Below are 50,687 nucleotides of genomic sequence, written 5' to 3'. Positions count from 1 at the left end.
CACATTACCACTTTGCCTACAATGTAAAGTAAGGTGAGTGTACAGCTGTGTTAACAGGTTAAAATTTGCTGTCCCCTCAAAATAAGCTCAACACACAGCCATAATGTCTAAACCGCTGGCGCCAGCACAAAGGAGCTAACACCCCGATAGGTCGGTGAAAATCGTCAAAATGGCCCCAGTTAGCCATTTCCCTCCCCGGTGTCATGTTACTCGTTAGTGCTTACCAAAGGTCTCAGTCGTGAATGGGGAGCAGGTGTAGTTAAACTTATTGGTGTCATCGCTCTCCACCACTTCCCTCATACTGACTGGTCACTGGAAGTTCAACATGGCACCTTCATGGCAAAAACTCGCTGAGGATCTGGAAAAAAGAAATTGTTGCTCTACATAAAGATGCCTGGCTATAAGAAGATTGCCAAGACCCTGAAAACGGAGTCTGCACAGCACTGTGCCAAACCATACAGGATTAACTGGACAGTTCCGACTGAAACAGGCCTCGCCATGTTCGACCCAAAAGAAGTTGAGTGCACCGTGCTCAGCGGTCATATCCCAAGTGTTTCTTTGGCGAAATAGACGTAGATGCTGCCAGCATTGCATTGCAGAGGATGAAGGGTGGGGGGTCAGCCTCAGGCTCAACCATTACAACGCTTACCACTGCCATCAAATTCGGTCTGCATGGCTGTCGTCCCAGAAAGAACCTCTTCTAAAGATGATGCCACAACGAAATGCCCGGCAAAACAATTTTCTGAAGACAAGCAGACTAAGACATGCATTACTGGAACCATGTTCCTGGTCTGCATGAGACCAAAGAAACTTATTTGGTTCAGATGTGTCAAGCGTTGTGGCGCAACCACTGAGGAGTACAAAACAAGTGTGTCTTGCCCTACAGTCAAGCATGGTGGTTGGGAGTGTCATGGTCGGGGGCCTGCATTGAGTGCCCGCACATGGGGAGCTACAAAATTCATTGAGGGAAACCATGATAATGCCACAACATGTACTGTGACATACTGAGAGCAGAGCATGACTCCCCATCCCGGTTCGGAGACTGGGGCTGCGCAGGCAGTAGCAAACATGATAAGACCGACCCCTCACCCACAACAACACCTCCAAGAACGACCACCATGCCTTTGCCTAAAGAAGCTCGGAAGGTTTAAAGGTGGGATGGACTACGGCCAGAAGAGCATGTCTCCAGACCTAAAACCCTAATTGAGGCAATCTGTGGGGTACATCTTCAAACCGGAAGGTGAGGAAGTGCAAGGTCCTAAAACATATCCACCAGCTCCGGTGCTTATCTCCCCCAAAGTGTAATTTCTTCAGTGTTGTCACATGAAAAGATATACTCAAATATTTACAAAAATGTGAGGGGTGTACTCACTTTTGTGATATACTGTATGTATATATACAGTATATTTCACCTTTATTTAACCAGTTAGGCTAGTAGTCATTTACAACTGCGACCTGGCCAAGATAAAGCAAAGCAGTGCAACAAACAGAGTTATACATTGACTAAACAAGCATACAATCAATAACACAATAGGAAAAAAAGGCTATATACAGTGTGTGCAAATGGCGTGAGGTGGTAAGGCAATAAATAGGCCATAGTAGCAAGTAATTATAATTTAGCAAATTAACACTGGAGTGATAGATGCAGATGATGTGCAAGTAGAAATACTGGTGTGCAAAAGAGCAGAAAAGTAAATAAAAACAATATGGGGATGGGGTAAGTAGATTGGATGGGCTATTTACAGATGGGCTAAGTACAGCTGCAGCGATCGGTTAGTTGCTTGGATGGCTGATGTTTAAAGTTAGTGAGGGAAATATAAGTCTCCAGCGATTTTTGCAATTCGTTCCAGTCATTGGCAGCAGAGAACTGGAAGGAAAGGCGGCCAAAGGAGGTGTTGGCTTGGGGATGACCAGTGAGATATACCCGCTGGAGCGCGTGCTACGGGTTGGTGTTGTTATCGTGACCAGTGAGCTGAGATAAGGCGGAGCTTTACCTAGCAGAGACTTAGATGACCTGGAGCCAGTGGGTCTGGCAACGAATATGTAGCGACGGCCAGCCTATTAGAGCATACAGGTCGCAGTGGTGGCTGGTATTGGGGCTTTGGTGACAAAACGGATGGCACTGTGATAGTGATGCTAGTCGGGCGGGCGGGTGCAGGCAGCGAACGGTTGAGAAGCATGCATTTAGTTTTACTAGTGTTTAAGAGCAGTTGGAGGCCACGGAAGGAGTGTTGTATGGCATTGAAGCTCGTTTGGAAGTTTGTTAACACAGTGTCCAAAGAAGGTCCAGATGTATACAGAATGGTGGCGTCTCCGTAGCGGTGGATCAGGGAACCACCCGCAGCATGAGCGACATTGTTAATGTATACAGAGAAAAGAGAAGGCCCGAGAATTGAACCCTGTGGCACCTCCATAGAGACTGCCAGAGGTCCGGACAACATGCCCTCTGATTTGACACACTGAACTCTGTCTGAGAAGTAGTTGGTGACCAGACGAGGCAGACATTTGAGAAGCCAAGGCTATTGAGCCTGCCGTTAAGAATGCGGTGATTGATAGTAAATGTAGCAATTATATGACAAGGGAACAACATTCCCACCTCTTTCATTGTCAATAATTAAATCACTGGTTTGAGAGCACAAAATCAACCAAAATAGCACTGCTAATAGCTCTAGATTTAAAATACTGTGATTGAAGAAAAATTGTTCAGAGATTAAATTATTTAAAAATGCAAGTTCATTATAATTTCTACACACTTTCTACCTGGTTTAAGTTGTTTATGTTCAGACTGGAGTATTTTTCCTTAAAAAAAAATATATATATACACTGCTCAAAAAAATAAAGGGAACACTTAAACAACACAATGTAACTCCAAGTCAATCACACTTCTGTGAAATCAAACTGTCCACTTAGGAAGCAACACTGATTGACAATAAATTTACTATGCTGTTGTGCAAATGGAATAGACAAAAGGTGGAAATTTATAGGCATTAGCAAGACACCGCCCAAAAAGGAGTGATTCTGCAGGTGGTGACCACACGCACTTCTCAGTTCCTATGCTTCCTGGCTGATGTTTTGGTACAGCTTTTGATGCTGGCGGTGCTCTCATCTCAGTGGTAGCATGAGACGGAGTCTACAACCACACAAGTGGCTCAGGTAGTGCAGCTCTCCAGGATGGCACATCAATGTGCGAGCTGTGGCAAAAAGGTTTGCTGTGTCTGTCAGCGTAGTGTCCAGAGCATGGAGGCGCTACAGGAGACAGGCAGTTACATCAGAGCGAACGTGGAGGTAGCCGTAGGATGGGCAACAACACAGCAGCAGGACCGCTAACCTCCGCCTCTTGTGGCAAGGAGGTGGACTAACCAGCGCCCTGCAATAATGAACCTTCCAGCAGCCAGCAAATGTGCATGTGTCAGCATAATGGTCTCACAAGGGTCTGAGGATCTCCTGCCGGTACCTTAATGGCAGTCAGGCTACCTCTGGCGAGCACATGGAGGGCTGTGCGGCACCCACCAAAAAGTGCCATCCCCACAACCATTGACTGACCCAATCAGCCAAACCGGTCGCTGAGATCGCTTCAACACGGCGCCAACGGTTCCACGCTCTCCAGACTCGTGTCACGTCTGGTCACATGTGCTCATGTGCTCATAGTTGAACCCTGCTTACACTCTGGAAGAGCACAGAGGGCTCCAGGTGGGACTGTACAATTGCCAATCTTAGGTGTTCTCCTGGCAAATGAGCCAAACGTGCGCGCACGGTGTGGGCTGTAAGCAACAACCCCACAGCTGTGACGTCGGGCCTACATACCACCCTCATTTGGAGTCATGTTTTCGACCGTTTGAAGCAGACACGGAATGCACATTTTGCTGTGGAGGCATTTCAGGCGCTGTAGTTGCGCACCTCCTTGCACAAGGCGGAGGTTAGCGGTCCCTGCTGCTGGGTTTGGTTGCCCTCCTACGGCCCTCCTCCACGTCTCGCTGATTACTGGCCTGTTCTCCTGGTAGCGCCTCGCATGCTCTGGAGACACTACGCTGACAGACACAGCAAACCTTTTTGCCACAGCTCGCATTTGATGTGCCATCCTGGATGAGCTGGCACTACTGGAGGTCCACTTGCTGTGGGTTGTAGCTCCGTTCATGCTACACTAGAGTGAAGCACCCGCCAGCAATTCAAAAGTTTGACCAAACATCAGCCAGGAAGGCATAGGAAACTGAGAAGTGGTCTGTGGTCACCACCTCGCAGAGATCACCCCTTTTTCTGGCGTGTCTGGCCTAATTGCCTATAATTTTCCACCCTTTTGTCCCATTCCATTGCACAACAGCATGTGAAAATTTATTGTCAATCAGTGTTTGCTTCCCTAAGTGGACCAGTTTGATTTCACAGAAGTGTGATTGACTTGGAGTTACATTGTGTTGTTTAAGTGTTCCCTTTATTTTTTTGAGCAGTGTATATACTTTTTTGGGACTCAGACACCCAAGACCCACTCGATACCTCCTGCGACCCAAATTCTGACTCAAATCAGGGACCCAGTTATTATTACCAACTCTAATATGTCTATGAAATATAACCATTTGGACATGTGTTGCTTTTATTAGCCATGGGTATATACATCTGGAGTGAACATGTAATTTAAACAATAAATAGTGGAGAGAAGTAGAAACAGACAGAAGTACTGCAACAAAAAGTGCAAGTTAGACACTATTGAACTACTGGTATACTTTGAGTTTATGTCAAGTTACATGAATAATTAAAATATGTTATATATACGTTATTGGAAAATACAATCAAAGACGTTCCTTTATAGTTCAGTTACTGGCTTTATGTTCCACAATTGGCCCAGCGTCGTCCGGGTTTGGCTGGTGTAGGCCGTCATTGTAAATAAGAATTTGTTCCGTCTTGCCATGTTAAATAAATAAATACATAAAACATGTCTGTAATGTTTTTGCAAGCACTAGACTGGCCTAAGACGTAGCCTGGACGATTTACAAGAGTGGTCTCTGACAGGGCGTGGTGTCTGGTCTTTGACAATACTCTGATTGATTTACAACTGCGTTTACAAGCCGAGTCCATGGATCAGTGGAGAATGATACAATGTTGCGAGTGCCAACAATTCATATCAATATATGACGCGAGATGAATGCATGCTGCGCGCGCATTTACATCAGACGACGGAAGTGCACAGCAGAAACATCGAGGAAAAGCGACACAGAGAGTGAAAACGAAGCAGAATTAGTCAATGACAGAGAGAGGGAGTAAGGGAAAGAAAGGAGAGAAAGCAATACGGAGGCTGCAGGGTTGCGCGGTAGAGGTGGACGTGGCGGGTCGGGTTCAGTTTGAAGCCAAGCAACTGTGGCGACGGCGAGCCGAAGGCTAAAAAAGCCATGAATCGGAGAAACCGCAGGTAGCTATTGCTAGCTTGCTGTTTTTAGACTGATTTTCTTTATTTTTCCACCTCTTTCTCATATGCCAGTGTGTGAATGTGTATGGCCCAGCACAGGTTTCGTAATTCGACACAATTTATTTAGTTTAACGACACTTGCCTAGTACTACCTGCACGGGTCCAGGATGCACGCTCAAAGTTAATAAAAAAAAAAAGTAGCTAGTAACAGTACTGTATAGCTGTCCCACTTTCTTTCCTTCCTAGCTAACGTTACATGTCATCGAGCTAGTTAGGCGCATCTGTAAAGCTAGCTAGCTAGCTAGCTAGCAGCATCGACGTTAGCGATAAACAAGATGGCCACTGGCTAGCTAGTTAGCTAGAAATGGCATCTTGCCCTGTCTTTGTATGATAGTAGTCAGCTGGTAAACTGAAATATGCCCTTTTAAAAATCATGCAAAGAGTTGGCCGGTGAAAAAAATCCCCCCTCTGAAAAGTTTTTGCTGGTTGTAAGCGCTTCATATGTCACGCAATAGCTTGCTTATGGCCATCCTCAACCAACTGGGTGAGAAGAAAAAAAATCACCGCCAGATTCTTGCAGCCAACTAGTGCATGATGTGCGTGGCGGGTTTGGCGTGCTACCTAGCTGGTCAGAACATGCAGGTATTACATGAACACCCATGTTGTATCTTAGATTAAAGTCCTTAATTCTGGTAGCATGTGCTATTTAGATTTCAAGGCGAGTTATTGTATAGTAATCGAATTGATGAGCATGAATGTTGTGAAGTTAGAAGTAGCCAAAACTATTTCAGGACGTTCGGCTGCCAACTTCTCACCAGCCATCATTAAAACTTAAAAAATATAAGGCCTACTTCATTTTTCTAGAATGTCAGTACAGTTAAAATACGAACACAGTTCTCGAAGTTTGCACATCTCTATTGTCATTGCACATCTGTGTGTGTGTTTCTCATACATATAGCTTGCTTGCCACTAGGTATTGTGATTCTGTGTAACAATGTGTAGTTGTCTTTTTAGTATTCTGTGTGCTTGTTTTATTTGTGTAATTATAAGCCAATGTTATGAGTTGACAGACCTGTTTATTTTGTATTACTCTGAATTATTTCATATCCCGTGTCTTCTTTCATTCCAGGGGCTTCAAAGATAGGTGTTGCTCCTAACCCAAGGAAGAAGGCTTGGCATCAGAACAAGCTGTACTATCAGAGGGACACTCAAGTGGGCCAAGGCTCTTTTCAGGGCAAAGTAGTACTATTCTCTGATCCATTACGGGACTAACTGGAGACGGGTGCATAAGGACTCTGCAGCCATGGCAGAGTTAGAGACAGAGTGCATCACGCTAGGACTTGACACGCTGCAAGCATCAGAGTGTGGCTCACTGCCGCTGGATACACTTCGGCCTGAGTGCACCTCGCCAACCCTCCACCTGCTCTCGTCTGACTGCAGCACGCTCGGAACGCTGGCGGCAGAGATTGCAGAGCCCATGGTCATGCTGCCTTGCGTGAAGACTGAGCCTGCAGACGACCTGGACCCCATCCGCACCGTGGACCTGTCAGAGATCCAGCCATTGAGCACGGCGGAGCTGGGCCACGAACAGATCAAGATGGAGATCAGTGGGTTGGACTACATCAAGTCTGAGCACCACGTCCATGACCTCCACTGCTTCCACAGCTCTGAGTACGAGAGTGACTCGTATTCTATGAAGTCTCACTACGAGCCCAGCCTGGTGTTCGACTACATCACCCACGTGTCCGACAGCCTGGACTACATCAGGTCGGAACAGCACGCCGACCTGCAGTGTTATTACACCACCGAGCTCGGGGCCATCAAGACTGAGTATGAGCCCAACCTGATGTCCAACCACATCAAGACAGAGATGAGCCTAGAGTCCATCCACATGGCCGAGCTCCGGACCGAGCTTAACAAGCTCAGCCATGACGGGGTCATGGAAGGCCATAGACTGGACAACGAGTTCCCTGGCGCAGGAGGCCTCTACGAGCTGCAGTCCACCCATGCTGGCAAAGGCCCAGGCCACACAAGCCCGAAAGGGCATAGCACAACCCCACGCAAACCTCGTAACCTCAGTGGTGAGAAGCCTTTCTCTTGCACCCAGTGTGGGAAGAATTTCAGCACTCTGGGGAACCTCAAAACACACCAGCGTATTCATACAGGAGAGAGGCCATATACCTGCTCGCAGTGCGGCAAGAGCTTCGGCCAGGCAGGGAACCTGAAGAGGCACCAGCTTATTCACACGGGTCAGAAACCCTACGTCTGTGCCCACTGCCCCAAGGGCTTCACCAAAGCAGATGACCTCCGCTCACACCAGCGTCTACACACCGGCGAGAAGCCCTTCTGTTGCCTTCAGTGTGGGAAGAGCTTCAGTCAGTCCAAGGAGCTCAAAGCCCACCAGCTAAGCCACACCGGAGAGAGGCCTTTCTGCTGCCAACACTGTGGAAAGAGCTTCACCAAGGAAATGAGCTACCACAACCACCTGCAGATTCATACTGGTGAGAAACCGTACTGCTGCTCTCAGTGCGGGAAGACATTCAGCAACTCGGGGGTCCTCAAAACACACGAGAAGATACATTCCGGGGTGAGGCCATTCGGCTGCACACAGTGCGGTAAGAGCTTTGGCCGTTTGGGACATCTTAAAGCACACCAGCAAATCCACACTGGGGAGCGACCTTTCGCCTGCCTCCAGTGTGGGAAGAACTTCAGCCAGTCAGGCCATCTCAAAGCACATGAGCAAATTCACAAAAGAGAGAGATCAGACATGAGCAGCTCCAGCAGCAGTGGTGGTAGCAGCAGCCGCAGTACTGATAGTAGCTAAATACCTTTAACCTCTTCAAAGTATTATTCCTTTTTTTTTTATATATAAATACTATATATATGTTTTTCCTTACACTTTTCTTACATTTCATACATTTTGTGCTTTTTGCGTTATGTTCTTTGGGGGTCAACTTGACTGATTTGCTATTATGCAAATGTCTATGTTGGGATCAGTGAAGTTACTGAGGGACTTATAGAAAACTTTGTATCTGATCTGTGTTGTAGTGAGTGCCATTCCAGTTTCTTTCCTCCAGAAAAATCACTCATTGTGTACAACCTTATTGATAACATGTAATTCCTAACCATGTACTGGAATTCATTATTAAAGAAACTAATGCAACACCAAATCTCTCCTTTCTTTTGTCTCGTCCTGAATTATGAACTTGTCTACCAGAGTGGCAAATTAATCTCTTTACTGGAGCATTGGTAACAGGTCAAGACCGAATGTTGCACCCTGACTGTATCGCCACTATGCTCATTATTATAAGTGTACAGATCTGAGAAAGTAGTATAGATACCGGTAGTAATATTTTACAGTAATCGTTCCGCTACTAGTTAGCTGTTATGTAATAGGACATTCATTTATGTAGTTAAAATGGGTACTGTAGTATTTTCATTGTAGAAAAGCTGACTACCTCACTCCTTTGTTGTTTGTGTAAAAGTAAAGATACCTTAGTTGAAAATGACTCAAGTGAAAGTCACCCAGTAAAATACTACTTGAGTAAAAGTATTTGGTTTTAAATACACTTAAGTATCAAAAGTATAAATCATTTCAATTTGCTCATATTAGTCAAACCAAATGGCACAATGTTTATGTTTTTTACGTTTATGGATAGCCAGGGGTATGCTCCAACACAAACAAAGCATGTGTGTTTCGTGAGTCCAGATCAGAGGCAGTAGGGATAACCAGGGATGTTCTATTGATAAGTATTTTTGGGTGTCAGGGAAAATGTTTGGAGTAAAAAGTACATTATTTTCTTTAGGAATGTGGTGAAGTAAAAGTTGTCTAAAATATAAAGTACAGATACACTAAAAAAATTCTTAAGTAGTACTTTAAAGTAATTTTACTTTACACCACTGCCTGTTGGCATGTGATTTCATGGTCGTTTCTATAATTCTTAGTTATAACACTTAATTATTGCACATTCTACTGCTATGGCTTTATAGACATGTTTGCTCTGAGATACAGAATGAAGATACCAGTAACCACAGACAAGGTCATTTGATAATTTTTATCCTTCAACCACCAGCATGACATAGTTGGTAGGTTCACAATATCTTTGGCTGAATTTGAATGGACTTTTACCCACATATCATGCTTCTTGAGTATTATACCTTTATAATAGATTCACTAGAACTCACACTTCTGTTTAAGATGTAACAGGTTTATCTTGAAAATGAATGGAATTCATGTTGTAGTGATAAAGAATAGCTTTATTAGTTGATTTAGTTGGGTTGACCCCAGCTATTACTAGAACCTCATTCGGTGTGTGACTCGGTATGGCATGAGGCCATCTCAACCACCTCCTTTATCACAGTTACCACCGTGGAGCTGCTACTGCTGCAAGACAAACAGGAGAGACGGTGAGTCACAAACCTATAGCTTGTATTTTTCATTTCAATTTTTGTTTAATAAATTATTTCATTTAAAATATTTTCCCACCACATTGATTCTCCATCCACCATGGTCACTGTCTTGGTTGTGGGGGAGTATCATCCACCGATGTTACTGCAAGACAAATAAGTTATAAAGAGATGAATGACATTCAAATATTGCACTGCCACAAAACCAACAGCATATCATACATTTTTAAGTCCTAACAGTTTTCCCACTCCAGGTCCAGACTAGCCCCTCTATCCTCCATCGTAGTGATCACGGTCGTGGTTGTGGTGGATGAGGACATTCCGCTGTTACTGCAAAACATATAAGAGCAAAGTAAGTTAATTAAATTAAAATACCAGAGGGCATCAAAACCTTTATTACTGTAATGTTATTTCACTTCAAACATTTTCCCACCTCAGACGATCCCTGCCGCTCACTACTTTCCCCATCATGGTCATGCTGGAGGACATTCCACCGCTGATAGACAAATAAGAGAAGAGATAGATAAAAAATAAACATTCACAAACAGGGCTTCAAAACTTTTATTCATATTTTTACCCCACCTCACACTACCCTCTCCTTCCAGTATTCTCCTGTATTCCGCATTCTCCATCTCCAGCCTGGTCTTGATGTCCAGCAGCATCTGGAATTCGTGTCCCTGATGCTCCAGGTAAGCCCTGAGATTTCCCAACTGTTCCTCCATGCTGGTGACCTGTATCTGATAATTAGACATGGTGGAGTAACGGCTCTGTCTCAAAGAGGTTACCTTCCACTGATGCTTTCTGTGACCGAACGGAAAGGCAATGAGTTTAATGCATATGGTATGGATACATCATGTGATTTCAGGTGGACATCAAGAAATGTGAATGCAAAAAAGTGTTATTATTTCTGTAATTTCTTGTGTGTTGCTTTATCACCCCACTCTAAAGTCATCTGAAAGTTAATGCATGTTTCGAATGAGGTCTTTTCAACACGACAGAATTTGTTTTTGCATCGGGGGACATTGTCCTTTTCTAGTATCCCACCATACTCAACAAGGTCTGGAGCCCAATCTGCAGAGCTTGCAGCGTGCTCTTCACATCTCGGATCTCTGTGGAGGAGCTCTGCAGGATGTCCGTGCTGGTCATCACCTCCTTCGATAGTACCTCACTCTGTGGAGAAAAGTGTGAACATCAATCAAAAATCCAAGAATGACAAGATAGGACCGTTAGGAGTTGGATCATATAATATCACATTTTTATAGTTTTATGAAAAGGACATTGTACCTAACAGTAAACACAGATGTAACTGTGAGATACCTGTATGTATAACCACCTGTGTTGCTGCGTTTTGTGAGTGGAAACTGACTGAAATGAACAAAAATGTGTTCTTTGTCAAATGTTCAACATTTGTTTGAGTTGTTGTTTGTTATTGGAGGAGTGAGTGTTGGGAAAAGAAAGCCCCATCAAGTTAGACTTTTAGTTTTCCACAAGACTGCTCATTTAAACTCAGAAAAAAAAAAAAAACGTCCTCTCACTGTCAACTGCGTTTATTTTCAGCAAACTTAACATGTGTAAGTATTTGTATGAGCATAAGATTCAACAACTGAGACATAAACAGAACAAGTTCCACAGACATGTCACTAACAGAAATGGAATACTGTGTCCCTGAACAAAGGGTGGGTCAAAATCGAAAGTAACAGTCAGTATCTGGTGTGGCCACCAGCTGCATTAAGTACTGCAGTGCATCTCCTCCTCATGGACTACACCAGATATGCCAGTTCTTGCTGTGAGATGTTACCCCACTCTTCCACCAAGGCACCTGCAAATTCCCGGACATTTCTGGGGGGAATGGCCCTAGCCCTCACCATCAGATCCAACAGGTCCCAGATGTGCTCAATAGGATTGAGACCCGGGCTCTTCGCTTGCCATGGCAGAACACTGACACTCCTGTCTTGCAGCAAATCACACACAGAATGAGCAGTATGGCTAGTGACATTGTCATGCTGGAGGGTCATGTCAGAATGAGCCTGCAGGAAGGGTACCACATGAGGTAGGAGGATATCTTCCCTGTAACGCACAGCGTTGAGATTGCCTGCAATGACAACAAGCTCAGTCCGATGATGCTGTGATACACTGCTCCAGACCATGACGGACCCTCCACCTCCAAATCGATCCCGCTCCAGAGTACAGGCCTCGGTGTAACGCTCATTCCTTCAACGATAAACGCGAATCCGACCATCACTCCTGGTGAGACAATACCGCGACTCGTCAGTGAAGAGCACTTTTTGCCAGTCCTGTCTGGTCCAGCGACAGTGGGTTTGTGCCCATATGCGACGTTGTTGCCGGTGATGTCTGGTGAGGACCTGCCTTACAACAGGCCTACAAGCCCTCAGTCCAGCCTCTCTCAGCCTATTGCGGACAGCCTGAGCACTGATGGAGGGATTGTGCGTTCCTGGTGTAACTCGGGCAGTTGTTGTTGCCATCTCAGCTCACTGGTCACGATAACAACACCCATGCGTAGCACGCGCTCCAGTAGGTATATCTCACTGGTCATCCCCAAAGCCAACACCTCGTTTGGCCGCCTTTCCTTCCAGTTCTCTGCTGCCAATGACTGGAACAAATTGCAAAAATCGCAGAAGTTGGAGACTTATATCTCCCTCACTAACTTTAAACATCAGCTATCTGAACAGCTAACCGATCGCTGCAGCTGTACATTGCCCATCCGTAAATAGCCCATCCAATCTACCTACCCCATCCCCATGTTATTTTTATTTACTTTCTTGCTCTTTTGCACACCAGTATTTCTACTTGCACATCATCATCTGTACATGTGCTCCCGCACATTGGCTAACCGGGCTATCTGCATTGTGTCCCGCCACCCACCACCCGCCAACCCCTCTTTTACGCTACTGCTACTCTCTGTTCATAATATATGCATAGTCACTTTAACCATATCTACATGTACATACTACCTCAATCAGCCTGACTAACCGGTGTCTGTATGTAGCCTCACTACTTTTATCGCCTCGCTACTGTATATAGCTTGTCTTTTTACTGTTGTTTTTATTTCTTTACCTACCTATTGTTCACCTAATACCTTTTTTGCTCTATTGGTTAGAGCCTGTAAGCAAGCATTTCACCTTAAGGTCTACACTTGTTGTATTCGGTGCACGTGACAAATAAATTTTGATTTGATTTATCACTCCAGTGTTAATTTGCTAAATTGTAATTACTTTGCCACTATGGCCTATTTATTGCCTTACCTCCTCATGCCATTTGCACACACTGTATATACTTTTTTTATATTGTGTTATTGACTGTACGTTTGTTTATTCCATGTGTAACTCTGTGTTGTTGTTTGTGTCGCACTATTTTGCTTTATTTTGGCCAGGTCGCAGTTGTAAATGAGAACTTGTTCTCAACTGGCCTACCTGGTTAAATAAAGGTGAAATTAAAATTAAAATCCTATACCTGTCCCGCAGGTGTGATGTTCGGATGTACCGATCCTGTGCAGGTGTTGTTACACGTGGTCTGCCACTGCGAGGACGATCAGCTGTCCGTCCTGCCTCCCTGTAGCGCTGTCTTAGGCGTCTCACAGTACGGACATTGCAATTTATTGCCCTGGCCACATCGGCAGTCCTCATGCCTCATTGCAGCATGCCTAAAGCACGTTCACGCAGATGAGCAGGGACCCTGGGCATCTTTCTTTTGGTGTTTTTCAGAGTCAGTAGAAAGGCCTCTTTAGTGTCCTAAGTTTTCATAACTGTGACCTTAATTGGCTACCGTTTGTAAGCTGTTAGTGTCTTAACGATCGTTCCACAGGTGCATGTTCATTAATTGTTTATGGTTCATTGAACAAGCATGGGAAACAGTGTTTAAACCCTTTACAATGAAGATCTGTGAAGTTATTTAGATTTTTTGCTGAGTTTATGTTTGTCATTATTATATATCCATGAAAAGGGATTTCACACTTCCCCGTTCAGTTGCCATACGATTCATGTGGACTGACAGAGGTAGCTGTTACAGTAAATCTATGCCCTCATGATGTCTTCTAATAGCTCAGGTCCCCATAACTCACCTCATGTTTTTTCTTCAAGGAAGCCAGATGTTCCATCAGCCCCTTGATCGACACAGTCTGGTCCTTGGAGAAATGTAACTTGTCCAGAACCTTCCTTAGCCCTTCCATGTATATCTCCACTGACTGACGTATGGACAGCTCAGTCTCATATCTATGTAGAGGAGTTAGGCGTCACTGACTTCAATAGGCTTGAAGCATATCAATTAATCTTGAAACATATTCTGCAACAACACATGAATGCCTCATAACTAATATTACTGTCCATATGAATATGTCCAAACATATTGTTGTAGTGTAAGAGGTCTTTTAACCTTTTACAAAGCATAAAAATGAATTCAGTCTATTTCCTTTAGTTAGACGAAGTTAGATTATTCTATTTGATATACAGTATACACTAAGTGTACAAATCATTATGAACACCTGCTCTTTCCATGACACAGAATGACCAGGTGAATCCAGGTGAAAGCTGTGATACCTTATTGATGTCAATTGTTAAATCCACGTCAATCAGTGTGGAGGAAAGGGAGGAGACAGATTAAAGAAGGATTTTTAAAGAAGTCTGAAGACAATTGAGAAATGGATTGTGTATGTGTGCCATTCGGAATATGAATGGGCAATACACACTATTTAAGTGCCTTTGAATGGGGTATGGCAGTAGGTGCCAGGCGCACCTACTTCCTACCGAAGAGCTCAGTGACTTTCAACGTGTCACTGTCATAGGATACCACCTTTCCAACAAGTCAGTCATTCAAATTTCTTCCCTGCTAGAGCTGCCCCAGTCAACTGTAAGTGCTGTTGTTGTGAAGTGGAAACATCTAGGAGCAACAACGGCTCAGCTACGAAGTGGTAGGCCACACAAGCTCACAGCGAGTAAAAATTCGGTTGCCACTCTCACTAACGAGTTCCAAACTGTCTCTGGAAGCAACATCAGCACAAGAACTGTTCGTCGGGAGCTTAATGAAATGGGCTTCCATGGCCGAGCAGCCGCACACAAGCCGAAGATCACCATGCGCAATGCCAAGCGTTGGCTGGAGTGGTGTAAAACTTGCCGCCATTGGACTCTATAGCAGTGGAAACGCGTTCTCTGGAATGATGAATCATGCTTCACCATCTGGCAGTCCGATGGACGAATCTGGGTTTGGCGGATGCCAGGAGAACGCTACCTGCCCCAATGCATAATGCCAACTGTAAAGTTTGGTGGAGGAGGAATAATGATCTGGGGCTGTTTTTCATGGTTTGAGCTAGGCCCCTTAGTTCTTGCTCCCAGCCTATAGACAGAAACTAAAACAGGAAACGCCCGTGCTCAGGTCTGTTCAACGCTGATCCAACCAATCGGATTACACGCTTCAAGATTGCTTCCATCAGGTGGACTGGGATATGTTCCGGATAGCCTCAGACAACAACATTGATGTATACGCTGATTCAGTGCGCAAGTGCATCGGTGATGTTGTACCTACGGTGACTACTAAAACCTTCCCCAACCTTCCCCAATTGATGGCAGCATTGATGGCGCAAAACTGAAAACGCAAACCACTGCTTTTAATCATGGCAAGGCGACCGGGAACATAAAGGAATACTAACAGTGTAGCTATTCAGTCAAATTAAACAAATTCTTTGCTCGCTTTGAGGACAATACTGTGCCACTGACATGGCCCGCTACCAAAACCTGCGGCCTCTCCTTTACCGTGGCCAACATGAGTAAAACATTTAAACATGTTAACCCTCGCAAGGATGCCGGCCCAGACGGCATCCCTAGCCGTGTCCTCAGAGCATGCGCAGACCAGCTGGCTGGTGGGTTTACAGACATATTCAATCAACCCTATCCCAGTCTGCTGTTCACACATGCTTCAAGAAGGCCACAATTGTTCCTGTTCCCAAGAAAGCTAAAGTAACTGAGCTAAACGACTATCACCCCGTAGCACTCACTTCCATCATCATGAAGTGCTTTGAGACTAGTCAAGGATTATATCACCTCCACCCTACCAGACACCCTAGACCCACTCCAATTTGCTTACCGCCCCAATAGGTCCACAGACGACGCAATCACACTGCACACTGCACACTGCCCTAACCCATCTGAACAAGAGGAATACCTACAGTATGTAAGAATGCTGTTCATCGATTACAGCTCAGCATTTAACACCACAGTACCCTCCAAACTCGTCATTAAGATCGAGACCAAGGGTCTCGACCACGCCCTATGCAACTGGGTCCTGGACTTTCTGACGGGCATCCCCAGGTAGGTGAGGGTAGGAAACAACATCTCCACCCCGCAGATCCTCAACACTGGGGCCCCACAAGGGTGCATGCTCAGCCCTCTCCTGTACTCCCTGTTCACCCATGACTGCGTGGCCATGCACGCCTGCAACTCAATCATCAAGTTTGCAGACGACACTACAGTGGTAGGTTTGATCACCAACAACGACGAGATGGCCTACAGGGAGGAGGGTGAGGGCCCTCGGAGTGTGGTGTTAGGAAAATAACATCACACTCAACGTCAACAAAACAAAGGAGATTATCGTGGACTTCAGGAAACAGCAGAGGGAGCACCCCCCTATCCCCATCGATGGGAAGGTGGAAAGTTTTAAGTTCCTCGGCATATACATCACGGACAAACTGAAATGGTCCACCCACACAGACAATATGGTGAAGAAGGCGCAACAGCGCCTCGTCAACCTCAGGAGGCTGAAGAAATGTGGCTTGTCACCAAAAACACTCTTTTACAGATGCACAATCGAGAGCATCCTGTCGGGCTGTTTCACCGCCTGGTACGGCAACAGCTCCGCCCACGACCGGAAGGCACTCCAGAGGGTAGTGAGGTCTGCACAACGCATCACCGGCGGCAAACTACCTGCCCTCCAGGACACCTACACCACCCGATGTCACAGGAAGGCCAAAAAGATCATAAAGGACAACAACCACCCGAGCCTGTTCACCCCGCTATCATCCAGAAGGCGAGGTCAGTACAGGTGCATCAAAGCTGGGACCGAGAGACTGTTAAACAGCTATCACTATCATTGAGTGGCTGCTGCCAACATACTGACTCAAATCTCTAGCCACTTTAATAATAAAAAATTGAATGTAATAAATGTATCTCTAGTCACTTTAAACAATGCCACTTCATATAATGTTTACACACCGTACATTACTCATCTCATATGTATATACTGTAATCTATACCATCTACTGCATCTTGCCTATGCTGCACGGCCATCGTCATCCATATATTTATATGTACATATTCTTATTCATTCCTTTACAATTGTCTGTATAAGGTAGTTGTGGAATTGTTATTTTACTTGTTAGATATTACTGCACGTCGGAACTAGAAGGACAAGCATTTCGCTACACTCACATTAACATCTGCTAACCATGTGTATGTGACCAATAAAATGTGTTTTGATGGGAAATCTTAACGGCACTGCATGCAATGACATTCTAGAGGATTCTGTACTTCCAATTTTGTGGCAACAGTTTGGAGAATGTCCTTTCCTGTTTCAGCATGAAAATGCCCCTGTGCTCAAAGCGAACGCCCATACAGAAATGGTTGGTCGAGATCGGTGTAGACGAACTTGACTGGCCTGCACAGAGCCCTGGCCTCAACCCCATCAAACACCTTTTTAGATGAATTGGAATGCTGACTGCGAGCCAAGCCTAACCACCAACTAATGCTCTTGTGGCTGAATGGACCAAGTCCCCTCAGCAATGTTCCAACATCTATAAGAAACCCTTTCCAGAAGAGTGGAGGCTGTTATAGCAGCAAAGGGGGGACCAACTCTATATTAATACCCATAATCTTGGAATGAGATGTTCGACGAGCAGGTGTCCACATAGTTTTGGTCATGTAGTGTATACTGGTAGCTGCCAAAATAAAGGAAACACATTATTAGAATTCTTACAACCAGCTTCATGAGGTAGTCACCTGGAATGCATTTAAATGAACTGATGTGCTTTCTTAAAAGTGAATTTGTGCAATTTCTTTCCTTCTTAATGCTTTTGAGCCAATCAGTTGTGTTGTGACAAGATAGGGGGGTATACAGAAGACAGCCCTATTTGGTCAAATACCAAGTCCACATTATGGCAAGAACAGCTCAAATAGACAAAGAGAAATTACAGTCCATCATTACTTTAAGACATGAAGGTCAGCCAATCCGGAAAATGTCAAGAACTTTGAACGTTTCTTCAAGTGCAGTTGCAAAAACCATCAAGCGCTATGATGAAACTGGCTCTCATGAGGACCGCCACAGGAAAGGAAGACCCAGAGTTACCTCTGCTGCAGAGGATAAGTTCATTAGATTTACCAGCCTCAGAAATTGCAGTCCAAATAAATACTTCACCGAGTTCAAGTAACAGACATATCAACATCAACTGTTCAGAGGAGACTGCGTGAATCAGGCCTTCATCGTCGAACTGCTGCAAAGAAACCACTACTAAAGGACACCAATAATAAGAAGAGAATTTCTTGGGCCAAGAAACACGAGCAATGGACATTAGACCGGTGGAAATGTGTCCTTTGGTCTGGAGTCCAAATTGGATATTTTTGGTTCCAACTGCTATGTCTTTGTGAGACGCGGTGTGGGTGAACGGATGATCTCCGCATGTGTATTTCCCACCGTAAAACATGGAGGAGGAGGTGTTATGCTGTGGGTGTGCTTTGCTGGTGACACTGTCTGTGATTTATTTAGAATTCAAGGCACACTTAACCAGCATGGCTACCACAGCATTCTGCAGCGATACGCCATCCCATCTGGTTTGGGCTTAGTGGGACTATCATTTGTTTTTCAACAGGACAATGACCCAACACACCTCCAGGTTGTGTAAGGGCTATTTTACCAAGAAGGAAAGTGATGGAGTGCTGCATCAGATGACCTGGCCTCCACAATCCCCTGACCCCAACCAACTTGAGATGGTTTGGGATGAGTCAGACCGCAGAGTGAAGGAAAAGCAGCCAACAAGTGCTCAGCATATGTGGGAACTCCTTCAAGACTGTTGGAAAAAATAATTCCGGGTGAAGCCGGTTGAGAGACTGCCAAGAGTATTCAAAGCTGTCATCAATGAAATTGACTTATAAAGCCCTTCTTACATCAGCCGATGTCACAAAGTGCTATACAGAAACCCAGTCTAAAACCCCAAACAGCAAGCAATGCAGATGTAGAAGCAAGCTGGCTAGGAACATTTCCCTAGAAAGGCAGGAACCTTGAAAGAAACCTAGAGAGAAACCAGGGACTGAGGGGCGGCCAGTCCTCTTCTGGCTGTGCCGGGTGGAGATTATAACAGTACATGGCCAAGATGTTCAAACGTTCATAGATGACCAGCAGGGTCAAATAATAATAATCACAGTGGTTGTAGAGGGTGCAACAGGTCAGCACCTCAGGAGTAAATGTCAATTAGCTTCTCATATCCGATCATTCAGAGTTAGAGACAGCAGGTGCAGTAGAGAGAGAGAGTCGAAAACAGCAGGTCCGGGACAAGGTAGCACGTCCCGTGAACAGGTCAGGGGACAGCAAGGAGTCATCAGGCCAGGTAGTTCTGAGGCATGGTCCTAGGGCTCAGGTCCTTCGAGAGAAGAGAAAGAGAAAAAGAAAGAGAGCGAGAAAGAGAGAGAATTAGAAGGAGCATACTTAAAACTCACACAGGACACCGGATAAGACAGGAGGAATACTCCAGATATAACAGACTGACCCTAGCCCCCGACACATAAACTATTGCAGCATAATTACTGGAGGCTGAGACAGGAGAGGTCAGGAGACAGTGGCCCCACCCAACGATACTCCCGGACAGGGCCAAACAGGCACGATATAACCCCACCCACTTTGCCAAAGCACAGCCCCCACACCACTAGAGGGATATCTTCAACCACCAACTTACTACCCTGAGACAAGGCCGAGTATAGCCCACAAAGATCTCCCCCACGGCACGAACCCAGACAGGAAGATCACGTCAGTGACTCAACCCACTCAAGTGACACACCCCTCCTAGGGACGGCATGGAAGAGCACCAGTAAGCCAGTGACTCAGCCCCCGTAATAGAGTTAGAGGCAGAGAATTCCAGTGGAGAGAAGGGAACTGGACATGCAGAGACAGCAAGGGCGGTTCGTCGCTCCAGTGCCTTCCCGTTGCTCTTCACACCCCTGGGCCAGACTACACTCAATCATAGGACCTACTGAAGAGATGAGTCTTCAATAAAGACTTAAAGGTTGAGACCGAGTCTGCGTCTCTCACATGGATAGGCAGACCATTCCATAAAAATTGAGCTCTATAGGAGAAAGCCCTGCCTCCAGCTGATTGCTTAGAAATTCTAGGGACAATGAGGAGACCTGCATCTTGTGACCATAGCATACGTGTAGATATGTACAGCAGGACCAAATCGGAAAGATAGGTAGGAGCAAGCCCATGTAATGCTTTGTAGGTTAGCAGTAAAACACTGAAATCAACCCTAGCCAGGAAGCCAGTGTAGAGAGGCTAGCACTGGAATAATATGATCACATTTTTTGGTTCTAGTCAAGATTCTAGCAGCCGTGTTTTAGTACTAACTGAAGTTTATTTAGTGCTTTATCTGGGTAGACGTGAAGTAGAGCATTGCAGTAGTATAATCTAGAAGTGACAAAAGCATGGATGAATTTTTATGCATCATTTTTGGACAGAAAGTTTCAGATTTTTGCAACGTTACATAGATGGAAAAAAAGCTGTCCTTGAAACAGTCTTGATATGTTTGTCAAAAGAGAGATCAGGGTCCAGAGTAACACCGAGGTCCTTCACAGTTTTATTTGAGACGACTGTTCAACTATCAAGATTAATTGTCAGATCCAAAAGAAGATATCTTAAAAATCTCTTAAATTTAAAAGTAAAACATTTGCCACCATACACTTCCTTATGTCTGAAACACAGGCTTCCAGGGAGGGCAATATTGTTGTTTCACCATGTTCCATTGAAATGTACAGCTGAGTATTGTCCGAATTGCAGTGAAAGTTAACATTATGCTTCTGAATGACATGACCAATAGGTAAAATATATAGTGAAAACAATAGTGGTCCTAAAACAGAACCTTGAGGAACACTGAAATTTACTGTTGATTTGTCAGAAGACAAACCAGCCACAGAGACAAACTGATATCGTTCCGAGAGATAAGATCTAAACCAGGCCAGAACTTGTCCATGTAGACCAATTTGGGTTTCCAATCTTTCCAAAAGAATGTGGTGATCGATGGTATCAAAAGCAGCACTAAGGTCTAGGAGCACGAGGACAGATGCAGAGCCTTGGTCTAACGCCATTAAAAGGTAATTTACCACCTTCACGAGTGCAGTCTCAGTGCAATGATGGAGTCTAAACCCAGACTGAAGCGTTTCGTATACATTGTTTGTCTTCAGGAAGGCAGTGAGTTGCTGCGCAACAGCTTTTTCCCCCAAAATTGAGAGGAATGGGAGATTTGATGTAGGCCAATTGTTTTTTAAATATTTTCTGGGTCAACATTTGGCTTTTTCAAGAGAGACTTTATTACTGACACTTTTTGTGAGTTTGGTACACATCCGGTGGATAGGGAGCCGTTTATTATGTTCAACATAGGAGGGCCAAGCACAGGAAGCAGCTCTTTCAGTAGTTTAGTTGGAATAGGGTTCACCATGCAGCTTGAAGGTTTAGATGCCATGACTATTTTCATCAATGTGTAAAGAGATATAGTATTAATAAACTTGAGTGTCTCCCTTGATCCTTGGTCCTGGAAGTGTTGTGCAGACTCAGGTCAACAGAGCTTTGGAGAAATACGCAGATTTAACTTGTTATGGCTGCAGGGGGCGTATTGAATAACTGGAAAGAGGTGCCCATTTTCAAACGGCCTCGTACTCAATTCTTGCTCGTACAATATGCATATTATTATTACTATTGGATAGAAAACACTCTCTAGTTTCTAAAACCGTTTGAATTATTTCTCTAAGTGAAACAGAACTCTTTTTACAGACCATTTCCTATCCGGAAGTAAGATTTCCAAAACGATGTCTCTCTTCAAGAGCTTGTCTATAAAAGGGCATGTCACTTAGGACTGTAGAAACACGTCAACACCTTCCCCTGGGTGTCATGCGGAAGTGAGAGCAGAAATACTTGATTATCTCGTTCTGGGATTGAATACAACCTCTTGGAGGGAAAGTGCGCCATAAAATTTTTGGGGAAGGCGCGAAGTTGGACCTGGAGCGCCTCCTGGAAAACCGTCGTTATAGGTGAATATGATCTCCGGCTTCGATTTTATTTGATACATGTCACAAATTCATCCTAAAGTATGTTTTTTCAATATAGTTTAATTATATTATTGAAATTTATTCGGACTTTAGACGTGATGCTTTGGAGGAATTTGTTCAAGAAGGAGAGGTTAGCGCCGCACGGCCAGTGTGCTTGCTAATTCAAGAGGGAAATAGTTTGTTCTGGATCCAAACAAAGACGGTTCTGAAGAAAGGACCCCTTGTACAACATTCTGATGGAAGATCAACAAAGATAAGGACCCAATTTGGGATGCGATTCATATATCTGTCGAACTGTGCTATCGCTACCGTTTGTCTAGAATCAATGCTGCTGTGTGTTAGCTATTGTAGTAAGCTAATATAACGATATTGTGTTTTTCGCTGTAAAACACTTCAAAAATCGGAAATATTGGCTGTATTCACAAGATCTTTGTCTTTCATTAGCTATCCACCATATATTTTTCTGAAATGTTTTATGATGAGTAATTAGGTAGTTGACGTTGGTGTCTGTATTTTCTCTGGCTACTCCCGTGCGATTTCTGACTGTAGCTATGATGGTAGCAGTAATGTAAAACTGATTTTATAGCTAAAATATGCAATTTTTTGAACAAAACATAGATTTATTGTAACATGTTATAGGACTGTCATCTGAGGTATCTAGGTTTTGGTTGGTTCTAGGTTAGTTAGGTTGGCTTGTGCATGCTACCTGCATCCTACTTGTGCTGTGAAAAATGTCTGTCCTCTTTTTTATTTGGTGGTGAACTAACATAAATATATGTGGTGTTTTCTCTGTAAAACATTTTAAAAATCGGACATGTTGGCTGGATTCACAAGATGTTATCTTTCAAATGCGTATTGGACTTGTTAATGCGTGAAAGTTAAATATTAAAAAAAATAGATTTTGAATTTCGCGCCCTGCACTTGAGCTGGATGTTGTCATAGGTGTACCGGCGTCGGGCTTGCAGCCATAACAGGTTTTAAAGAGTCCATAATTTGCTTTCTAATGATCATGATCTTTTTGTCACAGAAGTTCATTCATTTTTCACTGCTGAAGTGAAAGCCATCCTCTGTTGGGGAATGCTGCTTTTTAGTTAGCTTTGCGACAGATTCAAAAATAAATTTTGGATTGTTCTTATTCTCCTCAATTAAGTTGGAAAAATAGGATGACCGAGCAGCAGTGAGGGCTCTTCAATACTGCACGGTGCTGTCTTTCCAAGCTAATCGTAAGACTTCCAGTTTGGTGTAGCGCCATTTCCGTTCCAATTTTCTGGAAGCTTGCTTCAGGGCTCTGTATTTTCTGTCTACAAGGGAGCTAGTTTCTTATGACAAACGTTTTTTGTTTTTAGGGGTGTGACTGCATCTAGGGTATTATGCAAGGTTAAATTAATTTCCACAGTTAGGTGGTTAACCATTTGTTTTACTCTGACGTCCTTGGGTAGATGGAGGGAGTCTGGAAGGGCATCTAGGAATCTTTGGGTTGTCTGAGAATTTATAGCACGGCTTTTGATGATCCTTGGTTGGTGTCTGAGCAGATTATTTGTTGCGATTGCAAACGTAATAAAATGGTGGTTCGATAGTCCAGGATTATGAGCAAAAACATTAAGATCCACAATATTTATTCCACGGGAAAGAACTAGGTCCAGAGTATGACCGTGGCAGTGAGTAGGTCCGGAGACATGTTGGACAAAACCCACTGTGTCAATGATGGCTCCGAAAGCCTTTTGGAGTGGGTCTGTGGACTTTTCCATGTGAATATTAAATTAGAATATTATCTGCCATGACTACAAGGTCCGATAGGAATTCAGGGAACTCAGTGAGGAACGCTGTATATGGCCCAGGTAGCCTGTAAACAGTAGCTATAAAAAGTGATTGAGTAGGCTGCATAGATTTCATGACTAGAAGCTCAAAAGACGAAACGCAGTCTTTTTTTGGTGTAAATTTAAATTTGGTATCGTAAATGTTAGCAACACCTCCGCCTTTGCGGGATGAGTGGGGGATATGGTCTCTAGTGTAACCATGTTTCAGTCAGGCCAATCACATCAAGATTGTGATCAGTGATTATTTCATTAACTATAACTGCCTTGGAAGTGAGGGATCTAACATTAAGTAGCCCTATTTTGAGATGTGAGATATTACAATCTCTTTCAATAATGACAAGAATGGAGGAGGTCTTTATTCCAGTGAGATTGTTAACGCGAACACCGCCATGTTTAGTTTTGGCCAACCTAGATCGAGGCATAGACACAGTCTCAATGGAGATAGCTGAGTTGACTACACTGACTGTGCTAGTGGCAGACTCCACTAAGCTGGCAGGCTGGCTAACAGCCTGCTGCCTGGCCTGCACCCTATTTCATTGTGGAGCTAGAGGAGTTATCAAGACAAAGGGTGGCTACTTTGAAGAATCTCAAATATAAAATGTATTTTGATTTGTTTAACACTTTTTTGGTTACTACATGATTCCATATGTGTTATTTCATAGTTTTGATGTCTTCACTATTATTCTACAACATAAAAAAATATGAAAATAAAGAAAAACCCTTGAATGAGTAGGTGTTCTAAAACTTTTGACCTGTAGTGTATATATATGTAACAATGCGGAGGGCTCCGTGTAGCTCTGTATAGCTTGACATGATTGGTTGACGATAGGAGGGGGTGGGAGGTCCAGTATAAACACAAACTTTCTTCCTTGACAACTTCCTTCACAAAAGTGCAAGAAGTATAAATGCTTTTACTACCCCGCCCAACAGCTCCGCACCCCCCGCAGCTACTTGCCCAAGCCTCCCCAGCTTCTCCTTCACCCAAATCCAGATAGCAGATGTTCTGAAAGAGCTGCAAAACCTGGACCCCTTCAAATCAGCTGGGCTCGACAATCTGGACCCTCTCTTTCTAAAATGATCCGCCGCTATTGTTGCAACCCTTATTACCAGTCTGTTCAACCTCTCTTTCGTATCATTCGAGATTCCTAAAGATTGGAAAGCTGCCGCGGTCCGAGCTGGTCACGGGTGCACCTTAGCCACGTTCAAGGTACTAAACGATATCATAACCGCCATTGATAAAAGACAGTACTGTGCAGCCGTCTTCATCGACCTGGCCAAGGATTTTGACTCTGTCAATCCCCGTATTCTTATCGGCCAACTCAACAGCCTTGGTTTCAATGATGTCGCTCTTGCTGCGGGATGATTCCTTGATCCACCTCTACGCAGACGACACCATTCTGTATACATCTGGCCATTCTTTGGACACTGTGTTAACAAACCTCCAAACGAGCTTCAATGCCATACAACACTCTTTCCGTGGCCTCCAACTGCTCTTAAACTCTAGTAAAACTAAATGCATGCTCTTCAACCGATTGCTGCCCGCACACGCCCGCCCGACTAGCATCACTACTCTGGACGGTTCTGACTTAGAATATGTGGACAACTACAAATACCTAGGTGTCTGGCTAGACTGTAAACTCTCCTTCCAGACTCATATTAAGCATCTCCAATCCAAAATTAAATCTAGAATCGGCTTCCTATTTCACAACAAAGCCTCGTTCACTCACGCTGTCAAACATAAAACTGGCTATCCTACCGATCCTTGACTTCGGCAATGTCATTTACAAAATAGCCTCCAACACTCTACTCAGCAAACTGGATGCAGTCTATCACAGTGCCATCCGTTTTGTCACCAAAGCCCCATATACCAGCCACCACTGCGACCTGTATCCTCTCGTCGGCTGGCCCTCACTACATATTCGTCACCAGACCCACTGGCTCCAGGTCATCTATAAGTCTTTGCTAGGTAAAGCTCCGCCTTATCTCAGCTCACTGGTCACCATAACAACACCCACCCGTAGCACGTGCTCCAGCAGGTATATCTCACTGGTCATCCCCATAGCCAACACCTCCTTTGGCTGCCTTTCCTTCCAGTTTTCTGTTGCCAATGACTGGAACGAATTGCAAAAATCGCTGAAGTTGGAGACTTATATCTCCCTCACTAGCTCTAAGCATCAGCTATCTGAGCAGCTCACTGATCGCTGCAGCTGTACACAGCCCATCTGTAAATAGCCCATCCAATCTACCTACCTCATCCCCATATTGTTCTTATTTACTTTTTTTGCACACCAGTATTTCTACATTTACATTACATTTAAGTCATTTAGCAGACGCTCTTAGCTTGCACATCATCGTCTGCACATCTTTCACTCCAGTGTTCATTTGCTGAATTGTAATTACTTCACCACTATGGCCTATTTATTGCATTACCTCCTTACTCCATTTGCACACACTGTATATAGATTTTTCTATTGTTATTGGCTGTATGTTTGTTTATCCCATGTGTAACTGTGTGTTGCTGTTTTTTGTTGCACTGCTTTACTTTATCTTGGCCAGGTCGCAGTTGTAAATGAGAACTTGTTCTCAACTGGCCTACCTGGTTAAATAAAGTGTTTTAAAAAAAGACTGCCTAGTAAGCAACCCACGGAATTGCTTCCGCAAAGCATCCAATGCTAGGTCGTGACGTTTGGCCACATCCTGGAACCCTTCCATCAGACCTCAAAGTAACACCTCGTGTCTACCAACGAGGGCTCCTTGGGAGGAGATGGCATTGCGGAGCTGGTCCAAGTCTGCTGGGTCAGTCAGGGCCAGTTCGTACTATCACGTTTCGGGTAAGACCCAAGTGCAGACTGTGTGATGTAACAATATTTATTACAACAACAGGGGCAGGCAAATGACAGGTCAAGGCAGGCAGGGGTCGGTAATCCAGAGTAGGGGCAAAAACACCAGGCGGCAGGCTCAGGGTCAGGGGGAGGCAGAGTGGTCAGGCAGGCGGGATCAGAGTCAGGACCGGCAATGGTCAAAACCAGGAGCGCGAGAAAAGAGAGACTGGGGAAAAGCAGGAGCTGAGAAACAAAACACTGGTTGACTTGACAAACAAGACAAACTAGCAACAGACAAACAGAGAACACAGGTATAAGTACACAGGGGATAATGGTGAAGATGGGCGACACCTGGAGGGGGTGGAGACAAGCACAAGGACAAGTGAAACAGATCAGGGCATGACATATGGGGTATTGTATGTCGATTGAAGAGGGGGGAAAAATATTGAATCCATTTTAGAACAAGGCTGTGACATAACAAAATACCTTCCGACTGCACTGTATATGAAAAGATCTTGCACTTGAGACTGGGACTGGAGTCGATCTAGTGTCGGAACTCTCCTACAATAGAGCCTGAGCCAATCAGATGGAGTGCTACTCCACCTTACTGCATACAACTCATTACATCGAATTGAGCTTTATGAGCATGTAGATAGCACTTTAGTAGATTTCGACATGTAAGATAATAGTCAACAAAATCATATGAGACCTACTGCATATAATATTCTACAGGGTTATCTTCATCTTTTCAGAAGCCAAAGACATTATAGGTTATGATTATCAATAACCATATAACATACCATCCAAATCATAACATCATGCACATCATCATATGCATATGATTTTATTAAAAGTGTTCAATGTCATGATAATATGAGGTTTATTAAGATTTGTCTATCGTTTATATGTTATTAATACCTGCATGCGTTTACATGAATGTCCTGATGACATATGATCACATGGGTGACATATGGTTTGAAAACCTCCTTCTCCCTGAAGTCATCATGGGCCAGTCATGCGTTGTCGATGCTCAGAAGAATAGTTCCTTTTAGATGGATGGCAGCCAGGAAATGAAAAGGTCATCGTCATGACTATACAAGCAATAAGGCCCAAAGGGGCCTGGTGGTATTTTGTGAACATTCTTAAGTGGTGTTGCTTGGCATGACCTACGCCTCAGTCTGAACAACAACTTTAATTACCAACACCCATATTCAAGATAAATCAATCAGATGCAATATGAATCCTTTCAACAGATTATCTGCTCTATTGAAATATTCCTCATCATCATCAACTCTGGGTTTGATGGGCCTGAGGGCATTTTCAGCTGTCTAGTCAAATCTTTGTAACATGGTCCATCTCTGCCACGACAGACCCAAAAGTTAAATCAGCAACAACTCAGTGTACATAACCCCAATCCAACAACACAGTGTATATTGAGCACATTACTGCTAAATCACACAAAAAAAGGTTGACCTGATGTACCTTTGCTTGGAGGTCAACAATGATAGTATAGAAAGCAGAGAAGTCAGAGGGAGTCTTACTCTCCAGAAACAGGTGGATCTTCATCTCCAAATCAGCGTTGGCTTTCTCCAGCGTGGCCACCTTGCCCAGGTAGGTGGCTAAACGGTTGTTCTGCCATGCTGCCAAATCCAGACATGGAGAGGAGAGAGGTGCCGATAGATGTTCCCCTCATGGATCCACCAGAGAACATGAAGCTGCTGCTGGAGAAGGAGATCATGGTGATCGAGGCTGCAGCTGTCTTACTGTCTGTAAAGAGGAGGGAGTATAGGAGGGAGGTACCCCTGTTCCTTTTATACAGCGTCTTACATAAAGAGAGGGATGAGAAAGATCTGAGGAAACAGGGGAACACTAAATTCAAAAAAGTTGCCATAGGCCTTTTGACACTAGTATCAAGGCATTCGTAAACTAATCCTTACTTTGCACATTTGCACATGAGTTCATAAAACTTTGAATGTGGTTTGGCAATGTGGAATGTGACTGTTTGTACAAGCTGTGCCAATTATTGCAATATGAATACTTCATCTTCGCTACAGACAAGATGAAACCAAGCAATCTGCGAAAAACATGCCCTGGACTTATAAACACAATTATGTAGTCAATAATAGGGATCTGGTGCTCAGTTTGACATACTGTATGTCTTAAATCACCTCTTGAATCATATTCATGAACTTCTACAAATTCACAACCATTATGTAATCTTGGCTGACAGCTATTTCACACTGAAATGTAAAAAATTATTTGTTAATTTACATTTCCTGAAAAACGTACAAGTCATTGCTGAAACTTACAAGTCATTGCTTCAGTTTGGGGATTTACGGTATACCAAATATGAAACTTAAAAGTCATTGCTGGAACCGACAAGTCAGTATGGTTAAAGATACTTTGAAAAATCCTAAAACCTGTTTGTTTTCTCGTGAGGTACAGTTAGAGTGGGAGAACAGTGTGTGTGTGCATGTACAGTGCCTTCAGAAAATATTCACATCCCTTGACTTGTTCGACATTTTGTTGTTTTACAATCGTTTGGCAGTGGTGGAAAGTACCCAGTTATCATACTTGAGTAAAGGTAAAGATACCTTAATAGAAAATTACTCAAGTAAAAGTCACCAGTAAAATACTATTTGAGTAAAAGTCTAAAAGTATTTGGTTTTAAATACACTTAAGTATCAAAAGTAAATGTAATTGCTAAAATATACTTAAGTATCTAAAGTAAAAGTATAAATCGTTTCAAATTACTTATATTAAGTAAACCAGACGGCAACATTTTATTGTTTTTTTAAATGATGTACAGATAGTCTCCAACACTCAGACATCATTTACAAATGAAGCTTGTGTTCAGTGAGTCCGCCAGAGCAGACGCAGTAGGGATGGCCAGGGTTGTTCTCTTGATAAGTGTGTGAATTGGACGATTTTCCTGTCCTGCTAAGCATTCAAAATGTAACAAGTACTTTTGGGTGTCAGGGAAAATGTATGGAGTAAAAAGTACATGATTTTCTTTAGGAATGTAGTGAAGTATTGTAACAGTTGTCAACAATATAAATAGTAAAGTAAAGTACAGATACAAAAACGATTTAAGTAGCACTTTCAAGTATTTTTTACTTAAGTACTTTACACCACTGTTGTTTTGTCAGAGATCTACACAAAATACTATTTAATGTCAAAGTGGAAGAAAATTCAAATGTTTGTATAAAACGAAATTATGAAAAATAAAACACGAATATATCTTAATTAGATATTTATTAAACTACTTGAGACAATACATGCTAGAATCCCCTTTGGCACCGGTTACAGCTGTGAGTATTTCTGGGTAAGTCTCTAAGAGCTTTGTACACCTAGATTGTAAAATATTTGCACATTATTATAAAATAAAATCCTCAAGCTCTGTCAAGTTGATTGTTGATCATTGCTAGACAGTTATTGTCAAGTCTTGCCATAGATTTTCAAGCCGATTTAAAGCAAAACTGGAACTAGGTCACTCAGGAACAATCAATGTCATCTTGCTAAGCAACTCCAGACTATATTTGGCCTTTTGTTTAAGGTTATTGTCCTGCAGAAAGGTTAATTTGTCTCCTAGTGTCTGTTGGAAAGCAGACTGAACCAGGTTTTCCTTTAGGATTTAGCCTGGTCTTAGCGCTATTCCGTTTATTTTTATCCTAAAAACCTCCCTAGTCCTTGCCGATGACAAGCATAACCATAACATGATGCAGCCACCACCATGCTTGAAAATATGAAGAGATGTAATCTGTGATGTGTTGTTTTGGATTTGCCCCCAAACATAATGGTTTGAATTCAAGACCTTATGTAATTTTTTTGCAGTTATACTTTAGTGCCTTATTGCAAACAGGATGCATATTTTGGAATATTTTAATAGTATAAGAAGGCTTCATTCTTTTCGCTGTCATTTAGGTTAGTATTGTGGAGTAACTACGATGTTGTTGATCCATCCTCAATTTTCTCCTATCACAGCTATTGAACTGTTTTAAGTTATGTTAAGTTATGACCGGCCTCATGGTGAAATCCCTTAGTGGTAACTCCACCATGCTCATAGGGATATTCAATGACTGTTTTAATTTTTTTTTTACCCATCTACCAATAGGTGCCCTTCTTTGCGAGGCATTGGAAAACCTCACTGGTATTTGTGGTTGAATCTGTGCTTGAAATTCACTGCTCGACTTACAGATACTTGTATGTGTGGGGTACAGAGATGAGTTAGTCATGTTAAAATCATGTTTAACACTATTATTGCACACAGAGTGAGTCGTGCAACGTATGTGCCTAGTTAAGCAAATGTTTACTCCTGAACTTATTTAGGCTTGCCATTACAAAGGGGTTGAATACTTATTGCCTGAAGATTTCGAAAATCATAATTCCACTTGAACATTAATCCATTTTAAACTCAGACTGTAACACAACAAAATGTGGAAAAAGTAAAGGGGTGTGAATACTTTCTGATGGCACTGTATGTGTGCATCCACGAGAAGGCACCTGTGTGTGTTGAGGCAGGGTAAGAATTTAAACTATGATATCAAAGCAAATAGATATCGTTAGCAATTTCAGAGCCCGCTGTTACATGACATGGCCTTTCTGTAAATTTGATGTCAATCTTAAATGTCATTTGTCAGCACATTTCAATGTCAAGCACACATATTTTTCTGACTGTGGAGAACACTATGTAAATTAATCTTTTTGCAAAAGGGTGAAGTGTAATTATCCTTAGTGTCACGTTCCTGACCTGTTTTCCTTTGTTTTGTATTTGTTTTAGTTGGTCAGGGCGTGAGTTGGGTGGAGGACCCTGGGCAGAGCCAGAGGAGTGTCGCCGCCCCAAAGCGGAGCTGGAGGCAGCGAAAGCGGAGAGGAGGTTTTATGAGGCGAAAGCAAGGCAGAGCGGCTGGAAGCCCGAGAGGCTCACCCAAAATTTTCTTGGGGGGGGGCTAAAGGGGAGTGTGGCGAAGCCGGGTTGGATACCCGAGCCAACTCCCCGGGCTTACCGTGGAGTGAGAGGGCGTTGTACTGGTCAGACACCGTGTTATGCGGTAAAGCGCACGGTGTCCCCAGTACGCGTGCTTAGCCCAGTGCGGGCTATTCCACCTTGCCACACTGGTAGGGCTAGGTTGGGCATCGAGCCGGGTGCCATGAAGCCGGCCCAACATATCTGGCCTCCAGTACGTCTCCTCGGGCCGGCGTACATGGCACCAGCCTTACAGGTGGTGTCCCCGGTTCGCCTGCATAGCCCAGTGCGGGCTATTCCACCTCGCTGCACTGGCAGGGCTACGGGACCATTCAACCTGGTAAGGTTGGGGAGGCTCGGTGCTCAAGAGCGCGTGCCCTCCTTCACGGTCCGGTATATCCGGCGCCACCTTCCCACCCCAGCCCAGTACCATCAGTGCCGACACCACGCACCAGGCTTCCAGTGCGTTTCCAGAGCCCTGTTCCTCCTCCACGCACTCTCCCTGTGGTGCGTGTCTCCAGCCCAGTGCCTCCAGTTCCGGCACCACGCACCAGGCCTACTGTGCGCCTCAGCAGGTCAGAGTCGGCCGTCTGCCCAACGCCGCCTGCGCTGCTTGCCTGCTCAGCACAGCCTGAGTCTGAACTACCTGCCTTCCCAGCGCTGTCTGAAACTGTCTGCCTTCCCAGCGCTGTCTGAACTGCCGGCCTGCCCAGCGTGGTCTGAACTGTCTGCCTGCCCAGCGCTGCCCGTCTGTCCCGAGCCTTCAGAGCCGTCCAGCCAGGATCTACCAGAGCCTTCCGCCAGCCAGGATCTGCCAGAGCCTTCCGCCAGCCAGGATCTACCAGAGCCTTCCGCAGCCGGGAATCCGCCAGAGCCTTCCGCCAGCCGGGATCCGCCAGAGCCTTCCGCCAGCCGGGATCCGCCAGAGCCTTCCGCCAGCCGGGATCCGCCAGAGCCTTCGTCCAGCCGGGATCCGCCAGAGCCTTCCGCCAGCCGGGATCCGCCAGAGCCTTCGCCAGCCGGGATCCGCCAGAGCCTTCCGCCAGCCAGGATCCGCCAGAGCCTTCCGCCAGCCAGGATCCGCCAGAGCCTTCCGCCAGCCAGGATCCGCCAGAGCCTTCCGCAGCCAGGATCGCCGAGCCTTCCGCCAGCCAGGATCCGCCAGAGCCTTCCCGCCAGCCAGGATCCGCCAGAGCCTTCCGCCAGCCAGGATCCGCCAGAGCCTCCGCCAGCCAGGATCCGCCAGAGCCAGCCAAGCCAGCGATCCGCTCCTCAGTCCGGTGCTGCCCTCAGTCGGTGCTGCCCCTCAGTCCGGTGCTGCCCTCAGTCCGGTGCTGCCCTCATCCGGTCTGCCCCTCAGTCCAGTGCTGCCCCTCAGTCTGTTACTGCTCTTTGGAATAGTGGGATTGACATGGAGGGTGTAATTGGGAGGAGGCACGGAAGCGGGGGTTGACTATGGTGGGGTGGGGACCACAACCAGCGGCAGAGCCGCCACCGTGGACAGACGCCCACCCAGACCCTCCCCTAGACTTTGTGCTGGTGCGCCCGGAGTTCGCACCTTTAGGGGGGGGGGTTCTGTCACGTTCTGACCTGTTTTCCTTTGTTTTGTATTTGTTTTAGTTGGTCAGGGCGTGAGTTGGGTGGGTTGGTCTAGGTTTGATTTTCTATGTTGGGATTTTGTGTTCGGCCTGGTATGATTCTCAATCAGAGACAGCTGTCAATCGTTGTCCCTGATTGAGAATCATACTWAGGCAGCCWGGGTTTCACYTGTGTTTTGGTGGGTGTTTGTTCCTGTGTCAGTGTTTGGGCCACACAGGACTGTTTCAGGTTAGTCACGTTTGTTGGTTGTTGTATTTTGTAGTGTTTATTGTTTTCCCATTAAAATATGAATACTTATCAATCCGCATCTTGGTCCGATCCATGCTCCTCCTCGTCTGAGGAGGAGAACGACTACAACAGCCGTTACACTTAGCTTGTGCGATATGAAAATGCTTACTTAGCTTGTGCGATATGCAAAATGTAAGTTGGATTTGGTTTGACGTATATGGGAACATACAGTGCCGGAAAAAGTCAGACCCATTTTTTTCAATTTTTTTAATGTTACAGCCTTATTCTAAATTCGATTAAATAAAAGAATCTACACACTCAAGAATCTACACTCAAGAATCTACACACATAATGACAAAGCAAAAACAGTTTTTTAGACATTTTTGCAAATGTATTAAAAATAAAAAACTGAAATACCTTACAATACCTTATAAGTATTCAGACCATTTGATATGTGACTGTGGAGATGGGAGAATATTCCAGAAGGACAACATCTCTGCAGCACTCCACCAATCAGGCCTTTACGGTAGAGTGGCCAGACGGAAGCCACTCCTCAGTAATAGGCACATGACAACATGCCTGGAGTTTGCCAAAAGGCACCTAAAGACTCTCAGACCAGGAGAAACAAGATTCTCTGGTCTAATGAAACCAAGGTTGAATTATTTGGCCTGAATGCCAAGTGTCACGTCTGGAGGAAACCTGGCACCATCCCTACGGTGAAGCATGGTGGTGGCAGCATCATGCTGTGGGGATGTTTTTCAGCGGCAGGGAATGGGAGACTAGTCAGGATCGAGGCAAAGATTAATGGAGCAAAGTACAGAGAGATCCTTAATGATAACCTGCTCCAGAGCACTCAGAACCTCAGACTGAAGCGAAGGTTCACCTTCCAACAGGACAATGACTCTAAGCACACAGCGAAGACAACGCAGGAATGGATTATGGACAAGTCTCTGAATGTCCTTGAGTGGCCCAGTCAGGGCTCGGACTTGAACCCAATTGAACATCTCTGGAGAAACCTGAAAATAGCTGTGCAGCAATGCTCCCCATCCAACCTGACAGAGCTTGAGAGGATGTGGAGAAGAATACAGGTGTGCCAAGCTTGTAGCGTCATACCCAAGAAGACTCGAGGCTGTAATCGCTGCCAAAGGCGCTTCAACAAAGCACTGAGTAAAGGGTCTGAATACTTATGTGATATTTCAGTTATTTAAAAATAAAAAATTAGCAAAAACAAATAAATAACTGTTTTTGTTTTGTCATTATGGGGTATTGTGTGTAGATTGATGAGAAAAAACTATAGAATAAGGCTGTAACCTAACAAAATGTGGGAAAAGTAAAGAGGTCTGAATACTTTCCAAAAGCACTGTAGTTTTCTATAAGACTATAATTTAGAACAAGTTAACCCTTTAAATGTAAGATAAATTGTTGATATGTACTGCTACTATAGTGTTAAGAGAATGCAGGCTCACAATGCAGAAAGAAACACCTTATCTGACTGGTATACATCAAAATATAATGTAACTCCCTTCAAGGCACTTCACTAATTTCACTGTCACACAAAATCTGTTATTTGCTGCACGTATTGGTTATTAATTTAGGCAAATCTTTCCTTGACCTAGTTTCCTTGCTATGTATAGGCATATATTTGACATACTATGAACCCCTCTATTATTAATTGATGTTAGATCAAAATGTATCCAAAAGAACCTTGCAAAATTTGCATTGAACATCAGATTTTTTGTCCAATACTATGTTTGGAAAAAATGTGTCAGAAAACCATTTCAATGTGTTGACTGACAGGTGAGCATAAAGAGTGGATTATTTCTAAGGTTGGTCAAGGGAGTGGCTATACAAGTGTAACAGACGACATCTTGTACCAGTGAGCGTTAAAGGGACAGTATGTGATTTGAAAAACAACTAAATGAGGTCCCCGCCACTTGTTTTTGGTAAACAGCTGAGGGATGGGGCTAGGGAAATTCAGCCCCTCTCAGATTCATAGACAGTGCTCTAGATGCAAGGACCAATTTCCACATGATAGATTTAACCATATTTTGAAGCTAAACATTTTGTTTACAGTGTTGTTTGTTCACAATGGAGTAATAAAACCTTACATTTTGGGATATGATAAAGACAGACAGTTGTGGTATGGTTTAAGCCTAAATAAGTTCAGGAGTAAACATTTGCTTAACAAGTCACATAATAAGTTGCATGACTCACTCTGTGAGCAATAATAGTGTTGAACATGATTTTAACATGACTAACTCATCTCTGTACCCCACACATACAATTAATTATCTGTAACTCGAGCAGTGAATTTATCAGTTATATTCTTCAAAAGAATCAATGGGTATATCAAGAATTGAGATTACCATTGAACAGATTCCCAAATCCCAGACTGTAGCTTTAAAACCTCTTAAGGATCAGACCCTTTTTTAAAACATTTTGCCTAAAATGACATACCCAAATCTAACTGCCTGTAGCTCAGGACCTGAAGCAAGGATATGCATATTCTTGATACCATTTGAAAGGAAACACTTTGAAGTTTGTGGAAATGTGAAATTAATGTAGGAAAACATAACACATTAGATCTGGTAAAAGATAATACAAAGAAAAAAACATAATTTTTTTCTAAAGTTTTGTTTTTTACCATCATCTTTGAAATGAAAGAGAAGGCCATAATGTATTATTCTAGCACAGGCGTAATTTAGATTTTGGCCACTAGATGGCAGCAGTGTATGTGCAAAATTTTGTATCAAGACTGCCCAAATGTGCCTAATTGGTTTATTAATACATTTTCAAGTTCATAATTGTGCACTCTCCTCAAACAATAGCATGGTATTATTTCACTGTAATAGCTACTGTAAATTGGACAGTGCAGTTAGATGAACAAGAATTTAAGCTTTTTGCCCATATCAGATAAGTCTATGTCCTGGGATTTTTTGTTGTAACTTACAACCTCACGCTAATCACATTAGCCTGCGTTAGCGCAACCGTCCCGCGAGGGGGGACACTGATCCCGTTGATAGGGATTCTCGGTGTAGAAAGATATGTCATTTATTCATCTAAGCTGACATATGTAATTGTTTTAGGAAAGTCATACCATGGATCATTTAGCTATTTGATTTAGAATTTTACGACCCCTTTAGGTATCAAAAAATAATATTAAAAACATTTTTTTTATAAAATATTGAATTTGGCCTTTACTGCTATAGCCTATAGAAATGCATTGAATAACAAACACATTCATAAACGGCAAAAAAAGATTGTCAAAAAATAAATCATAAGGATAAGGGCTCCCGAGTGGCGCAGCAGTCTAAGGCACTGCATCTCAGTGCAAGAGGCGTCACTACAGTCCCTGGTTTGAATCCAGGCTGTATCACATGCGGCCGTGATTGGGAGTCCCATAGGGTGGCGCACAATTGGCCCAGTGTTGTCCGGGTTTGGCCGGTGTCGGCCGTCATTGTAAATAAGAATTTGTTCTTATCTAATTGAGACAGTTTGGGATGAATTAGACTGCAGAGTGAAGGAAAAGCAGCCAACAAGTGCTCAGTATATGTGGGAACTCCTTCAAGACTGTTGGAAAAGCATTCCAGGTGAAGTTGGTTGAGAAAATGCCAAGAGTATGCAAAGCTGTCATCAAGGCAAAGGGTATATTGTTTTTGCTTACTACAGTATTTCATGTGTTATTACATAGTTTTGATGTCTTCATTATTATTCTACAATGTAGAAAAGAGTAAAAATAAAGAAAAACCCTTGAATGAATAGGTGTGTCCAAACCTTTGATTGGTACTGTATGTGTGTGTATATATATATATATATATATATTGCACAAAACTACCTCCATACTTCAATTAATTTGTATGGGTTACCTTTAGATGAGTCCCAGGACACTTGTGGGGGTCGTAGAGCAAAACATACTGTAGGGTCATTTTACAGTAGGGTCATATTAACTGGATGGGGAAGGAAAAGGGGGATCCATCAAGAAGATGCTCAAAGGACTGCTCAGGTCCACTTGAAAAAAAAGAAGTCAGGAGTAAACATTGGACTGTGATTTAGGAAAGATACAATATGCTCAGGTCTATTTCAATCCAACCACATGTTAACTGAAGGTTATTGAAGTTGAGATTAGGAAAGTGGGGCTTTAGAATCATCTCTGGTTAACAGGGGCTGACAAGACAGAGGGGCAGAGAGGAGTTGTGTATGTGAATATGTCTCACCCTAGTGTGCGGCTCTCAGAGTACGCCATCCTGCGGGCAGTGATGGAGGCAGCCAAGTTAATGAAGCTGTGGGAGGGTGTGGTCCGGAGGAGGGGGGAGGACAGGGGAAGGGTGGCACGCCACGCTGCCAGGGCCCCACAGCTGCCCAGGGTGGAGGAGGAGGAGAGGGAGATCTGTGGTGTGTTCAGTTAGGTTTAGCCTGCTGTGGTGACTATGTTTGGTTTGATAGTCATCGATCTTTTCAAACACCAGCAGAAAATAACTGAGTTTTAAAGTATCATAACAAAAACTATCTACGTTATTTTGTCCCAGTTTGGTGAAAATCCTCTGAGTGTCTTTAAATCCCAGACGTTAGACAATGAGATCAGACCAAACCCTTTCGAAAGATCAACAAAAGCTCAACTTCCCCTATGTAGTAGGCCTATCTGAAATGGTTACTGAACTCAAAGATAAAGCTAAGACACCCGAGGGTTATGAACAGAGCAGGTTGACTGCACACGTGTAAGAGCCTAGAAGACCTGCCAGAGGGACCTCCTTCCTCTCTCAGTCCCGTGAATCAACTGACTCAACATTCCAATGCAACATCTTGCCATACAAAATCTGAATTGATAGCCTGCCCTACCTAATCAGCTAGGCCAGTGCTTCCCAAACCTTTTCACTCATGCCCCCCTTTTATCATGGGGGAACATCTCGTGTACCCCCATGCCCCACGCCTGCCCCAATAGAATAAACTTCTACTCTTGTTACAATACAATATGTTAATGAAATTATACAAATTTACTCTTTAAAATGTGCCTTTTAATCAACATGAACCAGAACATACAAGTACCAGTACTCAATCCATATTGAAATCAAGAAGAAAAACAAGAATTAACCATCTTTCTGCTGTGCAATGTCACGTTCTTATAACTAGGGTGGGCCAATTTTTATTGTAGATTTTCTCAATTTGAAATCAAAATAAAAGCGTTTCTGGAAGTTTTCTAAGGGTGATTATTAGGTTGCATAAACATGATTAGAGCTTTCCCCTTAAATTCCGGCCCACAGATATATTTTCTAAACATAATACAGAGGATAGATTACTAATGCTAGTCAGAGTCAGGCAGGCTACTTCTGACAGGGGAAACAGGCTTGCTTGTAGTATACCGTTATATCTGTAGCATACTGATTGGATGTTTTTGTGAGAAGATCGATTTTTCGGGGTGTGTCCTGGTCTGACACACAGCCCTGTAGGAGCTGCCACTTTCCACTGCAGATGCGGAAGGGCGGCATAGGCAGATGCGGTGGATTGAGACGCAGCCCATACAAGCCCATGCAACAGACATTTATAGCTTAAACTGATGTAGTTTGATTGGGATCTTTTTATTATGTTACTTAGATTGACACACCGGTGAGTCAATAGGGGGTTAAGTCCTACCCATTCATACTTGATTTTCTGTATACCTGGCTGCTTGGGTGGTCCCACCCTGGAGTATCTTGTCCTTCTGATTATCCTGACACAAATTGGAGATTGGGAATGATTGTCAGACTTTTACCTGCATTTCTGTAATTGTATCATATTACATTTAAGAATAAATGAGTGCTGGAAATAGCATATTTCATGTAAATATGTTAGATTATCATGATGGGACATGTACATGTAGGTTTTCTTATTAACATCTACTTGCATCCCTAAAGCCAACACTAGGTGACACCACGTAGCTAGTAATCACCTCAACACCGAGCTCAACCTTACCACTACTCTGAAACTATTTCATGATGTTTAATTGAATAGGCACACATGAAATCATTCATGAAACTAAAGCAGACGTTTTTTTTAAAATATATATAATTCTTGCGATTATGAAGACAAAGTAATTGAACAAACAAAGGATTTCAGATGTATAATTTTTATTGCTGTTGCCTTCCAGATATGCACTGGATGTTTAGTGAGTCAGATAATCAGTTGTTGTATTTCCCTCAGTACACTCATGGACTGCATCAGCGGCGTGCATATGAAGAAGCTGAGGATTGGGTGGAGGAGACCACTTTCCCATCCACCACCTGTTCTACCACTGTGATGACCTTCCTGGTGCTGGTGGAGGAGTAGGAGTCACTGTGGACCAAACAGAAAACACCAATGAGCACAAAATCGACTGTACCAAACACAATATGGCAAGGTCTTGACCTTGCAAGGTTTTGACATGATTCTATTGGTAGTGTACAAACTGGTGGGGCCCCTGTTTTGCTTTTAAGAAGGTAAGTGAGTCTAGCCTAGAACCTGCTCAAAGTTTAGAATCAAAACACCCTTGATAGCTTAAAAATCGAATTTGATGGACAATTAAAATAGGCTTGTTTGGCTCACCTGCTTGTCATCTCTCCGTCCAGCAGTCTCCTGTACTCAGCGATTTCCATCTCCAGCCTGGTCTTAATGTCCAGCAGCATTTTACCAACTGTTCCTCCAAGCTGGTCACCTGCTTCTGATAACCCGACAGCTGCATGGAGAAACGGTTCTTTGTCTCTGCGAGGGTATTTTCCATGGATGATTTCTATTGGAGAGAAATGAAGAGCAAAACTAAACATCAGGAAGCAGTTGAACAAATTAATTGGAACAAAATAAATATTTTAAAATATTTTTTTAACAGTCTAACCATGCTCATTTGTAATTGAAGTTCGATTTCAAGTCTCTGCACTGTGCATTTGACTTCTGAAATTTCAGATCTGGACGATTGGATAACTTCTGTGCTAATTGCAACCTCCTTGTTCAGTGCCTCGGTCTGTGGACAACACCATCCAAAATAATGTTTTTACATGAACAATTCAATTGATGGGACATTTTGGATATTGTGAACCTAAATTATGGAATCATATTTATAATGAGAAACAATATTACCTTGGTGTGGAACCAGCCCTCCAGATCTCTGTTGTTCTTGGCAGCAACAGCCTCATAAGTGTTCACGAATCTCAGCCATGACTTTGCTGAGGTCTTCCTGTGGTGCAGCGTCAACCTCCACATGGACCTGGCCGCTCATCTGGGCACGCATGGACAACAGCTCCTGAAGAAGGACAATGAAACAGGTTTAGGTCTCTAGGTCATCATCATGGTTCAGAAAGTGGTTCTAGATTTGTTCATTTGTATTGGAGGTGTTCAGAACAAGGTTAAGGGTAGAGAAAGCTTGTTGGACACTAAGAAAGCTTTGTTGTAGAGCATTTCACACAAAATCCTGGGAGCGGCCAGCTGAGTATAAGACTGTATCATCTGCATATAAATGGATGAGAGAGCTTCCTACTGCCTGAGCTATGTAGTTGATGTAAATTGAAAAGAGCATGGGGCCTAGGATCGAGCCTTGGGGTACTCCCTTGGTGACAGGCAGTGGTCAAGATGTTCAATCAATGATATTTACAGTGGTCAAAAAAGTACCCAATCATCATGAGTAAAAGTAAAGATACCTTAATAGAAAATGGCTCAAGTAAAAGTGAGTCACCCAGTAAAATACTACTTGAATAAAAGTCTAAAAGTATTTGGTTTTAAATACAATTAACTATCAAAAGTAAATCTAATTGCAAAAATATACTTGTGTATCAAAAGGAAACGTATAAATAATTTTAAATTCCTTATATTAAGCAAACCAGATGGCACAATTTTCCTGTTGTTTTTTTACGGTTATCCAGGGACACACTCATACATAATTTACAAACAAACCATTTGTGTTTAGTGAGTCCACCAAATCAGAGGCAGTAGGGATGACCAGGCATGTTCTATTGATAAGTGTGTGAATTGGGCAATTTTCCTGTCCTGCTAAGTACTTTTGGGTGTCAGGGAAAATGTATGGAGTAAAAAGTACATGATTTTCTTTAGGAATGTAGTGGAGTGACAGTAAAAGTTAATAAAAATATAAGTATTAAAGTGAAGTACTGATACTCCCCAAAACTACTTAAGTGGTACTTCAAAGTATTTTTACACAGCTGGATATTTACCAAATATCATGTTGAAGAAAGACTGAAAATTCAAGATTGTAGTAGAGAAATAGATTGATACATCAAACTTAAACAACAACTATGATAACAAAGGATTTCTACACAGTCTTTCTCCTGACCATGTAAAGTGCTGGCCACAGGGGAAGCCTTTCAAACTGAGAATGTAGAGAGTGGGAGGGATCACCAATTACAGTGAGAGATTTCCTTGTAACTGAAATACGGAATGTCACCAGTCACCAGTCTGCATACTAGACTATCAGGTTAGAATGCTCTTGACCAATCTACTGTAACCCTCTCCAAAATATAGTTACTGTCGGTTGACCTCCAAACAATCAACAATTTCTTATGGACATTGTAAAATGAGAGGTTTCTATTAACATCAATCCCTATGCTAGTATTATGAATATTTTAATGTGGTAATGTCAGTGCTGTTTTTGCAGACAGAAAATGTATCCCTTCATTGAAAAGAGATTTCACTGAAATTTATTTTTGGTTTATGGCATGATTCACAAAATATTATAATTCAAAAGTTTGTGGTCACTTAGAAATGTCCTTGTTTTTGAAAGAAAAGCAATTTTTTTGTCCATTTAAAATAACATCAAATTGATCAGAAATACAGTGTAGACATTGTTAATGTTGTAAATGACTATTGTAGCTGGAAACGGCTAATTTTTCATGGAATATCTACATAGGCATACAGAGGCCCATTATCAGCAACCATCACTCCTGTGTTCCAATGGCACATTGTGTTAGCTAATCCAAGTTTATCATTTTAAAAGGCTATATAAAATTGATCATTAGAAAACCCTTTTGCAATTATGTTAGCACAGCCTAAAACTGTTGTGCTGAATAAAGAAGCAACAAAACTGGCCTTCTTCAGACTAGTTGAATATCTTGAGCATCAGCATTTGTGGTTTCGATTACAGGCTCAAAATGGCCAGAAACAAAGAACTTTCTTCTGAAACTCATCAGTATATTCTTGTCCTGCTATTCCATGCGAGAAATTGCCAAGAAACTGAAGATCTCGTACAAAGCTGTGTACTACTCCCTTCACAGAACAGCGCAAACTGGCTCTACCCAGAATAGAAAGAGGAGTGGGAGGCCCCAGTGCCCCAACTGAGCAAGAGGACAAGTACATTAGAGTGTCTAGTTTGAAAAACAGACACCTCACAAGTCCTCAACTGGCAGCTTAATTAAATAGTACCCGCAAAACACCAGTCTCAACGTCAACAGTGAAGAGGCGACTCAGGAATGCTGGCCTTCTAGGCAGAGTTGCAAAGAAGAAGCCATATCTCAGACTGGCCAATAAAAAGAAAATATTAAGATGGGCAAAAGAACACTAGACAGAGGAAGATTGGAAAAAAGTGTAATGGACAGACAAACCTAAGTTTGAGGAGTTCGGATATGTCTGTTGGCCAAAATAAATACACGCACAAGACGACCAGTCTTTTTAGCCTTCAGCCGTACTCTTATCCTGCTCCTCCTCTGTTCCTCTGGTGATGTAGAGGTTAACCCAGGCCCTGCAGCCCCCAGCATCACTCCCATTCGCCAGGCGCTCTCATTTGTTGACTTCTGTAACCGCAAAAGCATTGGTTTCATGCATGTTAACATTAGAAGCCTCCTCCCTAAGTTTGTTCTATTCACTGCTTTAGCACACTCTGCCAACCCGGATGTCCGGACCAACCTGACCTCTAAATACACCTCTGCTGTCTTCAACCAGGATCTCAGCGATCACTGCCTGCGTGCGTAATGGGTCAGCCGTCAAATGACCACCCCTCATCATTGTCAAACGCTCTCTAAAACACTTCAGCGAGCAGGCCTTTCTAATCGACCTGGCCCGGGTATCCTGGAAAGATATAATGACCTCATCCCGTCAGTAGAGGATGCCTGGTTGCTCTTCAAAAGTGCGTTCTTCTCCATCTTAAATAAGTATGCCCCATTCAGAAAATGTAGAACTAAGAACAGATATAGCCCTTGGTTCACCCCAGACTTATCTGCCCTTGACCAGCACAAAAACATCCTGTGGCGTTCTGCATTAGCATTTAATAGCCCCCGTGATATGCAACTTTTCAGGGAAGTCAGGAACCAATATACTCAGTCAGTTAGGAAAGCAAAGGCTAGCTTTTTCAAATAGAAATTTGCTTCCTGTAGCACTAATTCCCATACATTTTGGGACACTGTAAAGTCCATGGAAAATATGAGCACCTCCTCCCAGCTGCCCACTGCACTGAGGATAGGAAACACTGTCACCACTGATAAATCCACGATAATCGATCATTTCAATAAGCATTTTTCCACGGCTGGCCATGCTTTCCACCTGGCTACCCCAACCCCAGCCAACATCTCAGCAACCCCCTGCAGCAACTTGCCGCCACCAACTTGCCGTTCTGATCATGGGTGCACCTCAGCCACGCTCAAGGTCCTATACGATATCATAACCAACATCGATAACAGTCTCTATGGGGGTGCCACAGGGTTCAATTCTCGGGCCGACTCTTTTCTCTGTATATATCAATGATGTCGCTCTTGCTGCTGGTGATTCTCTGATCCACCTCTACGCAGACGACATCATTCTATATACATCTGGCCCTTCTTTGGACACTGTGCTAACAAACTTCCAAACAAGCTTCACCGCCATACAACACTCCTTCCGTGGCATCCACCTGCTTTTAAATGCTAGTAAAACTAAGTGCATGCTCTTTAACGAACGCTAACTGACTAGCCAGTTGTAGCTCAATCTTGGGTGCAATGATCACGTTCCCGCACTGGCTGACTGTGTGGAGGCTCATTGATTTAACGTTACGTTAGTCTACATGCTACACTAGTAAAGTTATAAATTATATAGCTGTCGGCTATATTAGCCACGACTTACCGTTCTTTGTGCAGCTTCAAATGTCAAACAAAGTTGGAAATTGTTGCGCCTCCGTCTGTAGTTTTCTTCCCGCATGTTTCGCAAGTTGTGATCCATTTTTTGTTGATACAGCGTCGTCTTTATATCGGAAAATAATAATTTGGGGTATCATCTTTCCAAGGGTCCCATCTGAATTTACCCGCCGAGGTTCCTCTGCACTTCCATGCACAACTTTTTCTCAGCTGGCACAATTTGATTGGTTGCTGTCCGATTCAAACTGTAATCCGTTAAATGAAGAGTTGATGCGCTGCACACTTTTTTTAATAGCATAATTTTTAATATTTGGGCTTGGGGAGGGTATCAAGTCAGGTCGAGTCAAAAGGCTCAAGTCCAAGTCAAGTCACGAGTTATTGGTGTTAAAGTCAAAGTCGAATTTCAAGTCATCATATTTGTGACTCGAGTCTGACTTGGGCCCAAGTCATGTGACTCGAGTCCACACCTCTGTTACTTACCCTCTTGCTCTTTTGCACCCCAGTTTCTGTACTTGCATATCATCTGCACATATATCACTCCAGTATTAATGCTAAATTGTGATTATTTTCACCTCTAGGGCCTACTTATTCCCTACTACCTCCCTACTCTTCTACATTTGCACAAGCTGTACATAGATATTTCAATTTTTATTTTATTTTGTGTTATTGACTGTATGTTTGTTTCTGTGTAACTCTATGTTGTTGTTTTTGTCACACTGCTTTGCTTTATCTTGGCCAGGTCACAGTTGTAAATGAGAACTTGTTCTCAACTGGCCTAACTAGTTAAATAAAGGTGAAATATATATATATTTTTATAAAAATATATATTACTTATTAATCACTACTTTATAGGAAACAGTTTGATGTAAAAAATAAAATAAAAGCGCAAGAGACAAAAATGTTGTTTCATCACCTCGGAACACTTTTATTTCTTAATCGCTCTGAACAAGGTTGACAGCAGGCATCAAATGACTTGTGTTCTGTGTGGCTCCCAATTCAAGATTTATCTTCATACACGGTCTCTTGCAGTTGGTGCTGACCACCTCGCCGTCAACAATCTCCTGGACATTGGTCACCACCTTCTGCAAAAAGGTATTAGTGGTGGTGGCGGTTGATGGACTGTAGAGGCAGAGACAATATTGTTAGAAAGGCCTACTTTTGCCTAATTATTTTTGGCACACACATTTCAAGACCTTCAATGTTTTTCAATGATTTATGTAAAGATCCAGGCTCAACTGGAAAACTATCCAGCAGCCTCCTGTACTCAGCGATCTCCATCTCCAGCCTGGTGTTGATGTCCAGTAGCATTCTGTGCTGTTGGCCCTGGCGGTCCAGGTCAGCACGAAAATGACCAAGCTGGTCCTCCAGGCTGGTCACCTGCCATCATATTGGCGTAGCAGCTCTGTGTGTCAGTGTAACAGTTTAGCTTCCGTCCCTCTCCTCGCCCCAACCTGGGCTCGAACCAGGGACCCTCTGCACACATTGACAACAGCCATCGTTACCCATCGCTCCACAAAAGCCACGGCCCTTGCAAAACAAGGGGAACAACTACTTCAAGGTTTCAGAGCGAGTGACGTCACCGATTGAAACGCTATTAGCGCGCATCCCGCAAACTAGTTAGCCATTTCACATCGGTTACATCAGCCAGGGTGCCTTCCAGGGATGCTTTCTGACAGGAATAAGGAAGGAAAAAGAAAGAAAGAGAGACTTTTATAGATGACTGAATGTAAGTGCAGAGGTATAACATTTTTCAACTTTGTATTTTTTGTTTATCTCACCATGCTGAGTTGGGATTGGAGTTTGATTTCCAGACTTTACTGTGTGCGCTTAACTTCAGTGATTTCAGATTGGGATGATTGGAGGGTCTCTGTGCTGTCTGCCTGCCATGACATTGTTGATTTCTTCTGACTGTGAATGAAAGACAGCATACCGTTGGGGGTCATTACTGATTACATTCACTGAAGACTATAACTGGAAAACATAAACATGTCATTGGCCAAAAAGAAAGGATGTAGTATTACCTTGGCATTGAACCAGCCATCCAGATCTTCACGGTTCTTGTTAGCGACTGCCTCGTAGTGGTCGCGGATTTCAGCCATGACTTTGGTGAGGTCTTCCTGTGGTGAAGCGTTCACCTCCACGTTGATCTGGCCGCTCATCTGATTATGCATGGCCAAGAGGTCCTGGGAACAAAGCATTAACATATATCTGGTCAATATTCAATCCTGTGCCTCATCATTACAAAGTAGAGTAATGTTCAATCATAACACTGTTCACCCCATAGCCTCTGCTTGAGGTCTTTAGCAAACCCACCTCCTCGCGGTTCATCTTGATGTGGGTCAACTCCTCTCTAAGTCCTTCAATCTGCATCTCTAGGTCAGATCTGGCCAAGGTCAGCTCGTCCAGCACCCTCGTCAACCCATTGATGTCGGCCTCCACAGTCTGTGTCACGTATGCTCTCTCTCCGGTGCTCTAGGTCGCCATGTTCCCGCGCCTCAGCTGGACTGACAGGTTTCCCGCGCCTCAGCAGAGGTGACCGGTCCGCTCCTGATCCGCGGGATCATCATTTTGGTCGGCGTCCTGTGACTGGAGCCGCTTGTCGGGGATGGGGTACTGTCACGTGTTCTCCTTCTCCGGCTTCTAGGTCACCAGGCTGCTCGTTATGGCGCACACCTGTCACCATCGTTACAAGCACCTGCGCATCGTCAGACTCACCTGGACTCTATCACCTCCTTGATTACCTGCTCTATATATATATGTCACTCCCTTTGGTTCGTTCCCCAGGTGTCGTTGTTTCAGGTTTGTAGGCCTCCTTGCTCGCACATGCTTTTTCAGTTCTGCCCCAAAATTTTCTATAGGATTGAGGTCAGGGCTTTGTGATGGGCACTCCAATACCTTGACTTTGTTGTCCTTTAGCCATTTTGCCACAACTTTGGAAGTATGCTTGGGGTCATTGTCCATTTGGAAGACACATTTGCGACCAAGCTTTAACTTCCTGACTGATCTCTTGAGATATTGCTTCAATTTATCCTAATCATTTTCCTTCCTCATGATGCCATCTATTTTGTGAAGTGCACCAGTCCCTCTTGCAGCAAAGCACCCCCACAACATGATGCTGCCACTCCCATGCTTCATGTGTTCTTCGGCATGCAAGCCTCCCCCTTTTTCCTCCAAAACATACGATGTCTTATGGCCAAACAGTTCTATTTTGTTTCATCAGACCAGAGGGCATTTCTCCAAAAAGTACGACCTTTGTCCCCATGTGCAGTTGCAAACCGTAGTCTGGCTTTTTTATGCCGGTTTTGGAGCAGTGGCTTCTTCCTTGCTGAGCGGCCTTTCAGGTTATGTTGATATAGGACTCGTTTTACTGTGGATATAGTACTTTTGTACCTGTTTTCCTCCAGCATATTCACAAGGTCCTTTGCTGTTCTGGGATTGAGACAGAACACGTCTCCTTCCTGAGCAGTATGATGGCTGCGTGGTCCCATGGTTTATACTTGCGTACTATTGTTTGTACAGATGAACGTGGTACCTTCTGGCATTTGGAAATTCCCAAGGATGAACCACCTTGTAGAGGTCTACAATTTTTTTCTGAGGTCTTGGCTGATTTCTTTTGATTTTCCCATGATGTCAAGGAAAGAGGCACTGAGTTTGAAGGTAGGCCTTGAAATACATCCACAGGTACACCTCCAATTGACTCAAATGTCAATAGCCTATCAGAGCTTCTAAACCATTACATCCTTTTCTGGACTTTCCAACTGTTTAAAGGCACAGTCAACTATGTAAACTTTTGACCCACTGAATTGTGCATACAGTGAATTTTAAGTGAAATAATCTGTCTGTAAACAATTGTTGGAAAAAGTCCTTGTTCATGCACAAAGTAGATGTCCTAACCTACTGTCAAAACTATATTTTGTTAACAAGAAATTTGTGGAGTGTGAAAAACAAGTTTTAATGACTCCAACCTAATCAAATCAAATTTATTGGTCACATACACATGGTTAGCAGATGTTAATGCGAAGGTAGCGAAATGCTGGTTCTTCTAGTTCCGACCAACAGTAATATCTAACAAGTAATCTAACAAGTTTCACAAACAACTACCTTTTACACACAAGTGTAAAGGATTGAATAAGAATATGTACATATAAATATATGATTGAGCGATGGACGAACTGCAAGTCAAGATGCAGTAGATTCACGACTTCCGCCGAAGTTGGCTCCCCTGCCTGTCTCGGCGGTGCTCGCGGTCGTCGTCCACGTCCTACTAGCCGCACCGATCCTTTGTTGTCTGTTTGTGTTATCTGATTAGTTGCACCTGTGGTTTTTTTGGTTGCGTAATGAGCTTCCCTTTATTTAGGAGTTTGACCCGCCCTTGTTTTGTGCGGGATTGTCTTTTGTTACGTGCGTTGTGTTTTGGGTTTTTTGAAGTGTTTCTCTGCGCCCTGTATGTTCGGGCTTATGATTTTTTTGTGAAGCAGTAAAAGGAATATTTTTCCCAAGCGGCTCTCTCTCTGCGTCTGATTTCTTTCACCCAATTAGTCCCGCGTGACAGAATCCCGCACCACTGGAATATGGAATCAGCAGGAGCTGAATATGGAATCAGCAGGAGCTCAATAAAAACACCAGACAGGCTCTCTCACACAGACACAACAGCACACGCATATACGTTTTCCTAAAATGAAAAGAAACTGCAACTTAAAATCTTAACCGTCATTTGGATTGAAGGGCTCCATCGATGGAGGAAAGAGTCCTCCATCACACCAGTGTTCTCCACAGAATTGGGTCAGCGATGGACCAAATGATGGAGAGGATGGATCGATGGGAGAGGAGTGGCCTTCCCACCTCATCTCCAGCACCCCCTCCTCCAGCACCTCCTGTTCCTGTTACCGCATCCGGCTCCGGGGCTCTTCGGCTGGCGCTTCCACGGGAGTATGATGGAACGGCGGYCGGGTGTCAGGGTTTCCTTCTCCAGCTGGAGCTTTACCTGGCGACCGTTCGTCCTACTCCCTCCGGAGAGGAGAGCGTGAGCGCCCTCGTCTCCTGTTTGACTGGACGAGCTCTCGAGTGGGCCAACGCAGTGGGGAATGGCCCAGACTCGGCGAGGGATCATTACCCTGAGTTCACCCGCCGATTCCGAGCTGTTTTTAACCACCCACCAGAGGGTCGTGCGGCGGGTGAACGGCTGTTCCACCTGCGTCAGGAGACGAGGAGCGTACAGGACTTCGCCCTGGAGTTCAGGACCTTGGCCGCAGGAGCAGGGTGGAACGACAGGACCTTAATAGACCATTTCCGATGTAGCCTTAGGGAGGACGTCCGCAGGGAGCTAGCGTGTCGGGACACCACACTCACGCTGGATGAACTCATCGACATGGCCATCCGTCTAGACAACCTGCTGGCTGCCCGCGGACGTTCGGAACAGGTCCTGTCGTTTCCACCTCCCAGCCCTCCTGCTCCTATCCATTTAAGTCATTTAGCAGACATTCTAGGTCATTCTAGGTCACTATCCCTATGGAGTTAGGGGGGGCAGCGTCAAGGGGGGCCGGAGGAGGAGGTTTCTCCTGCACCAGTTGTGGTCGGCGAGGGCACACGGCCGACCGGTGCTGGAGGAACTCTTCTGGGAGTCGGGAGGGCAGGCGGAACACTACTCGATCACCCCAGGTGAGTCAGCACCAGACTTACCCAGAGCTTCCTGTCAGTCATATGTATGTGTTAACCTCTTTCCCCGGGTTTTCTCCCTCTCTACAGCATAAGGCGCTAGTCGATTCAGGCGCAGCTGCGAAATGTTTATAGACGGGGCTCGCATTAAGGCTAGGGATTCCTCGTTTCGTGAGACCTACCTTTCGCCCGTGCACTCCTTAGATAGCCGACCCATTTAGGGTCAGAATGGTCAGGGAGCCACGGTACCACGGACATGGTAACGCAGGGTAGTCATAAGGAGCAATTAGTGCGTTCCCTTATCGAACTCACCTGCGGTTTCCAGTGGTGTGGGGAATCCCTGGTTAGCCCAGCCACAACCGGTGATTTCACTTGGCAACAGGGGGCTCTTAAGGTGGTCGAAGGAAGTTGTGCAGCAGGGTGTATAGGCAGTTGCCGTCGG

At 43.9% G+C, this 50,687-nt stretch overlaps 2 protein-coding genes and 1 pseudogene across 2 annotated transcripts; 1 reads left to right on the top strand and 2 right to left on the bottom strand.

The window, feature by feature from the left end:
* Nucleotides 1-5,046: 5,046 nt before the first annotated feature.
* Nucleotides 5,047-8,565, top strand: LOC111981975 (gastrula zinc finger protein XlCGF57.1). The gene is made up of 2 exons (XM_024013482.2): nucleotides 5,047-5,398; nucleotides 6,525-8,565. The coding sequence occupies exon 2, from the start codon at nucleotides 6,699-6,701 to the stop codon at nucleotides 8,217-8,219; it is 1,521 nt and encodes a 506-aa protein (XP_023869250.1). The 5' UTR covers nucleotides 5,047-5,398; nucleotides 6,525-6,698; the 3' UTR covers nucleotides 8,220-8,565.
* Nucleotides 8,566-9,896: 1,331 nt separating this feature from the next.
* LOC111980080 (keratin, type I cytoskeletal 13-like) lies at nucleotides 9,897-47,273 on the bottom strand (annotated as a pseudogene).
* Nucleotides 10,494-14,019, bottom strand: LOC139029503 (keratin, type I cytoskeletal 13-like). The gene is made up of 2 exons (XM_070449603.1): nucleotides 13,881-14,019; nucleotides 10,494-10,972 (listed from the first exon to the last, which is right to left on the bottom strand). Exons 1-2 carry the CDS (start codon nucleotides 13,986-13,988, stop codon nucleotides 10,835-10,837), a joined length of 246 nt encoding a protein of 81 aa, XP_070305704.1. The 5' UTR covers nucleotides 13,989-14,019; the 3' UTR covers nucleotides 10,494-10,834.
* Nucleotides 47,274-50,687: the final 3,414 nt, after the last annotated feature.

The sequence above is a fragment of the Salvelinus sp. IW2-2015 genome, linkage group LG20 (genome assembly GCF_002910315.2).
Source record: "Salvelinus sp. IW2-2015 linkage group LG20, ASM291031v2, whole genome shotgun sequence".
NCBI classification, from domain to species: domain Eukaryota; kingdom Metazoa; phylum Chordata; class Actinopteri; order Salmoniformes; family Salmonidae; genus Salvelinus; species Salvelinus sp. IW2-2015.
This window is presented reverse-complemented; position numbering and strand designations above follow the sequence as displayed.

Coding starts and splice junctions, on each gene's coding strand:
- LOC139029503 (XM_070449603.1), bottom strand. CDS start 13,988: ATGGAAGGGCTAAGGAAGGTTCTGGACAAGTTACATTTCTCCAAGGAC. Junction 10,973..13,880: donor CCTTGAAGAAAAAACATGAG/GTGAGTTATGGG, acceptor TTTTCTCCACAG/AGTGAGGTACTATCGAAGGA.
- LOC111981975 (XM_024013482.2), top strand. CDS start 6,699: ATGGCAGAGTTAGAGACAGAGTGCATCACGCTAGGACTTGACACGCTG.